The sequence below is a fragment of the Hyperoodon ampullatus genome (genome assembly GCF_949752795.1).
Source record: "Hyperoodon ampullatus genome assembly, chromosome: 4".
Taxonomy (NCBI): Eukaryota; Metazoa; Chordata; class Mammalia; order Artiodactyla; family Ziphiidae; genus Hyperoodon; species Hyperoodon ampullatus.
In genome coordinates, this window is record NC_136917.1 from 39,331,290 (window position 1) to 39,403,378 (window position 72,089).

General features: G+C 40.8%; 1 long non-coding RNA gene across 2 annotated transcripts; it reads right to left on the reverse strand.

The window, feature by feature from the left end:
- Positions 1-3,778: 3,778 nt before the first annotated feature.
- LOC307052350 lies at positions 3,779-55,862 on the reverse strand. 2 transcript variants are annotated; one of them, XR_013810858.1, is made up of 4 exons: positions 55,789-55,862; positions 45,621-45,748; positions 34,046-34,125; positions 3,779-4,099 (listed from the first exon to the last, which is right to left on the reverse strand). It is a non-coding gene; the product is annotated as an uncharacterized lncRNA (long non-coding RNA). The 2 variants fall into 2 exon arrangements; XR_013810859.1 differs by lacking the exon at positions 55,789-55,862 and adding an exon at positions 47,443-47,517.
- Positions 55,863-72,089: the final 16,227 nt, after the last annotated feature.

Consider the following 72,089-nt stretch of genomic DNA (forward strand, 5'->3'; position numbering starts at 1 on the left):
GAGGCAACTTTGGGTGGGCTCCTGGATAGCTTCTGGATGGGGGCTGATCATTGGAAAGACCAAGCTGTGATTAGAAGGTTGGAATTTTTAAGCAACCCCTCCCCAGGCACTCCCCCACCCCCGCCATTTTCTTGAGATGAGAGAAGGGTTGAAAATGGAGCTAATGATAGATTAGGCTTAGGTGATGAAGCATCCATTAAAATCCCAATAGTATGGGGTTCAGAGAGCTTCTAGGTCGGTGAACACATCCACAAACCGGGAGGGTGCCACACCCCCAACTCCAGAAGGACAGACGCTCCTGTGCTCAGGACCCTCCCAGGCCTTGACCGCTGTATCTCATCTGGCATTCATCTGTATCCTTTAATAAACTAATACACATAAGTGTTTCCCTGAGTTCTGTGAGCTGCTCTAGCAAATGATCGAATCCAGGGGGTAGGAGGTCACGGGAACCTCCAGGTAGAACAGAAGTTGTGACTTGCAATTGCTATCTGAAGCGGAGTCAGTCTGGTGGTACTGAGCCCCTAACCTGTGGGATCTGATGTTATTCCAGATTGTGTCAGAATTGAGTTAAATTGTAGGACAAGCAGCCGGTGTCACAGAGAACTGCTTGGTGGGAGAAAACCTCCACACATTTGGTGTCAGAAGTTAAGTGCTCTGTATGAGTAGTAAAAAAGACACACAGGATAAAAGACTGGGTTTTTCTAGTACATACGTTGATCTGACTTGCTCTTAAGGCTGAATCCAAGAGGAGCTACTACTAATTTTAGGAGTTCATCCATTTAATGACATGTTCTAGAATCTTGCCAGGACTATGGACAGATTTACAGCGTCTGTCTTTTCCCCCCTTTTTGAAAACTGGAACCTAGGTTCCAGTCTTCTGGAATATCTTCTATCCATGCGATTTCTCCAGATTACTAGCAGTGACCAACTTGCATATTTTCAATACTGGGAATGTAATAGTTGCTAGGTCAGGAGTCATGAAATGATTTTTTTTTTTTTTTTTTTTGCGCTACGCCGGCCTCTCACTGTCGTGGCCTCTCCCGTTGCGGAGCACAGGCTCCGGACGTGCAGGCTCACCGGCCATGGCTCACGGACCTAGCCGCTCCGCGGCATGTGGGATCTTCCCGGACCGGGGCACGAACCCGTGTCCCCTGCATCGGCAGGCGGACTCTCAACCACTGCGCCACCAGGGAAGCCCTGATTTTTTTTTATTTGGAAGGATGTCATAATATTAGAAACATTCTTAAAACAAAATTTATATTGCTGCTACACTCAAACAATACAGGTCCACAAATAAGTTCCTGATCTTTTCGCAAAAAGCTGTCTTTCTCATCTGAATTAATGTTAACTCCACTTCATTTTCTCAGGCCAGAATGCCAAGAGCCATCCTCATCTTCCTCTCTTACATCCTCTATCCAGTCTGTCAGGAAACCCTGTTGGCTCTATCTTCAAGCTCTGTCTAGGATTCAACACCTCAGCATTCTCACGGCCCCCTTCATCACGCACCTGGACAACCAGGTCCCTCTGTCCTTACTCCCCTTCTCCAGTAGCCTAGTCTTCACACAGCAGCTAGAGGGATCCTGGCATTTCTCTGCTTAAAACCCCACAGTGGCTCCCCAGTTCACTTGGAATAAAAAGCCAAAGTCCTTACAGCAGCCTACAGAGCCCAACACCAACTGGCCTGCTTACCCCTAACTTGCTCTCCCTTTGCTTACTCTGTCTCAGCCACACTACCCTCATTGCTATTCCTTGAACCCACCTCAGGGCCTTTGCACTAGCTGTTCTCTCTGCGTATAAAGCTCTTCTTCTGGATACTTTCATTACCCTTTCAAATATTTTCTCAAATGTCACCTTTCTCAGTGAGGCCTTCCCTGGCCAACCTATTTAAACCCTGCCCCTCACCCACAGCACTGCCAGTTTCCCTTTACTCTGCTCAATTTTTTCAGTAGCACTCACTTACCAACTCCCAACATATTTATTATGCTTACTGTTTCCCTTCTGTCTCTCCCCGCTAGAATGTCAGTTCCATGAGGGGAGGCATATTTGGCTGTTTGATTCCTTGCTGTATCCTAAGTCCCTGGAGCAGGGCCACGTGCCTGGCCCTTAGTAGGTGCTCAACAAACATTTGTGGAATGAATGAATGAACTTGAACAACTATTTTCATGGAATATTCTTATCCTGCAGATACCTGAACATAGTGATAAGCATATAGTATGCATATTTTGCATTATGATATTTTATCATCATAAAATAGTATCATGTTTCTAAATACTTTCAAAATTATAACCACTTTTTAAAACGTACTTAGACTTTTTGCATGCTTGTTATAATAAAGCAAACAACAGAGGTGTGTAAAGAAAAAGTTAATATCGTCCCACCTCCACTAATCCCTTCCTGCTGAAAGGAACTACTTTTAAATTTAGTGGATATCTTTCCAAATATTTTCTCCATACCCACATATATATGTAACAGATACAGATGTCACAGTTCAAAGTCAAGTATGACTGAACTGTAACTTTATTTTGTATAACACAAGGCAGTTTCTATTTTTAGGCCTCATTGCCTCTGACAGCAGAAAAACTGAATCTGGTTAACTCAGGATAAATGTTAGCACTTTATGATTTGCTTATTTATTAATGATCAGTTATAGTTTAATTCTAGTGAACTCTTTTCTCCCTTCACCTTTACAAAATTACCAGGCTTTTTAAAATTATTGTAAAAGAAGTATATATTCATTACAGAAAAATAGTAAATCACAAATAAGCAAAATTTAAAAATAACCATATGTAAAGCCAGCAGCCAGAAATAATGTTTGTTCTGTTCATATATATGCATATTTGAGATCCTATTATAATTAGCTTTTATTGCTTTATATATTGTAAACATTTTTCCATGTCAGAAAATATACCTCTATGGCATTTTTAATGACTGTGTGATCTCCCATGATACAAATGTACCATAATTATTGTCCCTGTTTTTGTACATTTGGTTTCCAACTTTTTACTTTTACGAAATTACTTGTAGCTAAATGTCTGAGCATATCCCTAATTATTCCCTCAGGATAAAATCCTGAAACGGCTGTCAAAAGGTGCAGTCACTGCTGAAGGCTTTTGACGCATGTGAGACCTACAGAAAGGTGTCACTGCTTTGACTCCAGCGAGCAGGAGGGTCCTTTTCTTCGCACCCTGCCAGCACCATCTTAAGTCTTCCCTATTATCTTGTTTTTCGATGTTTTCTTGGATATTTTCACAAATATATTTTTTCCAACATATATTTTTCAGATGATACTTATTTTGGATTCATTTTAGAAGCTAGATACTCTTTTATAATTTAATGGGCTCCTCCTAACCTTTTCAAGTATTTTTTGTACTGATTTTAGTCCAAAGTCAGATAGATACAAAAGTCAGTTTGTATATTTGCTATTTGTCACATGTTCTTTTATCCTGGAATGTATTTTAGAATTCTGACCCATAAGGAAACAGCCATATTCATTTTCTCCTTTTATCTTATTGTACCTCTTAGCAACTTCTGACCCACTCATCTGTGCACCTCTGACTGTGCACCTCTCCTTCCAACACTCTTCCCCCTTGACTCCCATGCCACCACACTCTCCTGGGTGCCCTCCTCCCTCTCTGACCACTCCTTCTCAGCCTTCCTGACTAGCTTCTTCCTCCTCCCTCTTATTCTGTACCCAACACTTTCTCTTTAGATGATCCTGTTACCAAACTCAGGTCTGGCTGCTTACTGCTCAAAAATCAGTACTCAACAGAGACAAATGTTGGTAGAAAGGAAAGTTACTTTTAATCCGCGTGCCGGCAATCTGGGGAGATGGTGGACTCAGTTTCCCCCCAAAGCCATCTCTGAAGATTCTGCTCAGCCATGAAAGTTTTTAAAGGGAAAAAAGGAAGTAATCTCAGTTAACCACTGAAACAGGGGGTCAGAATCGGCGACTCCCCACTGTGTGCATGTTTGTCGACTTCTTGTGATTTTTCTTTAGATGCTATCTTGTTCACACAGTTTGTTGGCGAGGTTACTGAAGGGGAAGCTAGGGAAGAGATCTGGTCATCGGTTACTTATTCTTCACTTCTACTTCTTTGATCTACAGAAAGAACCCACATGTTAGGCAAGGTATTATGTGATCAAAAGATTTGAAAGGTGTGCTAGGGCCAGAGATGAGTAGAGCATGGGGATGCCAGGTTTAACATTAGTGTCAAGACAAAAGGGGCCTCCCGCAGAGAGCTCTTTCCTGCAAAGAGCTCTTTCCTGCCAAAAGTTGCTTACAATCCCACAGAAGTCACGTGGCTTCCATTATCAACTCTGTGTCAGAGACACCCAAATAAGCCCCCCAGGTCCCTTCTCCTCCGTCTTCCAGGCCCATATATCCAGCTCTGTGCTTGATATCTTAACTTGGTCCCCTCACAGATAGCTCTAATTCAAGTGTCCAAAACTGAACTCACAGTATTCCTCCCAGCTCCTCTCCCAGTATTTCCCTTCTCAGTGAGTAGCTCCATCATCCAGCCAAATGCTTGTGCCAGAAATCCAAGTCCTCCACAAAGTTCCCACATCCAATCAATCAGCACACCCCTCAAAGTTCATCTCCCAATTATTTCATGACTATGCGCTTCTCTCTGTCTCTTCCCAACCTGGGCCAGTCAGTGCAGCTCATACTGTGACCATAGGAATTGGGTCACACAGGACTCAAGCCTGGCCAGCCAGCTCCTTCCTGAGATTTGCTGAATTCAGAGTAAGTTTCTCTCAGGTAGCAAAGCTCAAGCATGAATGGCGATAGTTTCAGATTTTCTACTTAAAGGACAAAAGTCTTGGAGGACACTTGCTCAAGATTTGTTGGCCCTGCTCAACCTTCTGACCTTCTGACATGAGTTGATGCTAGGAGCAATCTGAAGCCACTTGATGTTTCCCTTTGGGAGAAACAGATTTTTCAGTCTGTTGCCCATGTAGGTTTTCCATTATCCATGAAGTGCAGTACACTTAACCAGAATGACTTAGTTATACCAGTTTTTCCTGGACACATTACACCCTTTAAATCTGCAGGTACGCATTTTATTTTATTTCAGTTATGCCACTTACTGCAGAATTTCCTTTAGCAAGTTACTAACCCTCTCTGTGCCTTAGTTTTCTCATGAATACAGTGGGGATGATAACACTACCTAACATTATTCAATTATCATGAGCATTCAGTGAGATCGTGCATGTCAAGTTCTTCAAACTATGCCCAACGTATATAGTAAGTGCTCAGTAAATGTCGGTTACTATTCTTACGATTAATTCAGAAAAGTTTCAGGCTAGTACTTCTTTACTTTTTTTTTCTGTTTCATTTGTTCTATTCTCATCTTAGGAATACCAATTTTGTATATGTTGGGACTCATTTGACTATCTTCCACCTCCCTCATTTTTATGTCTTTGTTTCCTTGCCATTTTTCATGTTTTATGAATAGTTTTTTAGTTATGCTTATTCTATTTTTGATGTTTCTAATGTTTGCAGGCAAATATCAGGTTAATACAATTTAGTTAATACTAAATTGTATTAACCTGATAACTAAAACTCTAACATTGTACACCTGTTTTTTTTTTTTTTTTTTTTTTTTGCATCCTTCCAAAGTGTATGGTTTAGTGGTTTTTGGTATACTGACAGAGTTATACAACCATCACCACTAATCCAGAACACTTTCATCACCTTTGAAAGAAACCCCATGTCCATTAGCAGTCGCTCCCCATTTCTGCCTCCCTCACCCCTGGCAACCACTGATCTACTTTACATCTCTACCAGTTGGCCTGTTCTGGACATTTCATATGAATGGCATCAGACATTATGTGTCTGGCTTCTTTCACTTAGCATAGTTTTTAAGGTTCATCCATGTTATAGTATGTATTAGCACTTCGTTCCTTTTTGTGGCTGAATAACGTTCCACTGTATGTGGTTTATTCAGTCATTGGTTCATGGATATTTAACTTGTTTCCACTGTGTAGTATCTGTTTTTCCCAGTGTGATATAAGGAATGAATAAAGAGACTGGACCACAGCCTACAGAATCCCCAGATGAAGAAAGGTATTTGGGAGGAATTTCTGTTTTCTGGAAAGCAGTGGATATGGGCCAGTGCCCTCCTAGATGTGGGGAAATCCCAATTTTAAATGATCTGTTATGCCTACTCTTAGTATGCACATAATCATCACACCATGTTTATTCTGTGTCAGGTGGAGACACAGTCCTGACTATAGGCATGTTCTGACTTCCCCCTTGTCTTCTCACTCACTCTGTCCTTGGCCTGGTTGGTTTTCCTTCCTGAAATGCCCTGTGCCTATAGGTCTCTCTTCATGTGTGATTTATTAGTCATTATACCATTTTCTAAAATCTGCTCCCTTCAGCACTTCCAGGAGGTGAGGGTGGACTTTCTGGAACACTTGAAGACAGATAACCCCCACTCCCTTTTTTATGTTCCTTGTGGCTAAAAGTAAATAAATAAATTAATAATTGGGTGTGGGGGCCCAGAGTTGCACTGCAAATATGGAACTGAAGAGGATGTGACAAGCCCAGACATCTCCAGAGCTAAGGTGTAAAGCTGAAAACTGTGTAGATGCTGTAAGGAATCTGAATGAAACTCAGAATATTAAGCAGAGACTTAGGATGAAGGCAGGGTGGTGGATGGAGGACACTTGGGAATTTCAGTTCAATCATGGGATGAAAGCTATTTAAGTACACTTAAAATCATAGCACTTTCTTGCTTCATTTCACAATGAAGGATGAACTTACTATCTTGTGTCTGGTCTTCCCTTATTTAATCCTAGTATTATTTTAATTATGTTAATTTGGGGCATTCCTTCCCAACTAGATTATGAGCTTCTGAAAGGAAGAGACCCTGTTTACCTTATCATACTCATATATTTCTGAATTTGTTCGATTCAATAAACATTTACCTGCCAGCTCAGATTCTGGCTCCTCTAATTTCAGTGGACTCAGGAGATTCGATTTCCTTTCCCAAGGCTCAGATTGTAAAATCTGTCCTTCATTCCTGGCAAGGCATTCATGAGGATCAAATGAAACCAAGACTGTGAGAACCCTTTTAAAACTGAAAAGAGCTATGTAAATATTTATTGTGTTTAGAAGTTTCCAGATAGCAATCAGAAAGTGTCAGGGTGCTAGTAGCTTTGAGCTTTCAGGGGAGAACCCCTCAATGCCCTCTCCATCTGAGAACAGAGAGCGCCCTCAGCATCCCCTCCCTTAGGAAGCTGCTTCTGTTTCTCACCTGGCCTCTCCCTTTTTCAGGGCTCTCAAAGTGTTATCATGTTATAGAGAAAACCAGTCTGCTTTTAAACACCTTTCTTTAACAATATTATAAGCTCTAATTGTCACTGGGTTGGTGGGTTGGTGGGTTGGTTGGTTGGTTTTAAATCTGAATTTGCATTTAAATCAGAAGCATTTTTCTCAGGTCAGTATTCCCTTAGACCAGCTCCATCAGCAGGGGTTGTCCAGTTACCTAGTGAATATTTGAAACCTCAGATACTGATGCCAGGAAGCTGAGGTTTTCCTGTACGGGCCTCCACTGGTGGGGAGTGATGGGGAGAGGGGTGGAGAGGGAGAAAGGGTAGTCAAGTGAGAACACTCCGAAATAAAAGTGTCTTTTGCCTTCAGGATGTATCAGTTCACAGGGAGAGAGGAGACTGGTTCTCAAGAAAGAACAAAGAAGCTTACAAGTAAAACACTGAAGACATGCAGAAGTGCTGGTTTAAAGAATAAAGAAGTGTTTAGAGGGATGTAAACTTAAATTAGGAATACTTCCTGAGGGTAGATGGCGCACCAGCAAGGTCTTGAAGGGAACCAGGAGAGAGGAACCCCTGGTTTAGGCGTCATAAATCCTCCCTTACTTCAAGTAGAACCAAGCTCAAATAGGAATATTTCTAATCCTTATCATCTAAGCTGGGCCTCGTGCCAGGAGCTTGGATGCTTGTCCTGATTGCAGAGACCAGGTTTCACACACCCCCATCAAATCCTTTAAAGCATTTCCTTGTGCAAGAGCAGTTGAAAAGTACTTTGGGGAAAACAATTACAACTGTTACCCCCCAACCAAAATTACAACCTTTTCATAATTCCTTTATCTTTTTTGAAATGGGTTTTAAACCAGAACAACTATTTTTAATTGTTAGAAACATTTTAAATAATTGTCAGTAATAGTCTTTATTAATCATAAAAAGAGAAACACATATATTAGCCTTTGAAAGTACCATCTCTGATATTAGGCCCTTTTAGTATTTAAAAAAAAAAACAGCAGAAAAGAGCAAGCAAAAGCATGTGAGGGACAATAACATAACTGGACCGAACAAAACAAAGAGGCTGAGAAGGGAGACAGAATGAAAGAGAAATATTTAAGTTGGGGATGGAAGTCAGTGAAGGAGGTCTAAGTAATTAATAGGACGAGAAATATAGATATCTACATGCTAAAACAGGCAAGAGAGAGCGATCAAAATTCTGAGTCATGAGAAGCAAGAAGAACTACAATCCTGCAGCCTGTGGAACAAAAACCACATTGACAGAAAGACAAGATGAAAAGCCAGAGGGCTATGTACCAGATGAAGGAACAAGATAAAACCCCAGAAAAACAACTAAATGAAGTGGAGATAGTCAACATTCCAGAAAAAGAATTCAGAATAATGATAGTGAAGATGATCCAGGACCTTGGAAAAAGATTGGAGGCAAAGAACGAGAAGATGCAAGAAATGTTTAACAAAGATGTAGAAGAATTAAAGAACAAACAAACAGAGATGAACAATACAATAACTGAAATGAAAAATACACTAGAAGGGATCAATAGCAGAATAACTGAGGCAGAAGATAAGTGACCTGGAAGACATAATGGTGGAATTCACTGCTGCAGAACAGAATAAAGAAAACAGAATGAAAAGAAATGAAGACAGCCTAAGAGACCTCTGGGACAACATTAAATGCAACAACATTTGCATTATAGAGGTCCCAGAAGGAGAAAGAGGAAGGACCCGAGAAAATATGTGAAGAGATTATAGTTGAAAACTTCTCTAACATGGGAAAGGAAATAGCCACCCAAGTCCAGGAAGCGCAGCAGGTCCCATACAGGATAAACCCAAGGAGAAACATGCCAAGACACATAGTAATCAAATTGGCAAAAATTAAAGACAAAGAAAAATTATTGAAAACAGCAAGGGAAAAACGAAAAATAACATACAATGGAACTCCCATAAGGTTAACAGCTGATTTCTCAGCAGAAACTCTACCAGTCAGAAGGGAGTGGCATGATATACTTAAAGTGATGAAAGGGAAGACCCTACAACCAAGATTACTCTACCCAGCAATGATCTCGTTCAGATTCGATGGAGAAATCAAAAGCTTTCCAGACAAGCAAAAGCTAAGAGAATTCAGCACTAGCTCTACAACAAACCAGTTCTACAACAAATGCTAAAGAAACTTCTCTAAGTGGGAAAAACAAGAGAAGAAAAGGACCTACAAAAACAAACCCAAAACAATTAAGAAAATGGTAATAGGAACATACATATCGATAATTACCTTAAACGTGAATGGATTAAAAGCTCCAACCAAAAGACACAGGCTTGCTTAATGGATACAAAAACAAGACCCATATATATGCTGTCTACAAGAGACCCACTTCAGACCTAGGGACACATACAGACTGAAACTGAGGGGATGGAAAAAGATATTCCATGCAAATGGAAATCAAAAGAAAGCTGGAGTAGCAATACTCATATCAGATAAAATAGACTTTAAAATAAAGAATGTTACAAGAGACAAGGAAGGACATTACATAATGATCAGGGGATCAATCCAAGAAGAAGATATAACAATTATAAATATATATGCACCCAACATAGAAGCACCTCAATACATAAGGCAACTGCTAACAGCTCTAAAAGAGGAAATCGACAGTAACACAATAACTGGGGGACTTTAACACCTCACTTACACCAATGCACAGATCGTCTAAAATGAAAATAAATAAGGAAACACAAGCTTTAAATGACACAATAGACCAGATAGATTTAACTGATATTTATAGGACATTCCATCCAAAAACAGCAGATTACACTTTCTTCTCAAGTGCGCACAGAACATTCTCCAGGATAGCTCACATATTGGGTCACAAATCAAGCCTCAGTAAATTTAAGAAAATTGAAGTCCTATCCAGTGTCTTTTCTGACCACAACACTATGAGATTAGAAATGAATTACAGGGAAAAAAACGTAAAAAACACAAACACATGGAGGCTAAACAATACATTACTAAATAACCAAGAGATTGCTGAAGAAATCAAAGAGGAAATCAAAAAATACCTAGAGAAAAATGAGAATGAAAATACGACAATCCAAAACCTATGGGATGCAGCAAAAGCAGTTCTAAGAGGGAAGTTTATAGCTATACAAGCCTACCTCAAGAAATAGGAAAAATCTCAAACAATATAACCTTACACCTAAAGGAACTAGAGAAAGAAGAACAAACAAAACCCAAAGTTAGCAGAAGGAAAGAAGAAGTCATAAAGATCAGAGCAGAAATAAATGAAATAGAAACAAAGAAAACAATAGCAAAGATCAATAAAACTAAACCTGGTTCTTTGAGAAGATACACAAAATTGATAAACCATTAGCCAGACTCATCAAGAAAAAGAGGGAGAGGACTCAAATCAATAAAATTAGAAATGAAAAAGGAGAAGTTACAACAGACACTGCAGAAATACAAAGCATCCTAAGACACTACTACAAGCAACTTTATGCCAATAAAATGGACAACATTTAAGAAATGGACAAATTCTTAGAAAGGTATAACCTTCCAAGACTGAACCAGGAAGAAATAGAAAATATTAACAGACCAATTGCAAGTAATGAAATTGAAACTGTGATTAAAAATCTTCCAACAAGGGCTCCCCTGGTGGCGCAGTGGTTGAGAGTCCGCCTGCCGATGCAGGGGACACGGGTTCATGCCCCGGTCCGGGAGGATCCCGCATGCTGCGGAGTGGCTGGGCCCGTGAGCCATGGCTGCTGAGCCTGTGCATCCGGGGCCTGTGCTCCGCAACGGGAGAGGCCACAGCAGTGGGAGGCCCGCATACCACAAAAAAAAAAAAAAAAAAATCTTCCAGCAAAGAAAAGTCCAGGATCAGATGGCTTCACAGGTGAGTTCTATCAAACATTAAGAGAAGAGCTAACACCCATCCTTCTCAAACTCTTCCAATTGCAGAGGAAGGAACACTCCCAAACTCATTCTATGAGGCCACCATCACCCTGATACCAAAACCAGACAAAGATACTACAAAAAAAGAAAATTACAGACCAATATGACTGATGAATATAGATGCAAAAATCCTCAACAGAATACTAGCAAACAGAATCCAACAACATATTAAAAGGATCATACACCATGATCAAGTGGGATTTATCCCAGGGATGCAAGGATTCTTCAATATACACAAATCAATCAATGTGATACACCATATTAACAAATTGAAGAAGAAAAACCATATGATCATCTCAATAGATGCAGAAAAAGCTTTTGACAAAATTCAACACCCATTTATGATAAAAACTCGCCAGAAAGTGGTCATAGAGGGAACCTACCTCAACATAATAAAGGCCATATACGACAAACCCACAGAAAAAATCATTCTCAATGGTGAAAAACTGAAAGCATTTCCTCTAAGATCAGGAACAAGATAAGGGTGTCCACTCTCACCACTATTATTCAACATAGTTTTGGAAGTCCTAGCCACAGCAATCAGAGAAAAAAAGAAATAAAAGGAATACAAATTGGAAAAGAAGAAGTAAAACTGTCACTGTTTGCAGATGACATGATACTATACATAGAGAATCCTAAGGATGCCACCAGAAAACTACTAGAGCTAATCAATGAATTTGGTAAAGTAGCAGGATACAAAATTAATGCACAGAAATCTCTTGCATTCCTATATACTAATGATGAAAAATCTGAAAGAGAAATTAAGGAAAGACTCCCATTTACCATTGCAACAAAAAGAATAAGATACCTAAGAATAAACCTACCCAGGGAGACAAAAGACCTCTATGCAGAAAACTCTAAGACACTGATGAAAGAAATTAAAGATGATACCAACAGATGGAGAGATATACCATGTTCTTGGATTGGAAGAATCAATATTGTGAAAATGACTATACTACCCAAAGCAATCTACAGATTCAATGCAATCCCTATCAAATTACCAATGGCATTTTTTACAGAACTAGGACAAAAAATCTTATAATTTGTATGGAGACACAAAAGACTCTGAATAGGCAAAGCGGTCTTGAGGGAAAAAAGCAGAGCTAGAGGAATCAGACTCCCTGACTTCATACTATACTACAAAGCTACAGTAATGAAGACAATATGGTACTGGCATGAAGACAGAAATATAGATCAACGGAACAAGATAGAAAGCCCAGAGATAAACCCACGCACCTATGGTCAACTAGTCTGACAAAGGAGGCAAGGATATACAATGGAGAAAAGACAGTCTCTTCAATAAGTGGTGTTGGGAAAACTGGACAGCTACATGTAAAAGAATGAAATTAAAACACTCCCTAACACCATACACAAAAATAAACTCAAAATGGATTTGAGACCTAAATGTAAGACTGGACACTATAAAACTCTTAGAGGAAAACATAGGAAGAAGAACACTCTTTGACATACGTCACAGCAACATCTTTTTTGATCCACCTCCTAGAGTAATGGAAATAAAAACAAAAATAAACAAATGGGACCTAATGAAACTTAAAAGCTTTTGCACAGCAAAGGAAACCATAAACAAAATGAAAAGACAACCCTCAGAATGGGGGAAAATATTTGCAAACGAATCAACGGACAAAGTATTGATCTCCAAAATATATAAACAGCTCATACAGCTCAATATTAAAAAAACAAACAACTCAATCCAAAAATGGGCAGAAGACCTAAGTAGACATTTCTCCAAAGAAGACATACAGATGGCCAAGAAGCACATGAAAAGCTGCTCAACATCACTAATTATTAGAGAAATGCAAATCAAAACTACAATGAGGTATCACCTCACACCAGTTACAATGGGCATCATCAGAAAATCTACAAACAACAAATGCTGGAGAGGGTGTGGAGGAAAGGGAACCCCCTTGCACTGTTGGTGGGAATGTAAATTGATACAGCCACTATGGAGAACAGTATGGAGGTTCCTTAAAAAACTAAAAATAGAACTATCATATGACCCAGCAATCCCACTACTGGGCATATACCCTGAGAAAACCATAATTCAAAAAGATACATGCACTCCAATATTCATTGCAGCACTATTTACAATAGCCAGCTCATGGAAGCAACCTAAATGCCCATCGACAGATGACTGGATAAAGAAGATGTGGTAGATATATACAATGGAATATTACTCAGCCATAAAAAGGAATGAAATTGGGTCATTTGTAGAGACGTGGATGGATCTAGAGACTGTCATACAGAGTGAAGTAAGTCAGAAAGAGAAAAAGAAATACTGTATATTAACGCATATATGTGGAACCCAGAAAAATGGTACAGATGAAATGGTTTGCAGGGAAGCAATTGAGACACAGATATAGAGAACGAACGTACGGACACCAAGGGGGGAAAGCAGCAGGGGGTGGGGGTTGTGATGTGATGAATTGGGAAATTGGGATTGACATGTATACACTGATGTGTAAAAAATGGATGACTAATAAGAACCTGCTGTATAAAAAAAAAATTCTGAGTCATGAGGAAATATACACTAGCACTCAGGAAATCATAGCATTTCCACCTTGACACTATTACAACCATATTTGAACCATTCTAATACATTTTTTAATACTAAAAAAAATACCATCTCTGATCTTTTGCTAGGTGTGTGATTCACTGTTTTCCACCTTGTTTTGGGACAAAGGTGTGGTTCTTACATGCCCTACCCCCCACCCCCAAACCAATATCAGACTCCTCCAGAATAATGGAAGAACAGAAATTAAAGGTAATCCAACACCCCTAGCAAACACTCATTAGGTATCATCTGGAAACTGTTCATGGCAAAAAGTTAAACAATTTTTTAAGGAGCCACCAGTTTCTTGGAGTTAATCCACTCCTTCCTCTGCCTGCCACCTCCCAGTTATCTCACTGCTGTGTGGCAATCACCTCTGCATTGTGTCATGCACTGATTCACTCCTGGTAACTGTTAAAAGACTGAGCTTTTCAGATGATTGCTGCTTTTAAATAAATCAGACCCATTTGAGGTCACGTCTTGGGGAATATTAAACTTGCATTCTGACATGCCTTCTTGAGTGGGCGAAAAATAATTGGAATTTCAGTAGAGAATTGGGTGTGATGTATGAAATGGAACGCATTACTCAGCTGCAACCCAGAGCGAGGAGATTTCAAGTAAAACATTTGATTTACTTTTTTTTTCTGGGCTTTGTCAGTACCTGAAAAACCAGAGGTAGTTTGCTCCAGGGAAGAGATCGGGGATGGCTGGTCTGAGGAGGACAGAGACTCCAGATTCATCTCCCCTCCCTCAGCTTGGGGTGCCACTTCTTCCTCCTCCACCCACCAAAGTCCTCAGAAGTCCTCTATTACCAGCTCAGATGTCACTCCCTCCTTGAAACCTCAGTAGCTGTCAGTGCTGATTCTTCTTTGCCGTGCATTGGAATTCATTGTGGTACAGCTGTCCCTAGTCTCACTCCTTTCCTCATCCCTCAGTTCCACCTCACCCCCAGCAGTATCTCGAGAGACTCTGGTGGAGTGTGAGCAGCCACAGAAGAAATCAAAGTTTCAGTGAAGCCCTTTAGCATGGAAATCCTCCCAGGGAGGCTGTGGAATCGAAACTAAGAAAGGTAGAAAAGAAAAATACAAAAGGTTGAAGATTTAACCTGATAAATTTTGAGAAAAAGAAGAAATGTGGTGTAGTGGATGAGGCAGGACTTTGGGCTCAAATCTGAATGAAATTTATAGATTCCACTCAACCAAATCCCTAGAGAAGAGATAGCCAAGAAAATGTTAGAAACTTGGTTGCAGGTTGTACAGGTTTGAACAAAGAGGGCCAAGTTTGTGGGGTAATGGAAAATAGAATAGGCATTCCAAGAATAATACATGGTGTTCCCATTTAAAAAGTAAGGAAGTGCCATCTGAAAAGTATGGGAAAATGCAAGTTTAGGTCTGTGTAGAGAGACGCCATGCATGGCATAGCCATTATGTTCACACTCAAGGTCCTCATGCCTTGGATTCAACTGCCAGCTCCACCACAAAACTCTGTGCCGTGGGCAATTATTTAACCTCTCAATGCCTAAGTTCCCCCCACCTGCCAAATGGGAAATGAATAATGGCCACCTCATGGTACTCTTGTAAGGATTGAAGGAGTTGCCAGCAATGGTGCCTGGCACATAGTGAGTACCAATATCATGTTACTTTATTATTATAAAATTTGAAAGATCTACTTGGTGATTTATTTGGAACAAATAAAGAAACCTCAGGAATAACCTTATCAAGTCCTCCACAGATGATGAAACACAGTGTCATTATATGACCTTTATAAGCCACTTGAAATGCATTTTATTACCTACTAGTCTCTTTGGGTCGTTTTAAAATGGGATTTTATGTATTTAAATCTTGTCTTCCAGTATGACTCTTGAATGCAGGAACTTCTGCCTTAACCTTACGTGACACTAACAATGTGAGGCACATATAGCAGAGCTTAATAATACCTGTTAGTTTCTTTAAAATACAAAATTTCAAATGCATCCCAATGACAATCATTTACACGTTAGCAATGACTCATTTATTTATTTATTTATTTATTTATTTAAATGCCACTTTGGAAGACCCAGATGGCCCTGGCAGAAAGGTCTGGATGAGTAAATGTTAACAAAGGGAGAGAAGGCCCCAGAAGGAATTGTGACCTGGGCAGCAGGTCTCGCTGGGTCTTGGTAGTCAGAGGGAAGAAGGCGTGTTTACTGAAAAAGTTTGATGAAAGCAAACAGAAGGTATACCAAGGACTATGGCCCATAATTTTCAACTGCCCCTCTCTGTCCAGCTACAGCAGACTCCACTTCATGTGTGATTCCACAAATGTGGAGCCCCTGTCCTCGGGCTGCTCACAGCCCATTGAAGAAACAGACAGGTCAACAGCCTCACAACACAACCCAGGCCATGGAGGGAGGCCCTGCAAAGCCCCAGAGCTCAGAACTCAACCTGAAGCTTTGACCAGGAGGTGACATTTGTCCTTCTTGTTAATCAAACATTAAGGGAACCGCTGGGAACAGCAGGGAGGCAGGGAAGACCGAGTCACTTCACTAAACCATCCATTTGTGAGACATTTCTAAGTAACCAATTTTCTGCCGGGGGGTGGGGAAGGGGAAATGAGAAGAAAAACAAAGTCCAGTGGTCCTAATTCTGAGGGGATGAATAGACTTGGCCTACGTGGGACAGAAAGTGTGCTTCGATGGAAAAGGCAAGACTGTCCTTTGGGATGTAAAGAATTGGGGGCAAGGGGAGGCAGAGGGGCCTTGGGGATGTAGGCTCTGGAGGAGTGAAGTAGGAAGTGAGTTCCTGTCCTCCCAGTGGGCTCTCCCTCACTGAGCGGATCACTTGCAGAGACTGGAGTGACTACACGAAGGAGAGACGAGTTCTGTTCAACAGCTGGATAGGGCTGGTGACTGTCCCTTTGCCACTGAGCTAGAGGTGGCAGTGGGACAGCATATATCCCAGAGGTTTGGCATGCCAAGGTCCAGGAGGACTGAGGAGTCAAGTGGACACAGCAGGAGCAGGGTTTGTGCCACCTTGCCAATCCACTGAAATACACTGCCCTCCAGATGAGAGAACCCTTCAGGGGCTGCGGGGTGTGAAGCCAGCGATGAAAATTGAGGGGAGCAGGAGACTGAACTAGGTGTCCCCCCTTCCTCCCAGCAGCAGTGCCCACATCCTGTCCAGCCTAGATCCATCCATCAGATTGAGGACCTTCAAAGTAAAGGGACAGGGCGTGCAACCAGTTGAGTTGCCAGATGAAATACTGGACACCCAGTTAAATCTGAACTTCACACAAGGAATAATTGTTATTGCATAAGACATACTTACACTAAAAAAAGACAAACAAGGAATAATTGCTATTGTATGAGACATACTTACACTAAAAAATGACAAACGGAATAATTACTGCATGAGACATACTTACACTAAAAGACTATTCCTTGTTTATCTGAAATTCAAATTTAACTGGGTGTCCTTTTTTTAAAAAAATTTGTTTTGCTAAATCTGGCATTTCTAGTAACAGGACAACATGCTAAGTGAACCTCAACATTTTGAGGATGGTATTAAAGTAGTAGGGTCTTGTCATGTCTTGGCAAAGGTGGGAGTTTCCACAAATGGTGCTGACTTCTCCAGGCTCTGGGATTTGGTTACTAACTCCCAGGTGACAGTTCCCTCTCTAAGCACTGGGTCCCTCTTCCCTCTGGGAGCTGTGAGACAAAAAGAGAAAAGAACTATTCTACACAGCCTAGTTTGATTGGCCAGCCAAAGCAATAGGCAATAGCTCAGGGGTTTCAAACTGCGGGTCACAACTCCTACAGGTTGTGAACCCAGGTCATGCCAGCATTTTGAGTAGGGGGTAGGGTGGGTTAGGGGAGGCAATCAGAGTGTACTGCCTGCATTTTATCTCAAAAAAATCTTCTGTGTCTGTGAGTCACTGTGCGTGTACATAGTTAATGATGTTTCTTACTGTGGTCATGGTCCAAAATGTTTGAAAGGTACTGATATGATGTTGAGACTTGCAGGGCATTATTGTGAAAACTGTATTGGATCAACAGCCAGGATGATTTGGTTTCACACTCACAGGATAGGGTAAGCTTTGCCTTGTTCTGGAAAAATCACCCTCTGGGACCACCTTATCTTTTCATGGAATCTGCAGTCTCTGCATATAGATGGCCAATCCTTCATTTAAATCACTTAGAGTTCCCAGTGTTGTTCATTTTGCTGTAATCACTTACTAAAAGCGTACATTGGAATCATATATTGTTGTACCCAATCTTAGGCATTAAATATGAGTGTTAATGTGGAACTAAAGGCACTGTCCAAATGGCCATAGTGGTTTTTCACATTTGTTTTATTTCCTCCTCTAAAGGGAAGGCTTTTCGACTTTGAAATCCATGGAGATTACTTAGGATAATTCCCCAAAGCTACCCTAAATTGTTTTGAAAGAGTCATAATTTCTCTCATGCAAAGAATATATGATGCTTTTACTTAGAAAGAGGAAGAAAAAATGTTTGCAGTTTCACTTTGAAATTTTTAAAAATTCCTATAACAATTAGCTCTTGATTCAGAAATTATAAATAAAGCTATTTTATCATCCACTGTTACTAAAACATTGTGTCCTGTGATGTTTTAGTCTTTATTTTCCAGGGATTTAATTTTTATCTTGAGCTCTTTTGTAGGAAAATAGCTTATAAATCTTAAGTATCAATACTTATTGTCCTGTACCAATTGCTCCAACCTCTGTTTCTCCAAATTTTACATTTATGTGTGGATGAAATGGATTTGCCATGCTTTTTTCAGTGGACAATACTGGTTGGCCATGGAATGTACAGGCTTTGGAAGCAGATACACCGGGATTTGAAACTAATTCTAACACACAGGAACACTGTGATTTTGACAGGCACATAAGGCCTTGGAGCCTCAACATCCTTAAATGTAAGATGGGAAAAACCAAAGTACCTAACCTGTAGAGCTGTTGTGGGTTTATATGAGAGAATAAATATAAAGCCTGGCATGGGAGAGACAATGCTATACATTCACCAAATTCCATTTCTGTTTCCTCTTTATGAACTTGACACCACATTTTCAACCTCCCTTGTAGTTAGTTTGGGGCCGTGTGACTGGGCTGTGGTGTGGGCTATTTCTAGGCCTGGCTACCTAACCTGGCTACCATGGGGGCACATGTTTTAGCTCATGTGGCTACAAGACAAAGGAAGATTGCCCAACCCACATAAGACTTTATATAAGCAAGAAATCAACCTTTCTTTGTAAAGCCATTAAGATTTTGGGGTTTATTTGTTACTGCAGCATTGACTAGCCTACTCTGACTAATACACTTGAGATATATAGAGAGATATAGACTAGATAAATAAATAGTAAACAGCTAGTAAACTTTAGCATTTAAGTTATCTATGAACCTTAAAGTATGGAATGAGTCTTTTGATATATATTAAGAGAAAAAAAGCAAGACAATATATACTGTGCCACATTTTGTATAAGAAAGAAGCGGAAATTAAGATGTACATATGTATTTGCTTATCTTTGCAAAAAAAAAAGTATAGGAAAGGAGAAACCAGAAACTAATAAAAATGGTTATCTATAAGGGGTAGCTTGGAACAGGGTGGACATGATATTCATGGGAGTGAGACTTCTCTGACTAAACGTGTTTATACAATATTGGTTTTTGAACCATGTAGTTTACATATTCAGAAATAAGAGTAAATCATAAAGGAAAAATGCCCTAAAGTTGGACCTTAAAAGAAACAAATGGCCGCCCTAAAGTTGGACCTTAAAAGAAACAAATGGCTGCCCTAAAGTTGGACCTTAAAAGAAACAAATGGCCCAACTCTATATGAAACTGGTTATTCAAACAACAATGAAAAAGAAACTTATTTGGGGTAACCTAAACAATCTACTCTGACTGTACATACAGTAATATTATTGGGAACAAGGAATTTCCAGTATAAGATGGAAAAAATAAAATAAAAGGGAATTTAAGAAAAAAAATTATGTTGAATGCCAATGACAATATGAACTCATACAATTCATATTCCCCCCCCATATATATATGTATATATGGTCTCCTAGTTGTGTTCCTAAAAGAGCCTAGAAAAAACACTCTAGTGGCAATGAGTCCAACTAGCCCCCCTGTCTTGCCTCTCCCAATATAATAACTGGCACAGGCAAGAATAATCAAATGGGTACTACAATCACTACATGAAAGGTGGTTGGGCAATAGGTTATTCCCACAGGGGCGAAGTACCACTCCACAGATCATTATTAATTTCAAAGGGAAAGATGTTCCTTTGGTACCCGATGCAATGTACACCCACCCCCACAGATGCATTTGGCCTTGCCTGTCCCTCAGGACCCACTTTCCCTGATTGCTGGATAAGCTGGCCTCAGTGATGGTTGTAAAGTTTCAGCCTCCACCTTGTCACCTCATCTCCTACAATGACAGACGTCTCTGCTTTGGCAAGGCTGCCATTACACCTTCCAGGGCCGAAGCTGCAGCTGCTCCCATGGCCAGGTCCAATGCAGCAGGACCCATGGAGGCCCTGGTTTTTCCAGTGGCTGCCCAGAGGCACCTAGTAACACAGTCCAGAAGTACAGATACATCAACACCCCACAGGCTTTATCCTGGAGGAGTCCTCCAGGATGTAACAGTGTCACACGGCAACTCTGAAGATGTCGCACATGACCAAGTGACCAGCCAGGCTGTTTATGAAGCCATTGCCAGCTCAGCAATGAACCACCTTTTATTCGTTTTCCTCCTTTTCTGCCTTAATTCTTTTTCCCCTTTTTGGCTCCCATGGGATCGTACCCATCATAAAACACTAGCATGTAAACTTTGCCTCAGTCTCTGTTCCCAGGCAAGTGCTTCTCCATGGAAGTATGGCAGTCACTTTCTCAACCCAGTCATCACCTTTAGCATCACTAGTAGTGGAAAAACCCAACATGTTAACCTCTTCATGAGATGCCTCTAAAGCATTCTTGCAAATGACGTTTAACCCAAAACTAATCAAGCCTCCAGACTGAATTTCCATTTTAAGGGCAATACAGGCATAAAAGAAAAAGTTAAAGAACACGGTCAGGAAACAATCAGACAAACGAAGAATGTGCAACTCTCTATAAACCCCTGGCCTGGACTCTTCAAAAGTCGATGTCATAAGTCAAAACCAAACAGAAGTTAAGGTGGGGGAGATTTTCTAGGTTAACCTCCAGATAGACTCCACAAACCTTGATTAGATCACAGGTGAAACTGCATAGAAGTCTTTAAGGGACAATTAAAAATATTTAAATATGTGTCCACTGACAGACGAATGGATAAAGAAGATGTGGTACATATATACAATGGAATATTAGCCATAAAAAGGAACGAACTTGGGTCATTTGTAGAGATGTGGTGCATCTAGAGACTGTCATACAGAGTGAAGTAAGTCAGAAAGAGAAAAACAAATATCGTATATTAACGCATATATGTAGAACCTAGAAAATGGTACAGATGAACTGGTTTGCAGAGCAGAAATTGAGACACAGAAGTAAAGAAAAAATGTATGGACACCAAAGGGGGAAAGCGGTGGGGGGTTGTTGTTGGTGGTGGTGTGATGAATTGGGAGATTGGGATTGACATGTATACACTGATGTGTATAAAATGGATGACTAATAAGAACCTGCTGTATAAATAAATAAATAAATATATATATATATTTAAATATGGCTTGGATATTAGTTGTGATTGTAGAATGATTGTTAATTTTCTTAGGTGTGATAGTGGCATTGTGGATATACAGGTGATTGTCCTAATTCTTAGGAGATTCATGCTGAAGTATTTAAGAATCATGATGTCATACTGACAACTTAGTTTCAAAACTGATGTGTCTTGGTGTATGTGTGGTTGGGGGGTGGGGAAGAAGGAGAGAGAGCAAATATGGAAAAACATTAACAACCACTGTATCTAGATGGAAGGCATAACGTACTTGTTAAGTGTTCTTAAATTTTCACAATAAAATGTCGGGAGATAAACACCGAAAAAATCTAGGTAAAATGTAGGATATATTCACATTTGAAGAAATGTTTTAAACCACGTTTTATTTTCCTCAGTTTCCAGTAAGCAGCCAATACTTTATCAGGGATTAATTCATCCACCTCAAAATGGATAGTCACACCCAAATTGCTATGCTTTCAAAAGCTTTTTACCTCTTGCAGGTCTCTAGCAATTTCCCAAGGAGAAAATATTTGATGCCATTACACACACCTCAATTCTTAGTTGGCAGAATAACCAGCGAGCAGTACAGAGCTGCTTCCTTTGAAAAACCTTTCCAGGGCGCAAACTGTGAGTACTGAGGCACTGAGGCACCATGGAGAAAATGTATTTTAGACGTAAATTTTGATTGATCTGATAGAGGCATCAGTCATCTTTTCCATGCATTACAAATCTCGTATAGGATTCAGATGGGAATAGCATCATTCTCTACAGCTGTATTGGCAACAGATAGACACGAATTAACAAATATAGTAATATACACAGTTATTTCAGGCTTCTATTATTTTTTTTTTTTTTTTTTTTTTTTTTTTTGTGGTACGCGGGCCTCTCACTGTTGTGGCCTCTCCCGTTGCGGAGCACAGGCTCCGGATGCGCAGGCTCAGCAGCCATGGCTCACGGGCCCAGCCGCTCCGCGGCATATGGGATCCTCCCAGACCGGGGCACGAACCCGTATCCCCTGCATCGGCAGGCGGACTCTCAACCACTGCGCCACCAGGGAGGCCCCAGGCTTCTATTATTAGCACCACCTCTTGACTCATGGGGAAAACTCCTCCCAAACTTTTTTTGTTAATGTGACTATTGCATTTGTTTTGACAGAGTTTTCTATTATCACCATTCCTCCTACCCACAACTTGCACTTTATTCCCAAGATGCCTCCAGACAGAATTGCTACCCCCACGCCCTCTTCTGCTCTCACCAAGGTGACTGGCCCCAGGTTAGCCAACCTTCAGTGCCTCCACCCATGACAGAGTCCCAGGAAAGCGTGCCACCTCACATTATATTCATGCTAACTAGGCTGGCTAGGCAATGCTCTGGACTCATAAAGGAGTCGCCCACAGGTCAGGTTGTTTCTGCTCCATCCAGGGAGGTGTCCTTCTTATACCCACAGAATGGTCATAGTACACTAATAATGCGCATTTTCCCCTATTTAATAGTAGAACTCTTCAGTTAAGGCTGAGTTCATGACCACAGCATTAGGTTTCTGCTGCATTAATGCTGCATAATAAGCAACCCCAAAATCTCAGTAGTTTCCCAAAAACAGCCATTTATTTTTCTTTCAGATCAGCAGAGGCAGCTCTGCTTCAGGCTAACTGATTTAGGGCTGCTCCACTTGTCTCTCATCCTCTGGACCAATGGCTACCTAGGGCAAGCTCTTCTGAATGTAGGGTGGCAGCTGTGCTGGTAGGGCGAACAGAAACACAAGGGGCCATTTAAGGCCTTGGCTCAGAACTGATATGCTGTCACTTCTGCCACATATGCCTCTGGCCGAAGCCCAAAATCAATGGAGTAGGGAAGTACTCTCCATCTCGGTGAACATCGCCAAGAGCGGGGAGGAGAGGAAGAATTGCAGGCAGATCATTCAATTGACCTCAGCTTTCCTTGCAGCTTGGTGTGTCCTTGCAACTAAATTTTGGCCAAAGGGATGTGAGGGGAAGCAATGTGTGCAGCCTTGCCCTTGTAAGGATCGGAAATGCCCTGTCTTTCCCCTGCCCATCACCTGGGGGCATGGTGGGACTGCAGCAGTCATCTGGCCCAGAGGCAGATGGCACAGCCAGTCCTACCTCTGGACTGTTACACATATGTCATTTACACTGCTGGATTTTTGCATCTCTGTTACGGCATCTTAGAACCATTGTTAGCTAGTACACCATTCATTCATTCATTCAACAAGTATTTACTGAGTGTCTTCTCTGTGTCAAGCATTGTGCTAGGCCTTGGAGGAAGTGACAATGGGCAAAAGCAAGACAGAGACTAATGGATGTTGCCTTCCTTAGGACAGAGTAGCCTAGAGAAGGGAACAAATAAACACCAAATCTCAGTGAGTTAATGTGCTTAAAGGTCTATTTCTTACTCATGCAAAGTCTAATATGGTGCTGGTGGCCCTCCTACATCTTCTAGTCAACTAATTTTGAAATATAAACTTCCCAGGTTTCTGGAACAGTGGAAGAGAGAGCTGGAAGATTACAGAATTTTTTATGCGCCAAGCCAGGAAGTAGCTTATATCACACCATCCACATTTCCTTGGCCAGAACTCAGTCACATGATAACCCTTAACTGCAAAGGAAAGTGGGAATAGTAGTCCTCCTACAAAGCCAGGAAGAGGAACTCTGCCACAGATGCATAGTTATAAACTAGGAGAGGACTCTGCACTGGCCTCAGCCTTTTTAGATTAGCTCACTTACCTCCTGAGTATGTGTGTGGCTGTGCCATCCTCAGAGTAATCCCTGAAATTTGCAGGAAAGCAGTTCAGAGCAGCATACAGCGGTAAATCAACTTCCTTCACTTTCTCTGATTCTTGTCGGTTGCAATCTACCACCATTCATTTCTGAGAACACTGTTTTCTTCCCTCCATTTTATAATTCTCTCTCCTCCTCATAAGTTGGGCTTCTCCATAGAAGCAGAATAAAGAGCATGTGTCTGTCTGTCTATCTATCTACTTATCGTGCGTGTGTGTGTGTGTGAGAGAGAGAGAGAGAGAGAGAGGAAGAAGAAGAAGAAGGAGGAGGAGGGGGAGGAGGAGAAGAAGAAGAAGAAGAAGAGGAAGAGGAAGAAGAAGGGGAAGAGGAAGGGGAAGAAGAAGAAGAAGGGGAAGAGAGGGAGGAGGAGGAGGGGGAGGAGGGAGGAGGAGGAGGGGGGGAGGAGGAGGAGGAGGGAGGAGGAAGAAAAGGAGAAGAGAGTGATTGATTTTAAGGAAATGGCTCATGCAATTATGGAGGCTGGCAAGTCCAAAACCTGCAGGGTGGGCCAGCAGGCTGGAGAGCTGCAGGGAAGAGTGGATGTTGCAGTTCAAGTCCAAAGGCTCACAGCTGGCACAATTCCTTCTAGCCCAAGGGAGGTCAGTCTTTCTGTACCATACAGGCCTTCAGCTGATTGGACAAGGCCCACCCATATTAAAGTCAATCAATTTGTAAATCTCATCCAAAAAGACTCTGACAGAAACATCTAAAATAATGTTTAACCAAATATCTAGGCACCATGGCCCAGCCAAGCTGACACATGAAATTAAACATCACATCTTCCAAGGCTAGTTTTTAACACTTTATATTTCTTGTCTAAAGTGGGAGGCAGAGTGATATGGGGGGAAGTCAAAGGGTGGGTTCAAATCCCAAATCTTACTCATCTGAACTCAAGTTTTCTAATTTGTAAAATGGGAATAAGAATGGTTACCTTGAGTGGATCTGTAAAAATTAAGAGATCATATATGTGAGACACCTAGACTTACGCCTGACAAATGGTGACAATTATTAAGTTTTCAATTTGAAAAGAAGGTTCATTGAACACTCTATGTATCAGTATTTTTACTGATGCTTTTTATTTGCAGGTGACTCTCTGCCCTTTTTGTTTTCCTTCTGAAACTGAGCAGTGTATCAACAAGAAGAAAATTCCCTGCTACAGTGTATAGTTCTCATGTGTTTTCACCATCTCCTGGTGCTTGAGTTGCCAGCAGTCAGCTGTGTCCTGGATGCTTTGCCTTCCTAATTTTCCATGAGCCATCATTGATGACCCATGGAATGGCACATGTTTGAACAACTTATTTAGGTACTCCATAGAAAAACCAAGGGGAAAGAGAAGTGAGGAAGAGTGATAAGAATAAAGAAAAGGTGGGAGTTGGGAGGAAATGATGCAAGGAGAAAAAGGAACAGAAATCATATTTTCTACTAATTTTCTTTGTGTTCTTGTGTCAGTTTATAAATTAGCATCTGACTGACTGGACAAACCAACATTTCTGATACTCTCATCCAGCCAGGCTACAGATTTCTCCATTGGGATGGAACTCGGGAAGCTTTAAAAGTGGGCCAAAGCCACATGGGGACATGTGCCATAATAAGCAACATGGTCATTCATAGGTTGAGTGTTGCTGAAGGCTTGGAGTAAGTAATGTAGAGGGTATCAAACAGTGCTCCTTTTAGACTTGGTTTCCTAGTTAGGCAACTGGCTAAGCCACTTGTACAAAAAGACCCCAAACACATTGGCTTTAACAAGACAGGCCTCCGTTTCTCTTTTTGTTAACAGTACAGAGATGGGCAGGTAGACGGTACAGAGTACTAGCTGAACTGCTCCACAAGGTCACTGGGTACTGAGGCAGGAATGTCGGCATTGCCATCATCAATACATGGCGTCTACCTGTGGATCCAAGATGTCACTCCAGTGCCACTTCAGTTGTCCCCTTTCCCAGCCAGGTGGAAGGGGCAGAACAAGCAGAGGGCTAAAAAGCTTTTTTTTTAAGGACATTACCTGGAAGTTGTCCTTCAATTCTGCTCACATCCCTTTGTCCAAAAGCTTGAAGGGAAGCTGGGCACATGCCCTGCCAAAAACTGCAGGGAGGGATCTGATTACTACATGGAAGAAGGCAAGACTGGGTGCCTCTGAGTAGCTAGGAGTCTCTGCCATACCTAATTCTTTGGAGGTTATTCAAATCCTTCATAAGAATCTGACCCAGTGGGCAACACCCCAGTTTTCTCTTCTCTATCTGAGAAGCTCCCCTATCACCTATTTGAGGTTTCTATCTAAATTTCTATCTGAGAAATTCGTTTTTCTGCTTAAAAAGAAGAGAGACGCTCAAATCAGTGAGGTGACTCAGCCAAAAGCACTTGTTACAACTTGGAACTATGCCTGAACCCCTGGCCATGGCCATTCTGACTCAGTCAGGGGAATCTGAGGTGAGTGGTGGTGGTACTGTCCACAGCCAGGCTCCACCTCCTCACATAGGAAGTTCATCTGCTTTCCCACCCTCCCCCCACCCAATCTCTCTCCCACACTCATACCTAACAGTTCTCAACCTCAGGAGAAGATACCAAGAATACCAAGATTGAAAAATTCCATTTTGCTTCAAGGGCAGTTACTGGGTTTCCTCATGAAATGTCTTCACAATGGATGTGCTACATCTTCACTCTCCACCAGTAATTACCACCAAAGTCCCCCTTCACCCAGTGTCTTCAGAGGTACTAGGTGAGGTGGGATGGGAGGGGGGGCTAGTTATCCCCATATTTGGCTCTTCTTCTGACATGAGAATAGTATTTGTCGGGTGTCATGGCTGCCCCCACCCCATTTCCAGGACTCCCCTCAAGGCAAATGCTGATCTCCCCTTGAGCCAAGTGTGCCTGTCACATCCTGCTCCTCCAGGAAGGTCCTGCTGACTGGAATGCAGGCTGGATCTGGGGTAGCCTCCTTGGCCCACAGGAAGGAAGCAGCACAAGAGAAGGCTGAGTAACAAGATAATGGGAGCCTGAGTCCCTGAAGATTGCAGAGCCACCATAGCAGCCCTGAGCTGCTGTTTCAGACCTTCATCTTGTCTAAACTACCTTCATTTAAGATCTCACTTAAAGCATCCATCACCATCCTAATTGGTGGTGATGGGGGAGGTGGGTGAAATACTACTTTCCAGCTGTCAAAGATAAAGCTAGATACTAATCAAAGCAGTAAGAGATTTTATTCGATAACTATTGCAATAGGGAAGAGGGTCCAGTGTAAACTAAACTCTATTTCAATTTGTGTAAAACTGGGCATTTTAAAGGGAGAATGAGGGAGTACGGAGGAGGAAAGGAGGAAGGGTGGGAGCAGAGTCAGGGAAATGGAAACAAACAAAAAGCGTGATTAAGCCATTGGGATTTGCTAACTGACGTTTACGGAAGCTAGGCTCCTACCCTCCTACAGAGACTGGGAGACAGGGACCCTATCTTCAAGTGTTGGCTGGAACAAACAGAACATTCTTTTGAGTTTTCCCAGGCAGGAACTTCAGGGGGCTGGAGTAGTCATCCTCAGGGACATGGCCTTGAGCTGTTAAAAACTATGCTAGTGTTTGTCTGTCTCTAAATGCAGGATATGGGTGGAGTCGTTATGCACCAAGAGCTCCTTCTGCAGTGCTCACAGTCCACCTCACTCCCATATCTGGGATCTTTGTGGGGCGGCCCCAGGATAGCTTGGCGCTTAGGACCTCAGGAGAGCGAATCAGATCCAGGGCTTCCTGGCTAGCAGCCCTGCACAAGCTAGGAGAAAAGGAGCTGCAGTTCTCATCCTTCTTCTTGGTTTCTCTCATGGTTTGATAAGCTAGAATGGGCCTTTAGTCAAAATCTGAGTCCCCTGCTTCCTCGAGCTGTGGAGCAGGGAGCAGGGTGGTCTGGATCGCACTTCTGGAGGCTCCGAAAGCGCAGCGGCAGAGATCGGGGTCTGAGCTATGACTTCAGGAGCGCCCCCCCAGACCCCCCATGCCTCATCTTGCTCCCTAACAACTCCTCTCCTTACCCCACCACCAACTCCTAGCCCCCATCCCCTACCCCATCCCCAGAGTACTCTCCTCTCTTTCACACCCGTCCTTGACCCCCATTACCATGTGTGCTTGCTGGTGCCTTCCAAAGTCAGTCTTTCTCCAGCTGTGCGTCCATCTACCTGTAAATTTCTCCCTCCTCCTTTGCTTGGCTAACACCTACTCAACCTCAGCCATCAACCCTCAGCTATCAGCTTGAACACTGCCTCTTCATTTTGTCTTTCCCTGAGCCTCCAAACCAGGTCAGTCTCCACTCCCTCCTAACTCTGGATTTCTATCATTTCTGCCACCATTGCTTACCTGTCTCCCTGTCACTGTCATGACCATCTAATGGTTTTACATACTGGAATGAAGCAGCATAAAGGTAGCAACCCTCTCATTCTTGCCTCATCTCTAGCACCAAGGAGGGACTCAGGAAATTTCAGTTAGATAAGCAGATGTGGAAACCTGATTGAATGGTGGAAAAGAGGTGTAGAGGGGGAGAAAAGTGAGGCCCCAGCTGTCATCCACTCTTCCCTGAAGTCTGACAGTGCAAGGAAGCACATGAAAAGAGAAGTATTTCAGGGTACAACAGAGTAAAGGAAGGCTGACTTAACACTGGGGTCAAATCCAGCATGTTTGAAAGTGGAAGCTAGGGAGCCAGTGGAGAGGAGAAAGTTGAGAAGGTGGGGAGGGGAGTAGACTTGAAGGAAGGGGACCTGGTTTAGAAAAGGCAACAAGAAAGAAAGTAAAGTATGCTCAAAGAGACATAAAAAAGCAGGCATCACAGGTCTTAGTAGTGTACCTGCCCTGTAGTATTGTACCTGTTGCACAATAAATGTTTGAATGGGAGAGGTGAAAAATTGTGGTTGCCTATTTCAGATGACCTCAGTCTTCTTAGGGAAATAGGAGGTTAGGTCTTATGAAAAATGGGCATTGAGAATCAAGAAATATTCTCTGGTGGTGGGATGAACTGGGAGATTGGGATTGACATATATACACTGATATGTATAATAGAGATAACTAATAAGAACCAGCTGTATAAAAAATAATAAAATAAAATTCAAAAAAAGAGAAATATGCTCATTTGTTAGTGTATTAGTTAGGACTGACTAAGTTCTATAACAAGTAGACTCAAAATACAATGGCTCTACAGTGTAGTCTCTATGCTATAGAAATTTAATTCTTTACCGTTAGCAGTCCAGGATGGGTATTCAGGTCAGTGGGTAGTTCCCCTCTTGTTGATCATTATGGCACACAGGCTCCACCATCCTCTAAGGTCTAGAGAAAGTGGGAAGAACATGCAGAGCATGCAAAGGAGGTTCTCATGGACCTGGCATGGAAGGAACACACATTTCTGTTCACATTCCTTTGGAGGGATCTTAGTCATGTGTCCTCAACCAACTATAAAAAGGGCTGGAAGATATTAGTCTAGCTGTGTGCCCACAGGAGAGAACAGAGTTTGATACACAGCTAGTGGTTTTCACCACTGTGGTAGGCAGAAAAATGGACCCCAAAGATGTCTACATCCTAATCCTTAGAACCCGTGAATATGTTACCTTACATGGCAAAGGGACTTTGCAGATGTTTAGGACCTTGATATGAGGTAGTTATTCTGCATTATGCCCCTGGGTCCAGTGTAATCACAAGGGTCCTTGTAAGTGAAAGAGGGAGGTAGGAGTCAGTATCAGAGTGATGCAGCATGAGAAAGACTTGTCTGGCCATTGTTTGCTTTGAAGATGGAAGGGGGCCATGAGCTAAGGAACTCAGGTAGCCTGTAGAAGCTAAAAAAGACAAGGAATGGATTCTCCTCTAAAGCCTCCAAAAAGAATACAACTCCTGCTGATACCTTGATTTTAGCACAACTTCAGATTTCAGACCCATTTCAGATTTCTGATTTCCAGAACTCTAAGATAATACATTTATATTGTTTTAAGCCACCAAATTTTGGAGATTTGTTACAGCAGCAAGTGGAAACTAATACAACCAAATTCGGTAATTCCTTTTTTAAAGAAGTACCTATTAATGGTATGAAGCGTTATTTTAAATTTTAAGAAGACAAGACTATGTGTTGACTTTCCACCTTATGCACAAGCCTATTGACTGCCTCATGAACTCTCGGGAACCAGTCAGGGCTGGAGGACTTTAATGTGGAGAGGTTCTAGAACAGCAGTTCCCAAAATGTGGTCCCCAGACCAACAGAATCTGCCTCTCCTAAGAACTTATAGAAATGCAAATTCTCAGCCAACCCAGACCTACTGAATCAGAAACTCTGGGGCCCAGCAGTCCGTGTTTAACAAGCCCTCCATGTGATTCTGACATTTGCTCAAGTTTGAGAATAGGACTAAGGCTCTATTCTAGATTGAAAGAAACTAAAAAGAAGCAAAAATGAATTAGCAACACATAATTCTAAACTGGGTCTTTTTATTCCAAAGGACATTATTGGAACAATTAAAGAAATCTGGATGGAGTCAGAGCATTCATAGTAATGAATCCATGTTAATTTCCTGATTTTGATGGTTGTGTGGTGGTGATGTAGGAGGTCCTTGCTTGTAGGAAATATACACTAAAAGTATTCAGATGTAATGAGGCGCCTTGTTAGGAACTTAATTCTCAAATGATTCAGGGAAAAAACAGTTTTAAACTATAATTTCCATTTTTCTTTGAGACTATTTCAAGATTTTTTTTTAATTTTGAAAAAAAAAAAAAAACCCAGCAAGATACCATTTGTCAAATATCAGCTTGGCAAAGGTGAAAAACATGTGTAACACCTAGTGTTGGTGAAGGTATGGGAAACAGAAAGTTTCACACACCACGGTTGGAATTATAAGTTGTAATATTTTTGGAAGGCAATTTTACAATATCTATCAAAAATTTTAAAGCAAATTTTTCTTAGCAATTCTGCTGAGGGTAAGGAAATATATTTTATTGCAGTACTCTTTATACTAGAAAAAAACTGGAAACAACTGAAGTGTTTATCATTAGGTGACTGGTTAAATAAATTATAGTATAAAATATGCAGTGAGTTACTTGGCTTTAGACCACAACTTTTAAAGGTCTTGAACCAAGTTCCCTTTTGCTAAAAGATTTTAAAAGTCTAAGGAAAGGCTGTGAAAGAATTCTGTAGAAAGTTATAAGGCGCAGGGTTGAGAGCTTGGCAGATAGCAGTGTGACAGTCAGGTTCCAACCAGGAACATATAAACCACTCTAAGTATTTGGATGGAGGGAATCTAATGCAAGGGATTGGTGACATACTCAGGGATCAGAGAAAGCTGATACAGATACAGCTTTTAAAATAACAATGCTCGAGGAAATAAAAGACAAATTTGAGAATTTGGCAAATTATAAGAAAGGAGGGAGATGGAAAGTCCATAACTGAAAAATAGAGTATATATTTAATAGCAGATTACACAGTGAACTGGAAGATAAATTATATCCAGAATGAAGCCTGGGTAGGGAGTGAGGGGACAAAGGGATGGAAATGAGAGATTAAGAGGCATAAGAGATACAGTGAGAAGGTCTAACATACCTTTATTTGGAGCCCCAGAAGGAAAGAGAAAGATAATGGTATAGAACAAATATTCAAGCACACAGTGGCTGAAAATTTACCAAAACTGAAGAAAGATACATATCTACAAATTTAACAGCCCTAAGAATCCCAAGCAGGATTACTTACTAAAAAGGTAATCCATACCTAAACATATCATAGTAAAACTGGAATAAACTAAAGACAGAGAAAAAATCTTAAAGAAGCCGTTAACAAAAGAACATATTAAACAGGCAGATGAACAGCTGACTGCTCACCAGCTAGAGAAGAAGTCAGAAATTGGTGGCTTGATGCCTCCAATGTGACAAAAGAATGTGATGCTCAACCTAGAATTCTATTCCCAGAAAAAATAACTGTTAAGAACGAAGGTGGGGGACTTCCCTGGTGGTCCAGTGGTTAAGAATCCGCCTTCCAATGCAGGGGACGTGGGTTCGATCCCTGGTTGGGGAACTAAGATCCCACATGATGCAGGGCAACTAAGCCCGTGCGCCACAACTGCTGAGCTCGCATGCTCTGGAGCCCATGTGCCACAACTAGAGAGAAGCCTGTGTGCCACAACGAAAGATCCTGCATGCCACAACTAAGACCCAACACAGCCAAATTAATTAAGTAATAAAAAATAAATAAATGGCATTATTCAATTCCAAAAAAAAAGAACAAAAGTGGAATAAGCTGTTTTTAGGCAAACAAAAGTTGGAAAGTTCTACCTCTAACAGGACAGAATGTTTTAAAGAAAGTTTTTCAGACACAAGGAAAATGACTGCACAAGGAAAGTTAGGGAGGGAGAGAAGAATGAAGAGCAATGGAAAGTAATTATAACAGTAAATATATGGATAAATCTAAATAAATATTTGGTGTAGAAAATAATAATGTATTTTAATACATATCTATACATTTATACATACATAATTAAAATTCACAAAAACAATAGCATATAAGATGAGATAAATAGTTAAAGTATTCTAAGATCCTTGCATTGTCTAGGATGAAGATAAAAGTATCAATTATCACTAGGCTTTGATAAGTCAAGAATGGATCTTTTAATTCCTTGCCCATTAAAAGAATGGAAAAAGTGTACAACTTCCAAATCAACAGAGGGAAAAACAGAATAATAGAATAATTGTGATAGAATTCTAATAGAATAATTCTAATCCAATCTGAAAGCAAGAAAAGAGATAACAGGGCTTAAGATTATGTGGGATAAATAAAATCAGTGAATAAGATTGAAAGCAAAACATAACAGAAGTTGTATATTAAAGACCTAATGCTCTTGTGAAAAAAAGTTATCAAACTTAAAACAACAATAACTATATGCTATTTCCAAGAGGCACATTTAAAATAAGGACACAGAAAGGCTGAAAGTGAAAGTATGGAAAGAGCTATGCCAGGTAACAATAATCAAAAAGAAGCTGATGTTATTAATACCAGAAAAAAATAGCCTAAATAAGCCAAAGGCATTACTACAGATAGAGTTTTACTTCTTAAAGTTTCAATACACCAGGAAGATATAACAATTCTGTATTTTCATGCACCTAATAACGACTTCAAATATATAAAGCAAAATTCACACAACTATAAATAGAAATGGATAACTCAACAATGATCTCATTAATCAATAGAACAAGCAGATAAAAATTCATGAGCAGAGAAGATCTGAACAATACATTACAAAATTGATCTAATGTCTTTATCTAGGTGACTGCACCCAGCATTTGCAGAACACATGTTCTTTTCCAGTGCCTGTGAAACCTTCACTAAGGTCAAATACACACTGGGCCATAAACAAATCTCAACAAACTTCAATGGATAGCAATCATATAGAGTATGATTTCTGACCACAATGTTATAACAAAAAATATAACTAAGAAGTCCCTATATGTTTAGAAATTAAAAATATACTTCTAAATAACCTGTGGGGGCTTCCCTGGTGGCACAGTGGTTGAGAGTCTGCCTGCCGATGCAGGGGACACGGGTTTGTGCCCTGGTCCGGGAAGATCCCACATGCCGCGGAGTGGCTGGGCCCACGAGCCATGGCCACTGAGCCTGCGTGTCCGGAGCCTGTGCTCCACGACAGGAGAGGCCACAGCAGTGAGAGGCCCACGTACAGAAAAAAAAAAAAAAAAAACCTATGGGATCTGTTGTAATTATCTGTGCTTTCTGTTATTTCTTATCACACCAGAGGTCTATCAATTTTAATTCTCTTTTTAAAGTACCAACCTTGACCTTTGATCCTCTCTGTTGTGTTGCTTTCTGTTTCATTGATTTTTGCTCTCATCTTCGTTATTACCTTCCTTTAACTTTAAAAAAAATGGGATAGATCATTAGTTAACTTGACAATAATGTTCGTATGAAGTTTTACAAAAATACAAAGTGCTTTTTAATTAATCCTCAGAGCAACATTGTGAGTTGGGTCTTTTCCCTCATTTTACAGATGGGGAAATTATAGACATAATTATTGCATTCAATGAAATACTGGCCCTAAGGTTTGCATCCAAGACCAGAGGAACTTCTCCTGCCCATCCCAGGGCCTCCTTTTATTCTTTGAGAACTTAAGGAACACTTACCCCATGGTTAAGATGGTGGAAGCTTGGCTCTCACCAACCCTTACTTCAGTAATCACCAGCACATCTATTGCCAAGAAAACATAGAGGTGGGGAGGAAGTGGAGAGCAAAATGTGTACAACATGAGTGGGCAGGCTGCCTAGCCAGCAAGGAAAGTGTGAAGCTGCCCTTGACCCACCCATACTCTTGATCACTGGACTAGAGCTGGAGGCTCCTCCTGTTGACCCCTTTTCCAGAATAAAAAAGACAAAGCATGTTTGCTTAGAAACAGTGGATTGCTTGCTTAGAAGCAAGATACCACTGAGTAAACTTATCCAAGAAAATTTTTTTTCTCAAATATTGTGTAGGGTGGCCCTTGGAGGATTTTCTTGGCTTGAGGAAGGGCCTAGATTCCATTGCCTGAGTGTCCAGATGTTTGAGTCCTTGGACAGGGGTCACCACACTGCCAGACTTACTTCCCACACCCTTCTACAAATGCTTCTCAGTACAGGCGCATTTCTAAGGGCTCTAATAACACTAACTTCTCCAACCTTCATTACAACCTCTGAGGTTGTTACTATTATTATCCCAAGAAGAGGTAGATGAGGACACACAAGCAAAAAACAGAAGCTTTAGTTACTTGTCTAAATCATCCGGGAATAAGTGAAAGAGTCCTTATTTGAACCCAGGCTTCATGGAGGAGAGACTGTGCTCTTGGCTACTACACTATGTCGCCTCTCTGCAAGGGATTCACACAAACTCCTTCCTGAGCATAACTGATACTATTCATAGCCTGAGAAGAACTGCCAGGTCTAAATGGGAACACTCAAAGGAAAGAAGAATCGAGTTAAGTGTTCTGACTTCCTTCTGCATTGTCTCCAGCCAAGGCCCTCAGCTGAGGCTGGGGAAGAGGCATGGAGAGACCTCCCAGGGAACTCCATGGGAAACCTTAAGTTCCTGATGCAGACTTCACGTCCCCACTGTCTGTCCTCAGCTAACTGATCCTCAGGTGACCATTTCTCAGTTTGCATCTCATAAGGGAAAAGTTTCTTGCATTGCATGACTGGTATTCAGTACCATTTCACCCTTAGTGTCTCTGTACATAAACCAAGATGAAATTATTTTTCAGGCTTTCACTTTCCGACAAATTTGCTAGAAATAGAGAGCACACTCCTATGGAGGCCTTTTCTAAACTCACTGTTTATTAAGGTTTTCTCTTCCTGTTTTATTGCTCCTCCCTCCGCTTGCCCTTCCTGTGAATTCCATATGAACTGAACTCATTTCAGTCTTTCCCATACTCCCCACATCCATAAGCTGTGAGACCTTTAGTAAGTTTTGGTTAAGTTTTTCCCCTCCCTAGGAATTTTCTCAGTTCACATAAAATTTCTAATTTATTGGCAAAAAAAAATGTGACATAATATCTTATTGTTTTAATGTCTGTAGCATTTGTAACATAAAACTTTAGAAATTTGCTGAGACTTCAACTAAAAGGGAATTTTTTCAAACTGTTGCAACAGGGAGTTTTAAAGGGAATGTCTCATCAAACTTGAGGAATGCAAGCGGTTTTATAGGGGAAAGAAACAAAAGCAGCACTGAACACTGCGATTTGGGTGGGTTTTGGTCAGGTCAGTATTGCAATCTTACAGAAATTAGTTTTACTTCCTGATTTGGCTCATTGTGCCTGTTACATCCTGTTCCCGGAATTGTTGACTCAGGAATTTAGGAGTGAGCTATTCTCTCCGAATAGCAGAGAGCAAGGAGGTCACTGTATATTCAGAGAAGAAAAATTTACAGTTCTCTGCATTCCCCCTTTTTATTCCTGACTTTGGTTATTCATGCTTTCTCTTTTTTTCATGATCAGTCTCACCAGATTTGAAACAGACATTTGGCTCTGTTCTCTATATTTTTCTATTTTGTTTTTTTCTGCTCTTTATTACTTCCTTATTTTAACTTTCATTAGGATTTATTTTGATTGTTCTACTTTTTGAGATGTTGCTTTGGTGATTACCAGGTTTTCTGATTTTCTGAAATATCTTTCTAGGCTGTAAATTTCTAAGCACTGCCTAAGCAATATCCCTCTGCTTTTGATATGTAGTATTTTCATTGTCATTCAGTTGAAAATACTTTCTTCTTTGAACCATGATTTTAAAGTGTATTTGTAAATTTCTGAATATAATAGACATGTTCTAGGTATTTTTTATTATTACTTTCTAATTTAATTTCAATTATTTAAATTTTGTTGAGATTTACTTTATGGTCCAGCATATATGTCAACCCCACCCCCCCAGCTTTATTGGAATATAATTGACACATGCCATTGTGTAGATCAATTTTTGAAAATGTTTCATGTGTTCTTGACAAAAAATATGCATCCTTGATACACTGGTGCATAGTTCCATGCATATGTGTTAGAATGCTTGTTAATCTTATTGTTTAAATCTGTGTCTTTACCAATTTGTAGTCTGCTTGTCCTATTAACTAAAGAGAGGTGAAAAAAAATCTCTCATCATGAGTGTGGATTTTATATTTCTCCTTTGAGTTCTGCATATTTATTAGGTAGATACTAACTTATAACTGTTCTATCTTCTCAGTGTTTTTTCTTCCCTGAAAATTTGTCTTAATGTAACACCTCCCTTTATCTCTAGGAATGGTTTGTGCCTTGAAGTCCCTGTTCCATCTAATATTAGTAGAGCTACACCAGTTTTCTACTGGCTTCATATAACTTCTTTCCATTCTTTTACTTTCAGACTTTGTGTCCTTATATTTGAGTCTTTTGTAAGCAGCAACATAGTGGGGTTTTGTACTTTCGCCCTATGTGCTACGGTCTATATGTTTGTGTTTCCCGAAAATTCACAGGTTGGAACCCTAATACACAGTGTAATGGTGTTAGGAGGTGGGGGCCTTTGGGGGGTGATTAGGTCATCAGGGTGGGGCCCTCATGAATGGGACTAGTGTTCTTATAAAAGAGACCCCGCCTGACTCCCCAGCCCCTTCTGCCATGTGAGGATGCAACAAGAAGTCTGCAATCCTGAAGAAAGCCTTGACCCAACAATGCTGATCTCCAATCACTCCGGACTTCCAGCCTCCTAAACTTGAGAATTAACGTTTTTGTGGTTTAAAAGCCACGCAGTCTGTGGTACTTTGTTATAGCAGCCCGAACAGACACTGTCTGACCATCTTTGTCATTTAGTGAAATTAAATTAAATGTAAATATTGGTATTTTTGGGAAGAGTTACCATCTTCTTTTGGTCTTTTTTTTTTTAATATCTTTATTGGAATATAATTGCTTTACAATGGTGTGTTGGTTTCTGCTTTATAACAAAGTGAATCAGTTATACATATACATATGCTCCCACATCTCTTCCCTCTTGCGTCTCCCTCCCTCCCACCCTCCCTATCCCACCCCTCTAGGTGGTCACAAACCACTCAGCTGATCTCCCTGTGCTATGTGGCTGCTTCCCACCAGCTATCTATTTTACGTTTGGTAGTGTATATATGTCCATGCCACTCTCACTTTGTCACAGCTTACCCTTCCCCCTCCCCCATATCCTCAAGTCCATTCTCTAGTAGGTCTGTGTCTTTATTCCTGTCTTACCCCTAGGTTCTTCATGACTTTTTCTTCTTAGATTCCATATATATGTGTTAGTATATGGTATTTTTCTCTTTCTGACTTACTTCACTCTGTATGACAGACTCTAGGTCCATCCACCTCACTACAAATAACTCAATTTCAATTATTTTTATGGCTGAGTAATATTCCATTGTATATATGTGCCACATCTTCTTTATCCATTCATCTGATGATGGACACTTAGCTTGCTTCCATGTCCTGGCTATTGTAAATAGAGCTGCAATGAACATTTTGGTACATGACTCTTTGAATTATGGTTTTCTCAGGGTATATGCCCAGTAGTGTCACCCCTCTTTTTAAATTTACCTTTTTGCTTAAAATATTCTACTAGTATTGAAATCTGTTGTATTTTTATGATTCCTCTAGATTTTACAATATTCACGAAAGTAACCAAAACCTTCACCCTAATACCGCAATCCTTTTTACTCTCTCTTATTTATCAGTCTTGTCTGGTATTTTAAGCCTATCTTAACAACTCTACATTTTTATTGTTTGGTATAAAATGTTGTTACATTTGCTCACATATTTTGTTCTTTCTTTTTGCATCTCAAAACCCCACCTGGGATCACTTTCCTTCTATATTAAAGTGCATTCTTTAAAATTTCCTTTAGTGAGGGTCAGCAGGGAATGAATGAAACAAATTGTCTTAAAATGTGCTTATTTTGTCCTCATTCACAAGAGATATCTTCATCAGGTATAAAATTCTAGGTTGACAGTTATTTTCTACCTTTATACTGACATTTTCATTCCACTCATTTGGCTTCCATTGTTGCTGTTGAGAAGTCTGTTCCTTTGAAGGTAATTTTTAAATCTTTGGCTGTTAATTTTTTTTCTTTGATTTCCTGCAGTTGCACTATGATGCACATAGATATGACTTTGTAAATTTATCCTATTTGTGTTCTTTGAGCTTTTAAATCTATAGACCTGTTATTTTTCATCAGTTCTGGAATATCCTCAGCCCAATTACCTTTGTCCCTTTTCTTCCGTCTTTGCCTTCTAAGACTGTGGTTAAATATACGTTAAAACTTCCTAGTGAGACCATCCCATCTTTCTGTGTTTTCCCATATTTCTCTATATCCATGCTGCATTCTGGATAACTTCAAACCTATCTTTCAGCTCACCAATTCTCATTCCTCCTGTTTCACCATCTGTTGCCAAATACATCTTTAAATATTTTAAGCAGTCGTTTTCACAAACGCACCCAATAATTCTAATGTGACATCTGCGTGGGTCTGTTTTTCTGCTGGTTTCCAGTCATGCTGCCTTTTTCCTTATATGCCTGATTATCTTTGACTGCTTGCTGACTATTTCCCCTGAAAAATTGTTACCTGAGGTCTAAACTGAAGGAGTCCTCTTCTGAGGAAGTTTTATTTGCTTCTGCCAGGCCTCAGGTTGTGTTTACCTGGGTTGTATGGGTTGGTCAGGGACCACAAATTGTCAGGATGTTCTCTTTTTCTTCAACCCTATTGCTATGCTCAGTAACGAGGTCAGTCTCTAACGTACCCTGGGGGTGGGGAGGGGGATGGGTCTAGATTTGGATTTTTTGTCCTGAGGGTGTAGTACTCTGGGAACCCAGTTTAACTTTAGAAAAGTCACCTATAAGATTCATCATCTTGGGTGAACCTGGCCCTATCATCCTTCTCTCTCTCTCACTCTCTGTGGCTGGTGAAATGGTGCCTAACGCTGCATCATCAACACAGTCTGCGGCCTAAGCTGCTTTGGTGTTCACCTCTGATGACGAGATCCCATCTTAAAACAGCCCTACCTGTTTAAACTGCAGTCTTTTCAGCCTCCATGCTCTTTTAAGGGGAAGGGAGGGCACACCACCTGCATTTTAAAAAACAGGTGGGAAACTGATCCAAAGAACCTAGACTACCTTCACCAGAAACAAAGTACTGTCTCATCTTTTCAACATCATTTTTTCTTTTCTAGACTTTGAGATTTTCCAGTCCAGATTTTTAGATTTATATACTTTATTTCTATCCTTCTAGTGCTTGCCCATGACATTTTACCATATTTAACTCAATAAAATCTAGAGTTAAACAGCATCTTTACCCTCCTCCTAAATAATACAAGCACTTTACCCTGCTTTCACACAGATGTCCCAGCTTCCAATTTACCTACTATTGTCCAATATTCCAATTCTACTTATCTTTTAGCCTTGAGAATTAGACATGGCATTTTAAAAAACACAGTGTTTCAATTTACCTACATCTTGGCAATTTTATTTTTCTTCTTGCATGTCAGACATCCTCTGGGAGGTGGTGGTGGCTGATGGTCCCTAAACTAGCTCAAGTCCTGAGGTGGGCTTGAACAGATGCAGCTGCACCAGCTCACTGGATCTGTTCTTCACAGTCTGCCTGGAGTGGCTGGACACCTGAAGACCCCTCCTCATCTGGGATCAGTCCAAGCACCACATATCTGGCCCTAGGTAGACTGTGGGCCCATTTTCCATGTGTCCAAGTCAATGGAGGCTGTAGTAGGAACATGAGCACCAGGAGGTGCTCAGTGGGCTGGGGCACTCAGAATCCCCATTCCTGTGGTAGCTGTCTTCTCCCTTGTTATTTAACCTGTGTCTCTTTCAAAAGTAGGTGATGCATTAGGTCCACATGGAGCTCATGTAGATGAGTGTGTGTCTGAGGGGATTGGGGACTTCAAGCCACAGGCACACCAACAGCCCAGGCCACATGGAAACCTTAAGTAACCTGATCATCTAAAACAGTTAGAGCTGGCCCTATATTCAGCCAATGAAAAGATTGGTCGATGCTCAGTGACTATTGGGAATCAATACTCCATGGCCTCTTTCCTTTCTGCCCACTGTACACCAGAACTGCCAGGGACTGGCCACTCTGGACAATGCATGAGCATTTCCAACGCTCCCTTTGATCAGGCCATCCTATTTTTCCCATTCTTCTCTTAAAAGGACCCAACTCAACATCCTGCTCAGATGTCATCAGTGCCTCCCTTCCCAGTAGGTGGAAGTCACTTTCCTTGGAAAGCCCACAGTTTAGTTCAGCATCCATTAGGGTGGCTTTGCTGTGGTCTCTCTCCTCTATCTACTCCTGCTTCCTAGTACCTAGGACAATGGATGCGCCTAGCAGATCCTCAACAAGGATTTGCTGAATAAACTAATCCAAGTCTGTGGATAGGGTCAGGTTTGCCAGTGCTGCATGTAGAGAAGGACAAAGAGCAAGTGTGGTCATGACATTTCAAAGTGGAATTGAGTGGCGGAAATGCTCTTTCCCTCTCCCTTTTCTACAACCATCCCTCCCCCACCTCCACCCTCCTCCATCAAAACTTACCTTGTTTGGAGGCAAAGTGAAAGAAATACTTCTAAAAAGAGGCATGGAAACTGTATGTATGGAAACAGGAATCCTAGAGAGAATCAGAAAACTATCTGACCAGAGACTATTCTCTTGTAAAGAGTGGATTTTGGAGCCAGAGAGACCTGACTTACAACTCGGTCTCTACTGATAAGCCCCACGTGGAGTATTCTCAGACAGGTTACTTAATTCTCAGAAGACTCGCTTTTCACTCTTCGAGTTACCTAGTTAATAGTCTTATACATAGTTAACAATATTTTGTTAAATTCTATCTGTTCCCAAGAGAACTGTTTCTATGTTGTGACTCCTCACTCACACAGCCTGTCCACTCCCAGGGGTTATGATCCAGCCCTAGTATGAGGATTAATCCAATTTGCACTTCTCCTGGTGGAGGCACAACCTAATTTCTCATGAAATGTGAGCTACTAGCCCTGTGGGATGAGTCCTCTGGGCACTCCTTGGTTTGGATCTGGTATAACTTACCCCCCAAAGATAAGAAACACAAATGGCTCTCTCTGTATGATACTCCACCTAAAGTATGTCACAGCCTGTTTACTTTTGAAGAATTCCTTTATTGGAGTTTCACCTTACCTTGCCACAACTATCTGGCTCTTCACGGCCGAGAGTGAGCCCTGAATAAAGTATTCACAACATTTTACAACAGACAATACACACACGCAGTGCATGAAATCTTTACAGTAACACAATCAAACATTTAACAGGATTAAGAAGCATGAATTTCCTCCTACTCCTCCATTACTGGTAGCTACTTAGCTTTTTAGCTCTTGCAATAAAATGCTCTCCTTCTCATCATTCCTATTCATAGGAATCCCTGAATCAATTCTTTTTGTGTAAGGTACAAATTCATGTTGAAGATGCGTTCCATTAGTTATTGAATGTGCTGAAGTTCTGTCCATGGTAGAACTCTTCATTTGTAGCATAATGTGTGAGGTTTTCACTTATCACACATTCATCATTCATTGAGAGGGTTCATTTGAAAATTTTTAAAGTTTCACCCATTCAATAATGTATAGCACAACATTACAACAGTCCAATCAACTTGAATTTATTTATGAGTGACTCTCTCCTAGCTCCTGTTAGATTTATAAGTCTACACTTTTTACATTTCCTGCAATGAAATCCAAATTTTGTTTCAGAAGTTGTCATCACTCCCCGCAAATCAGTTAAATCAAAGTTATTCTTCATGATCACTACGATATTAATTTATATTCCCTGAAGCCTGCCTCTCCCTGAATTTGCCTACTGGAGGTCCTTCTTGGATCTTTTCCACTGACCAATGGATAATTGGAATTCAAAGCTATACCTGAATTTCCTACATTTCTATTCACATAATTTACCCAAATAAGAACTTTCTGATGGTGACTATGGGACTTCTAATTGAAGTCTTTTTCTTATCTGTGTCTTTTATGTCCAGAAACTCCTACTTATTTTGAAGGTTTTCTCATACTCCATAACTTTGATAGGTTTTATCCCCAGTACGAACTATTTTATATTCCATAAGGGCTCAACTACTTTGACACTGGAACCTTCCTTGCTGCCTATGATTGAAAATCACAGAGAAAAAAATTACTCATGGTTTCACTTATACTATGTAAATTATAAGCCATGAACAAGGACCTCAGACACTCTTATACTCATAAGATTTTTCTTCCATTTGGGTTCCCTAATGCTAGATAAGCTCTGCCTCCTACAGAGACATGCTCATCCTGGTCCCATCCAGAGCATTCCCTCCCTCGTGAGTTCTCTTCTGTGATGCGCTACTATGACTTCCCATATTTGTCACATTTAAAGATTCCTCCCCAATATGGGTTCTTTTATGCTTGGTGAGATTCGATCTGATATTGAAAGCCTTTCCACACTCGTTACATTGGTATGGCTTCTTTCCAGTGTGGATCCTTTTGTGTTGGTCAAGGACTGATCTGTAATTGAAGGATTTCCCACACTCACAATTATACGGCTGCTGCCCACTGTGGACACCTTTATGGTTGATAAGACTTGAGTGTGAGATGTATGCCTTCCCACACTCATCACATCTATAGGGTTTCTCACCTGTGTGGATCCTTCTATGCACTGTGAGGCCTGAGCTGTTCCTGAATGCCTTCCCACACCTATCGCACACATAGGGTTTTTCCCCTGTATGGATCCTTTTGTGTTGAGAAAGGAGAGAGCTGTAACTAAAAGATTTCCCACACTCAACACATTTGAAGGGTTTCTCCCCAAGATGGACTCTTTTATGGCTTATAAGAGTTCTGCTTGAGAAAAAAGCTTTTCCACATTCATCACATGTGTAGGGTGTCTTGCCAGGGTGGGTACTTTTATGGTTAATAAGGCTTGAGTGTGAGATGTACGCTTTTCCACACACGTCACATTCATAGGGCTTCTCACCAGTATGGATTCTTTTATGCACTTTAAGGCTTGAGTTGTTTCTGAAGACCTTCTCACACCTGTCACACTCATAAGGTTTCTCTCTAGTGTGGACCCTTCTGTGTTGAGAAAGGAGTGAGGTGTAATTAAAAGATTTCTCACACACATCGCATTTGTAGGGCTTCTCCCCAAGATGAATTTTTTTGTGATTTATAAGGGTTCGGTATGTGATGAAGGCTTTTTCACACTCATCACACTTATAGGGCTTTTCCCCAGGGTGTACACTTTTATGATTTATAAGGCTTGAGAGTGAGATGTAGGCTTTCCCACATTCTTCACATTTGTAAGGTCTCTCCCCAGTGTGGATTCGTTTATGTACTTTAAGACCTGAATTATTTCTGAAGGCTTTTCCACACTCATCACACCCAAAGGGTTTCTCCCTTGTATGAATCCTTTTATGCTGTTCAAGGGCAGAGCTGTAATTGAAGGATTTCTCACAATAACTACATTTATAGGGCTTCTCCCCAAGATGGATTCCTTTGTGGTTTTTAAGGCTAGAGCGTGAGATATAGGCTTTTCCACACACATCACACTTATATGGTTTTTCCCCAGTATGAAGCCGCCTGTGGACTTTGAGTCCTGAATTGTTTCTGAAAGTTTTTCCACACACATCACATATATAAGGTCTCTCTCCAGTGTGAATCGTTTTATGCTGAAGAAGAAGTGAGTTATAACTGAATGATTTTCCACACTCCTTACATTCATGGGCTTTCTTCCCAGGGTGAATGCTTTTATGAACTGCAAGGCCTGAGCTATAGCTGAATGCTTTGCCACAGACATCACATTTGTAAGGTTTCTCTCCTGTGTGGATCCTTTTATGCACTATAAGGCCTGAGCTGTTCCTGAAGGCCTTTCCACATTCATCACATTCATAAGGTTTCTCTCCAGTGTGGATGACTTTATGCTGAATGAGGAGAGAGCTATAATTAAATGATTTCTCACACTCATCACATTTATAAGGTTTATCTCCAAAGTGGATGCTTTTATGATTTAGAAGTGTTCTGCAAGTAATGAAGGCCTTCCCACACTCATCACATTCATAGGGCTTCTCCCCTGTGTGAATCCTTTTGTGGACTCTAAGGCCAGAGCTATTACTGAAGGTTTTCCCACAGATGTCACATTCATAGGGCTTCTCACCTGTGTGGATCCTTTTGTGGACTCTGAGACCAGAGCTGTTCCTGAAGGCCTTCCCACACTCACCACATTCATAGGGCTTCTCCCCAGTGTGGATCCTTTTATGCTGGTCCAAAACAGAGCTATAATTGAAGGATTTTCCACACTCATCACACTTACAGTTCTTTTCCCCAGAATGGGTGCTTTTGTGGTTTATAAGGCTGGAGTAGGACATGTAGGCTTTCCCACATTCCTCACACTTGTACGGCTTCTCCCCAGTATGGATCCGCTTGTGGACTCGAAGGCTCGAGCTGCTCCGGAAAGTACCCCCACAGTCATCACACTCATAGCGTTTTTCACCAGTGTGCATAATTTTATGTTGAACAAGTCGGGAATTATATTTGAAGGATTTCCCACAGTCATCACATTTATGTGATTTCTTAACAGCACTGGTTTTCTGCTGTAGAATGGGATGAGAGTTTCCATTAATGCTCTCCACACATTTGCCTTGTTCACTGCTTTTCTGTTCTATACAGACAGGCTGGTGTGTAACATGTTTTGAGCTCAGATGTAAGCTTTTCTCAGATGCCTCATCTTCCTGTTCTGTCTTTATATTTGCTGCATTCTTGGTTTTGCCAATCTTTTCCCTGATGCCACTTTTGTCTTCCTTCATTCTTTTTCCCTCAGGCTTTTCCATCTGATTCTCTACCTTGCTATCCCAATCACAAGTTTCACCAACCTTAGATTCCTGCATATGATCCTTGTGAAGACCTTCCACTTTTGGCCACACAGATTCTGCATTTCCAATATTTTCACACTTTTCAGTTGATTCCTCATCCTCAGTGCCCCTCGTCTTCAAATGTGACACTAAACCAAGAAAATGAAAATGATACCTTCACTTTAGAAGAAACTGAAGGAATTACATCCAAATTCACTTATTCACTCAACAAATGTTTATTGACTACATGCTGTGTGATAGGTACCATTTTTAACTGCTGGGGATACAGTGGTGGACATGCCAAAATTTCTGTCCCTGTGGAGCTAATGCTAAAATGCTAGAGCCCTGGATTGTCAATGGAACAGAGAGCTTTTCTATTCTTGCATAACAGCTTAGCATGAGGGCAAGTTGAAACGGGTTGGAATGACGCACAGAACCAAAGGCAACATTGATCAATTTCTGAAAAATGCCACCTAGTCTTGGAAAAAGAAACAGTGGGTAGAAGTAATTTCTGAAAAACAGGAGACTGAAAGAGTAGTAAAACAAAAGCCAAGAAGACATAATCAGCAGAGGGCAGGCAAGCAAAACTAAAGGAGAAATCAATACATGAGTAGAGGTATTGGGGAATTGGTTACGAAATCATGAGGACAGTCGTGTCAGACATGAGAAGGAAAACAAGCTGCTGCTGCCTGTCGTTGGTGTGGCCCTCCTAGATTTCCCTTCCAAGGAAAACACTGACCCTGGAGAGCAGTTAGTCAGGGAGGAACTCTATATGGAAGAACACACTCTGGCTTGCCAGGCAGAGGCTTTCACTCCTACTTTATGAACAGGCTAACTGCAGTCAGAGCATATCAAAGATCAGAAGCTAAAACACAAACCATCAAGCAAAGGATAGTAATACTGCCTAGGTTCAAATACCTAGCTGTATGACCTGTATGAAAGGTATTTAACCTCTTTATGCCACAGTTTCCTCATCTGTAAAATGAGGGCAACAGAACTGTTTTGAGTGTTACATTAAATAAATAACATATATAAGGTATGGAGAACAATGCCAGTCACTTGGGTAGTTCTATATGCTATACCATCTACTTTATTATTTAATCAAGGTCAGGTTACTGGATCAGGGCTAGAACCTGAGGATAAACCACAGGACTCAGGAAAGGTAAACCCCTTCTCAAAGCAGATTTTAGGGCCCAGGCAGTGACTCTCTGTTCCCCTGAAGGCACTCTACACACAGCTGGCACTCCATCAGCATCCACCTGCTAAAAGACTGACTCTTGAGAACAAAAGAAACACTTCTAAACTAGTTGTTCCCCAACCTTAGACATTTAGACATTTGTGATTAGACTTAGTTAAAATTCAGACTTTCCCTCTTACCCTGGGTATCAGACCCTCTTGGCTGGTACTCTGTAGTTCTACTTAGAAACTATATGTGAACATGTGACGAGAAAGCAAGGGCACTAAAAGTAAGATATATACTCTGGAGTAGACACATATAAAGAATCACACTCATGATCGAACTTATGCTTATGGGATTGGAATGATGGACTCTGAATGAAAAGTTACAGAACAGGAGGAGCTAGAAACCCAGAATATCACCAGGAAGATAAAACAAAGAATCACTCAGTAGACATTTTAAAAAGGTGGTTCATCTGAGAAAGCGTCACAAAATGACTATTAAGTAATATTAGGTAAGAGATCATTAGAAGTCACTAAGGAATGCTGGCATGACCTAGTTCCTTGCTCCCTTTCTTTACTTCCTTGGGCAGAGCAGTCCATGCCATTTAAAATGTGAGTGCTACTGGGTGGGCAGTGGAATTCCAGACCATCAACAGCAACACACCTTTCATCTGAATCCTGCTCCCATCACATCAGGGACCCTGCTCCATCCATTCCCTTTGGCCTTGGCCCCTCCACCTCTACTCACCCTCAGCCCTGAGAAGAGAAAGATGTTCAAGTTTCTACAGCCATAAAACTAATCCCCTAAAACTGCCAGGGAAACACACAAAATTTGTCAGGCGGAAAAAAAGAAAAGGAAGAGCTACAAGGGAGGAGAACTAACCATACTAGATATCTAAATATGCCAAAAGGCTGCTATAACTAAAACAGTGTGGTATTGGTATATAAATAAACAGAATAGAATAAAAATTCAGAATAATCCCAATTACACATAGAAATCAAGTATATGATAAAGATGGTATATCAAATTATTGAGGCAAAAACGGTATTTTTAATAGTGTTGGAACAAGTATAAAGCCATTTGGAAAAAAATAAAATTAGATCTATTCTTTACACCATTCACAGGAATAAACTCCAAACGTAGCAGATCTCTAAATATTAAAAACACTATACAAATGCTAGAAGAAAACATGGGCGAATGCCTTCATAACCTAAGTATAGAGAAAGTTTTCTATGACCCAGATGCAATAAATGAAAAGATTAATAAATTGGACTATATAGAAATAAAAGTAAAATTGCATGGCAAAAATACCATAAGTAAAATCAACACATAAATGACAAGGTGGAAGAAAATATTTGCAACATACATCATATATAAGTGCTTATATAAGTGATATCTCTAATATACAAAGAATTTTTAAAAGTTGAAGAAAAAGAGACTAAAAATCCTACAGAAAAATGGGCAAAAGACATGAAGACAATTCACAAAAAGAAAAACTAAAATGGCCCTTAAGCATGTTTTCAATTTCACTCGTAATAAGAGAAATGCAAATAAGAACTATACAAAGATCCCCTTTCTCATCTATCAGATTGGCAAATATTCAAAAACTTAACAACATGCTCTGGGGGTGAGGCTGTGGGGAAACAGGCATTCTCATCCATTACTGGGAATGCAAACTGGCATAACCCCTGTTGAAGGAAATTTGCCAATGTCTACACAACTATGTATGCATTATTCTCTAATCGAGAAATCCCATCCAGGAATTCAAACCAAAGATACACTTCCAACAATACAAAAGTATATATGCACAAAGTTACTCATCGTAGCCTTATTTTTAATTACAAAATTTGGAAAACTACCTACACGTCCATGCACAGAAGACTGGTTAAATAAACTACAGCACATATACACACTGGAGAACTAAAAAAGAATGAGGAACATTTCTATAAATTGATAGGAAGCAATTCCCATGATAGGTTGTAAAGTGAAAAAAAGCATATATGCTACATTCTACGTAAGAAAATAAAAAAAACAAGCATACAACTGCTTATCTTTTCAGTAATGAGAGAATCCACAGAACAGTGAAGCCTGTTACCTATAAGGGGTAGGGCGGGGGAACAGAACAGAAGGGAGAGGGGAGAGAGATGCTCAGAGTACAGCTTTTTGTATAGTCTTTACTCATGGAAGCATGATCATGTTCTGCAGATTCAAAGAATAAAATTAAATCAGTGAGAAAATGGGAAAGTGAAACCAGAAAGTGAACAGAAACAAATTAACTCATTTGTGTTTCACATGAATACCATAACAAGAAGGAAACAAAAAGAAACAAAGAACTAACCCATGTCACTTGGGTACATAGTATGTGACTATACTATATACTCTCAGTCTTGGGAAGGCTGGAGGGGGAAGTGGGGAAGGGCTGCAAACAATCCTTTTTAGCAGGTTTGCTTTCTGTAGTGGAATGGGCAAAGCAATTCACAAACAATTTTAGATCTATTATGAGACTGAGTAAATGTGCTGATTTAGTTGAGAGCCAGGGCCCTCCTGGAGGAAGAAGGAATATAAAAATATGGAACAGGGGAAGATAAGAAAGAACCCTTTGTGGACAAATTGGAGGTACTGGTGTAAACTCATGATTTCTAAATTATATATAAATGTGCACATCATATAAATGTATATTCATATGTATTTAAATTTGTATGTATACATGTGTAAATGTACATATATTCTCTAGCTCTGTCTGCTGACAGCTAAGAAGCAAAAATACCTGAGTTAACGAGCACACATCTAGCACCTTATTCTGTGTCTCTACTACCATAAACTAGTAAAAGGAAGCAGGAAGATTCCAGGCTGGGGGCAGGATAGGTACAAAAGGAGCTGAGACATCCTGTTATGCCAGCAAATAAGGAGATGCTTAAAACAAAACAAAAATGTGGGCACAAGATCTAGCTTCAACGTCGAATTTAGGCTCCATAATTATGTAAAGAATTGTAAGCCATTGAAAATAGGATTTCATGAGTCCATACAGGCACACACAGGGGAGAAAGGGAGGCCTCTTGCTGACAGCAGAATGCCAGGGCTGGTTGATAAATGTGGAGGGAGTAGTAGAGTTGCAAGAAAAAACTCAGCATTCTGCAACTATCAAGGTAAAGACTGGATCAGGGGAGAATTATCAATGGATTCTAAATCTAGGGGGAAATTCTGACAAGGAGCAGGATATATGCATGGTCTTAAAATATTCCCCCATAGACCACAAGGGGTAAAATAGTAATTACACAGTGGAGAGTCTTGGCTAGGGGTCTTAAGTTAATATTGCCAGTGGGGGCAGATAAACATCATGTGCTTCCAGAAGTGATGCTCTGAGAAGGACACATCACCTATAAGAATGCATTACCTGAAATGAAACAAGGAAACATCAGGTAGATCAGATAAATCCAAAATAAAGAACATTCTACTAAAAGCTATTTGTATTCTTCAAAAATGTCATTTTCATAAAAGACAAAGAAAGGCTACAAAAATGTTCCATATGAAAGAAGGCTGCAGAGATTTGACCACAAATTCAATACCTGACCTCACCTGGATATGTAGTGAAGGGACAAGCTTTATAAAAAATAATCGTGCCAACTGATGGAACTGGAGTATGTATGATAAGTTAGGCAAAAGTATTATCAAATTTAAATTTATTCAAGTTGACAATTATACTGTAGTTATGCAAGAGAATATCCCTATAAATATACACTTAAGTGTTTAGGGATAAAGGGCCATGCATGATGTATGTAAGTTACCCTCAAATGGTTTAGGAAAAAAACAGATAGATAGATAGATAGACAGATGGATAGATATGCATGAAAGAGCAAGAGAGAGAAGACAAAATGAAGTAGAATGTTAACCGCAGGTAAATGAGTAAAGGGTATTTTTTTTCACTATTCTTCCTCTTGAAATTTTTCTATATATTTGAAATTATTTCCAAATAAAAAGTTTTAAAATGTCAAAATGTAAATTTAAAATTCTCTCAATTATATCTTCCCCTCCAGGTACTGCTTTCGCCATCCTGTCTCCTGTTCACAGTTGTGTCTTGGAAAAGTGGTCTTCACGTCCCGTCTCCCCTCATGCCTCATCTATTTAATTTGAATTCTTCCACTCAGACCATGCTGCATTAGCTTCTTCAGGGCCAGGTGCTGACTCCCCCTCCTGCTAGCCCTTGGATGTTCCTGGCTCCCTGTTCCATCTTGAACCTCTCCTCTTGTGACTCTACATGCTCTCCCTGGGCAGTCCCATATATATGCGTGGCTCCTACAAGCTGTCTTGTAGAACCTCATCTCTGGCCCACACTCCTCTCTTCAATTATAGAGCCTCATGTCCACCCGTCTCGGGCACTTCTCTTTCCCCCGCCACTCCACATCCAAAAGACAGCTTAAGACCAGCTGATTCCACTGCCTACACAGTTCTCATGTCACCACCCCCCACTCCATTCCCACTGCTAGGCTAGGGCCTTAGTTTAAGCCCTCCTAAATTCCCTTCTGAACTCCTGCCATATTCTCCCTACCTTCGTTCTTATCCCTTTCCAATTCTCTTCCAATAACTGTCAAGAATTTTGTAAAATGCACACGTGAACACTCCCCAGTGGGTGTTCCCAGGCTACCTAGTGTGCCTGAAGCCTTCTGCATCTGGCCAGCTGCAATGACTTGCTAAACACCAAAGGGGCCATGCTAATTCACCCCTTGCTGACACCACACTTACTAATGCTTGACCCAGATGGACCCTTTCCCCTCTCTCTGACAGGCTAATTCTCAGTTCCCTTCATGTCCTCTCGGATTCCTTGTTTGGTTGGCTGCTGACTGGCCGGGTCTACATGAAATCACAAATACTTCACTGTTTACCTCTCTAACCTAGGCAGACTCCAGGAGTCTCCCTGTTCTAGCCCTGCTTAACCTCCTCTGTTTGGGTGGAAGCAGAGTTTCCCATCATCTGACTGTAATTCATCCAATCCCCTTAATGACAAATCAAAACAGAGCAATATAAATGTGTAGCTTCATTGAAAACAGATGGTTTGCAATGAAATTCATATTAATCAATACTAAGACTAAGAAAAGTTCAGTCAAAAACACAGGCAGAAAAGCACTAAAACATAATGATGGTATTAGAAGTGGGAAGTCTGTGGGAGATACTTAGGTTACGGGAGTGGAGCCTTCATGAATGGGATTAGTGTTCTTAGAAAAGAGATACCACAGAGACCCCTTGGGGCCTTGGTCTTGGACTTCACAGCATCCAGAACTATGTAAAATAAATTTGTTGTTTATAAGCCACTTAGTCTGTGGTATTTTGTTATAGCAGCCCACAAGGACTAAGACAGCTGCTAAATTGTAAAGACAGTCAAGAGAATAACAAAATATTAAGTTAACCTTACAAACAATACTGAAGATACATTCTAGTATCTCAGTTATCTCTGTGACTGAGTGTTTCCCAGCAAACTTATATAATGATCCATATCCTACTTTTCTCTCCAGCCACTGGGCTAGTCCTAGGGACACAGTGATGGATCTTTTCTCTCCAGCCACTGGGCTAGTCCTCGGGACACAGAGATGGATAAAACAAGTCCTGGCCAATAAGGACTTGCAAACTAGTATGAGAGTCTGGCAGGAAAACAACCAACACACGATAAAAATGGCAGACACTAGTCATGGATGAGGGAAGAAGGGGTAGGGATAGACTCTGCTTCAAAGAACTAGGAAGAGCTTCAAGAAGAGAGGAATAGTTCTAACAGAGGGAAGAGCAGGTGCAAAGGGGCTGGTGTCCACCACCCTCTGGACATCTGGAACAGAAGATGGCAGGCACAGCTGGGTAAGTGGGCAAAAATAAGGGCTGCACCAGGCTCTGTCCATCATACTAAGGAGTCCAGACTTGATCCCGAGGGGTTTTAGGCAAAGAGGGACAAACTCGGATATGCATTTTGAAAGATCACTTATTCGATCAAATCAGGAGTTAGTAAAGGGCCAGACAGAAAACATTTTAGGTTTTGTTGGACACATACAACTCTATTACTTGTTTTTCTTTTCCTTTTTTTCTCTTCGCTTTGCATTTTAACATCCCTTTAAAAATGTAAAAACCATTCTCAGCTTGCAGGCCATACAAAAACAGACCACAGACCCAGAAGTCTACCAATTCCTGTTAGATAAAATCAAGGAATCCAAATTAATTTAGGATGGTGTGAGATAATGGCATTGTGGCCATTACCTTTTTTTTTTTTAAGACTAAAGTATGCTAGGATAAAATGGCATGATGTCTGGAATTTCCTTTAAAATACTTCAACAAAGAAAAATGAAAAAGGGAAAAGGGAAACAAATGTAGCCAAATCCTAATAATTGTTGAATCTGAGTGATGGATGTATGGAGTTCACTGTACTATTCTACTTTCCTGTAATGTTTACATTTTTTCATAATATAAAATTAAAAGAAATACAGATCACTCATACTAGTTGCAATGGGAGAATGGATTGGGGGCTGGGGGAGAACTGAGTCCTGCAGTCTAGAAGGAGGTTATTATAATCCAATCAAGTCTGATGTGGTGGCTAGCTCATGTGTCCCCTATGACACAAGAAAGGAATCACTCCAAAAGCACAACTCCTGCATAGAGAGAGGGACAGACAGGTTTAATTTCTTAAAAGTTCTCAAAGCTGATGACGGGGAACTCCTCTCTAATCAGTTTTCAACAGAGAGAGAACTGGTTACATCCTAATAACCTAGTTACATCAGTTAAAAGTTTCACCCATAGAAAGCCATCCACTCCTTCCAAATTACACATGACCCACACCTCTGGGCAAATGTGTGCTTCATGCTGTTCATATTCTACCACCAATGCCTAGAAAAGAACATGCAGATAGTAAGAATCTGTTTTTAATTCTTACTATCCTTGCCCAGGAGAGTCAGGAGCCACTTCTCAAGAGAGTAGACAACTCACAAGAGAGGAACTGTGGCTCACTCTGGTTGAAAATTCCTGCCTTAACAACAGACTTCAATAAGCAACAGGTGCAACACCTGCAGCTACTGTGGATTTTCAGAGTACCAACCATATTCCACAAATCAATCTACCATCTGAATTATGTCTTAAGTTCTTGGATATTATACTGGACTTGGAGGTGACCAGAGAAAGAAAAAGAGAAAATAAGAGGGAATGTGAGGGCAAAATGCTTACCAACTCAGAAGACAGAAGTGGGAGTATGGGACAAATGAAAGACGAGACTAAGGAGTGAGAAAAGTGATATGCAGATGGAAAGAGAGAGAGTACGATTTGTGACTTAGTTATTGCATTAAGTTTACGAGTATCAGAATTGTAATTGGTTAACGTAAGTTGGTTCTACTGCTTAATCCTTATGATTAAAGGTGATTTTTCCTTAAAGTAAAAAATGAAATAGAGCACCCTCAAACTTGGTAGGGGAGAAGAGATTTCTAGTCATCCTAAGGAATAAGGTAAGCAAAGTTGATTTTCTGAAGCTAAAGGGGCAAAGACTGGCTTGAAGACAGTCATTAATAGATGGTTGATTAGGCTACTGTAAGGCTAAGTATCATAAACACAAGTCTCAGGAGAGAAAAGCTACTTGGTTTAATTTGTTCTTTAAACACTCTACATGACTTATTATAATAATGTATTGACATATTTAACAATCTACCAGTAACTGGCAGAGTTAATGTAAAACAAAATTTTTTTATCATTGTTAATCCCTTCTTTAAAAACCCTTGCTCAGATAAGCCCTGGTACAATGTCCCTGGGTGTGCCATTGTTTGATGTAACAAAGAAACTGGAAACAACGCAAATGGCCTGAATAGATCTAAAAAATTACAGGACATCCAAAACATCCAAACAATGTCCAGTCCAATACCACAGCAATGTATTAAAAAAAAAAAAAAAAAAAAGGCTCTTTGTGTTCTGATGACCTCTAACATAGATTTACCAAAAGAAGCAAGGGGCAGAACTCTGAACAGTACCTTACCACCTGTGTAAAAAAAGGAGGAACTAACTACCAGTGTTTGCATAAAGAAACTCTGGGAAGATACACTCAAATGACCTAACAAATGTGGTTGGTTATCTACTGGGGTTGGGCCTAGGCAGACGGCTGGGCAGAAGAAAACCTTTTCACTGACATCTTTTCATATTTTTAATATCTGAACCATATGAATACATTACATAGTCAAAAACTTATTTAAGAAAAAATCCTCGTGCTTTCAAAAAGAAAACACTCCTGGTGGCCTCCTAGTCCAAAAGTCTTAGAGCAGCACACCCAGCCCCGGCATTCCCCATTCCTAATTCACATCCCCACGCCTGGGCTCCCACAGGCTGTACCCAGGTCTAGGAGCCTCCTCGACCTTCTTCTCCCTGGGACCTAGTCAATTCCTTCTCATCTTGAGAGAGGCAGCTACAGGCAGCCTGATCCCCTGCCTGTAAAACAGGTGAGCTCCCCTAGGGCGAAGGCCGAGAAGCGCCTCCCAGCAGCTCGATCCATACCTGCGGTAAGAGTCTCTCAACATCACTGCCCCATCAAAGAAAAATAAAGGTGTGTGTGTGGGGGGGGTCCCTCCAACTCTTGTATTCATTCTCAAATCCCAAGGCCAAACTGAACTGCCACAGGGGCTTATTTTAGAGCACTAATTTTCAGGGTTCCCCTCCCGCCCGAAACAGCAGCGAAGAGTTGAAAAACACGGGTGCGGGGCCCCAGCCCTTCTGCACGCACCGGGCAGCCCCAACCCGGCCCTGACCCGCTCGGACAGCCGGAGGTGGGGCGCGCAAGGAGCCCATTATATTCCAGGGGCGCACCTTAAACCCCTCGGCCGGCCCGAAATCTTCCCTCCCCTCCACTTCCCCGAACGCGCTTCCTGATGTATGTGTGGGGAGGGGGCGCGCTTCCTCCCGGATCCCGCCCGAGACCCGAGGGGTAGCTAAGACCCTGCCAAGAAGGGAAGGGCGTGGCAGGCTAGGGCCGGGGGCGGGAGCCCGGGCGGCCTCGGACTCACGTACTGGCTGTGGGGGCACCGCGGGAGCCCGGCCGCCGGCGGGACAAAAGCGCTGACGGCCCGGCCGGAATAACTCACGCCGGCTCTGGGGCACTTCCGAGTCCTCTCTGGGAGGTTGGAGGACTGACTCAATGATAGTTCCCGTTTCGGGCACGTGACCCGAGGTGCTTCGCGACTGAGTGGGCGCAGAGGGAGTGTTGTTCCTTTACTATCAAGATAAATCCAGTGCTCGTTGTGGCGCGAGCAGGGGGCGAACTGACGAAGTTCCAGTTTTCAAGGACTTTACGTTCTGGGGTGGGGCAGACAATAAAGCAAATAAGTGGCTCGGTAGAATAAACACCCGAAGACCTCTATTTAAACGTAATTTGTTACAAAGTGAGGCTGCGTGGGCGACCCCGGGAGGGAGGAATGAGGGCAGAGGAGAGGGCGGGGACTGGGGCCCCTGAGGGTCTTAACAGGGGTGGCGCGGCGGCTGGAGAGCTCTTGCCCTCAGAGCGAAGCGAAGCGCTCCCGGACGGGCAGCTCAGGGACCAGACCTGACCCCAACTCTGCAGCTGCGGCAGCGGGGCAGTGACCTCCGGTGTCGGCTTCTGAAACCCCAGCTTGAAATGACTGAAAAGCGATCCTTTCTTTAAAGTAGCATCTAAATATCTTTTAAGTTTAAGTAATTGCAGAAGACATTTGAGGGCACATTGTGAATACTGACATTAAAAAACAACAACAACCAAACTGCTTCTCATTCTTTAAGACGCATCCAAAGGACTCTAAATACGTGACGATTTGATACTATTATCAGCTATTATACGTGACGATTTGATACTTTATCCACTTTATACAGTCAGGAATTTTACATCTTTTTGAGTATTTTCCTTGAACCTATATCTTTATGTCCCTCACAGGGTTTTTATCCTAATCTAAAATATTTTAGTTCTATGTGCATCACTGAATTTGATTCTAATGTAAAATAGTTTTATGCTTTAAGTCTTATCGTTCACCCTAGCATGCATTTCCATAGCAAAATTAGAAGTTTACAATTTTTTTCTCGTGTTAAATATTTTCTGAATTATTAATAAAAGTATATCTATTGCACAATATTACTATCAATTCTTAGACAAAAAGTGAAATGCTTTGGAAGCACAACTTTTAATAAGATGGATTTTTTAATAGTTCAATATATGCAAGTTACTTGGATGGATTTTACTTACCGCTGTAGTTGTTACAGGAGAGTAGGTTCTTGTCTCACGGCAGAAAAAATTCAGAGATGAGACATGGAGGTCAAGAAAGAAGGTGAGGATTTTTTTTTTTTTTTTTTGAGTTTAAACAATAAGTTTAATCATAATATTAATGATTTCCTGAAAGACTTTCATACAATGACAGCAAAGAAGAAAAATGAAAGGAAATTTGCCCCACTTGACATTATGATATAACAAAAAGCATAGATTAAAGCTGCATGGAAGTGGAGTATAAATAAGCACAGAGATCAATATGAATGGAAAAGAATAATATATAACTACAAGAGAGAAACCACATTATACAAGCTACCTTGATATCTAGTGAGGCTGGCATTAAAATTAATGGGACTCATACAACCTAATAAATAATATGAATCAATTGTTCATAGGAATAAAAATAGCTAATCAACATATTAAAAGGATCTCAACTTCACTCATCATTCAGTAAGCACAAAATAAATTAGATGCTATTTTCAACTTTCACATGGGCTTATATTTACGTGTTTTTTTTTTTTTTTTTAATTTTTTTTTTATTTTTTGCTTTATCACAAATTTAATCAGTTATATGTATACATATGTTCCCATATCCCCTCCCTTTTGCGTCTCCCTCCCACCCTCCCTATCCCACCCCTCCAGGCGGTCACAAAGCACCGAGCTGATCTCCCTGTGCTATGTGGCTGCTTCCCACTAGCTATCTACCTTACGTTTGGTAGTGTATATATGTCCATGCCGCTCTTTCACTTTGTCACAGCTTACCCTTCCCCCTCCCCATATCCTCAAGTCCATTCTCTAGTAGGTCTGTGTCTTTATTCCTGTCTTACCCCTATGTTCTTCATGACCTTTTTTTTTCTTAAATTCCATATATATGTGTCAGCATACAGTATTTGTCTTTCTCTTTCTGACTTACTTCACTCTGTATGACAGACTCTAGGTCCATCCACCTCATTACAAATAGTTCAATTTCATTTCTTTTTATGGCTGAGTAATATTCCATTGTATGTATGTGCCACATCTTCTTTACCCATTCATCCGATGATGGACACTTAGGTTGTTTCCATCTCCGGGCTATTGTAAATAGGGCTGCTATGAACATTTTGGTACATGTCTCTTTTTGAATTATGGTTTTCTCAGGGTATATGCCCAGTAGTGGGATTGCAGGGTCATATGGTAGTTCTATTTGTAGTTTTTTAAGGAACCTCCATACCGTTCTCCATAGTGGCTGTACCAATTCACATTCCCACCAGCAGTGCAAGAGTGTTCCCTTTTTTCCACACCCTCTCCAGCATTTATTGTTTCTAGATTTTTTGATGATGGCCATTCTGACTGGTGTGAGATGATATCTCATTGTAGTTTTGATTTGCATTTCTCTAATTAGTAAAGATGTTGAGCATCCTTTCATGTGTTTGTTGGCAGTCTGTATATCTTCTGTGGAGAAATGTCTATTTAGGTCTTCTGCCCATTTTTGGATTGGGTTGTTTGTTTTTTTGTTATTGAGCTGCATGAGCTGCTTATAAATTTTGGAGATTAATCCTTTGTCAGTTGCTTCATTTGCAAATATTTTTTCCCATTCTGAGGGTTGTCTTTTGGTCTTGTTTATGGTTTCCTTTGCTGTGCAAAAGCTTTTAAGTTTCATTAGGTCCCATGTGTTTATTTTTGTCTTTATTTCCATTTCTCTAGGAGGTGGGTCAAAAAGGATCTTGCTGTGATTTATGTCATAGAGTGTTCTGCCTATGTTGTCCTCTAAGAGTTTGATAGTGTCTGGCCTTACATTTAGGTCTTTAATCCATTTTGAGCTTATTTTTGTGTATGGTGTTAGGGAGTGATCGAATCTCATACTTTTACATGTCCCTCTCCAGTTTTCCCAGCACCACTTATTGAAGAGACTGTCCTTTCTCCACTGTACATTCCTGCCTCCTTTATCAAAGATAAGGTGACCATATGTCCGTGGGTTTATCTCTGGGCTTTCTATCCTGTTCCATTGATCTATCTTTCTGTTTCTGTGCCAGTACCATACTGTCTTGATTACTGCAGCTTTGTAGTATAGTCTGAAGTCAGGGAGCCTGATTCCTCCAGCTCCATTTTTCGTTCTCAAGATTGCTTTGGCTATTCGGGGTCTTTTGTGTTTCCATACAAATTGTGAAATTTTTTGTTCTAGTTCTGTGAAAAATGCCAGTGGTATTTTGATAGGGATTGCATTGAATCTGTAGATTGCTTTGGGTAGTAGAGTCATTTTCACAATGTTGATTCTTCCAATCCAAGAACATGGTACATCTCTCCATCTATTTGTATCATCTTTAATTTCTTTCATCAGTGTCTTATAATTTTCTGCATACAGGTCTTTTGTCTCCTTAGGTAGGTTTATTCCTAGATATTTTATTCTTTTTGTTGCAATGGTAAATGGGAGTGTTTCCTTGATTTCACTTTCAGATTTTTCATCATTAGTATATAGGAATGCCAGAGATTTCTGTGCATTAATTTTGTATCCTGCAACTTTACCAAATTCATTGATTAGCTCTAGTAGTTTTCTGGTAGCATCTTTAGGATTCTCTATGTATAGTATCATGTCATCTGCAAACAGTGACAGCTTTACTTCTTCTTTTCCAATTTGGATTCCTTTTATTTGCTTTTCTTCTCTGATTGCTGTGGCTAAAACTTCCAAAACTATGTTGAATAAGAGTGGTGAGAGTGGGCAACCTTGTCTTGTTCCTGATCTTAGTGGAAATGGTTTCAGTTTTTCACCATTGAGGACGATGCTGGCTGTGGGTTTGTCATATATGGCCTTTATTATGTTGAGGAAAGTTCCATCTATGCCTACTTTCTGCAGGGTTTTTATCATGAATGGGTGTTGAATTTTGTCAAAAGCTTTCTCTGCATCTATTGAGATGATCATATGGTTTTTCTCCTTCAATTTGTTAATATGGTGTATCACGTTGATTGATTTGCGTATATTGAAGAATCCTTGCATTCCTGGGATAAACCCCACTTGATCATGGTGTATGATCCTTTTAATGTGCTGTTGGATTCTGTTTGCTAGTATTTTGTTGAGGATTTTTGCATCTATGTTCATCAGTGATATTGGCCTGTAGTTTTCTTTCTTTGTGACATCCTTGTCTGGTTTTGGTATCAAGGTGATGGTGGCCTCGTAGAATGAGTTTGGGAGTGTTCCTCCCTCTGCTATATTTTGGAAGAGTTTGAGAAGGATAGGCGTTAGCTCTTCTCTAAATGCTTGATAGAATTCGCCTGTGAAGCCATCTGGTCCTGGGCTTTTGTTTGTTGGAAGATTTTTTATCACAGTTTCAATTTCAGTGCTTGTGATTGGTCTGTTCATATGTTCTATTTCTTCCTGATTCAGTCTTGGCAGGTTGTGCATTTCTAAGAATTTGTCCATTTCTTCCAGGTTGTCCATTTTATTGGCATAGAGTTGCTTATAGTAATCTCTCACGATCTTTTGTATTTCTGCAGTGTCAGTTGTTACTTCTCCTTTTTCATTTCTAATTCTATTGATTTGAGTCTTCTCCCTTTTTTTCTTGATGAGTCTGGCTAATGGTTTATCAATTTTGTTTATCTTCTCAAAGAACCAGCTTTTAGTTTTATTGATCTTTGCTATTGTTTCCTTCATTTCTTTTTCATTTATTTCTGATCTGATTTTTATGATTTCTTTCCTTCTGCTAACTTTGGGATGTTTTTGTTCTTCTTTCTCTAATTGCTTTAGGTGCAAGGTTAGGTTGTTTAGTCGAGATATTTCCTGTTTCTTAAGGTGGGATTGTATTGCTATAAACTTCCCTCTTAGAACTGCTTTTGCTGCATCCCATAGGTTTTGGGTCGTCGTGTCTCCATTGTCATTTGTTTCTAGGTATTTTTTTATTTCCTCTTTGATTTCTTCAGTGATCACTTCGTTATTAAGTAATGTATTGTTTAGCCTCCATGTGTTTGTATTTTTTATAGCTCTTTTCCTGTAATTGATATCTAGTCTCATAGCATTGTGGTCGGAAAAGATACTTGATACAATTTCAATTTTCTTAAATTTACCAAGGCTTGATTTGTGACCCAAGATATGATCTATCCTGGAGAATGTTCCATGAGCACTTGAGAAAAATGTGTATTCTGTTGTTTTTGGATGGAATGTCCTATAAATATCAATTAAGTCCATCTTGTTTAATGTATCATTTAAAGCTTGTGTTTCCTTATTTATTTTCATTTTGGATGATCTGTCCATTGGTGAAAGTGGGGTGTTAAAGTCCCCTACTATGATTGTGTTACTGTCGATTTCTCCTTTTATGGCTGTTAGTGTTTGCCTTATGTATTGAGGTGCTCCTATGTTGGGTGCATAAATATTTACAATTGTTATATCTTCTTCTTGGATCGATCCCTTGATCATTATGTAGTGTCCTTCTTTGTCTCTTCTAGTAGTCTTTATTTTAAAGTCTATTTTGTCTGATATGAGAATTGCTACTCCAGCTTTCTTTTCATTTCCATTTGCATGGAATATCTTTTTCCATCCCCTTACTTTCAGTCTGTATGTGTCTCTAGGTCTGAAGTGGGTCTCTTGTAGACAGCATATATATGGGTCTTGTTTTTGTATCCATTCAGCCAATCTGTGTCTTTTGGTGGGAGCGTTTAGTCCATTTACATTTAAGGTAATTATCGATATGTATGTTCCTATTCCCATTTTCTTAATTGTTTTGGGTTCGTTATTGTAGGTCTTTTCCTTCTGTTGTGTTTCTTGCCTAGAGAAGTTCCTTTAGCATTTGTTGTAAAGCTGGTTTGGTGGTGCTGAACTCTCTCAGCTTTTGCTTGTCTGTAAACGTTTTAATTTCTCCATCAAATCTGAATGAGATCCTTGCTGGGTAGAGTAATCTTGGTTGCAGGTTTCTCTCCTTCATCACTTTAATTATGTCCTGCCACTCCCTTCTGGCTTGTAGAGTTTCTGCTGAGAGATCAGCTGTTATCCTGATGGGGATTCCCTTGTGTGTTATTTGTTGTTTTTGCCTTGCTGCTTTTAATATGATTTCTTTGTGTTTAATTTTTGACAGTTTGATTAATATGTGTCTTGGCGTATTTCTCCTTGGATTTATTCTGTATGGGACTCTCTGTGCTTCTTGGACTTGATTAACTATTTCCTTTCCCATATTAGGGAAGTTTTCAACTATAATCTCTTCAAATATTTTCTCAGTCCCTTTCTTTTTCTCTTCTTCTTCTGGAACCCCTATAATTCGAATGTTGGTGCGTTTAATGTTGTCCCAGAGGTCTCTGATATTGTCCTCTGTTCTTTTCATTCTTTTCTCTTTATTTTGCTCTGCATTAGTTATTTCCACTATTTTATCTTCCACCTCACTTATCCGTTCTTCTGCCTCAGTTATTCTGCTATTGATCCCATCTAGAGTATTTTTCATTTCATTTATTGTGTTTTTAATCGATGCTTGATTCATCTTTAGTTCTACTAGGTCCTTGTTAACTGTTTCTTGCATTTTGTCTATTCTATTTCCAAGATTTTGGATCATCTTTACTATCATTATTCTGAATTCTTTTTCAGATAGACTGCCTATTACCTCTTCATTTGTTAGGTCTGGTGGGTTTTTATCTTGCTCCTTCTCCTGCTGTGTGTTTTTCTGTCTTCTCATTTTGCTTATGTTACTGTGTTTGGGGTCTCCTTTTTGCCGGCTGCAGGTTCGTAGTTCCTGTTGTTTTTGGTGTCTGTCCCCAGTGGCTAAGGTTGGTTTAGTGGGTTGTGTAGGTTTCCTGGTCGAGGGGACTAGTGCCTGTGTTCTGGTGGATGAGGCTGGATCTTGTCTTTCTGGTGGGCAGGTCCACGTCTGGTGGTGTGTTTTGGGGTGTCTGCAGAGTTTTTATGATTTTAGGCCACCTCTCTGCTAATGGGTGGCGTTGTGTTTCTGTCTTGCTAGTTGTTTGGCATAGGGTGTCCAGCACTGTAGCTTGCTGGTCGTTGAGTGAAGCTGGGTGCTGGTGTTGAGATGGAGATCTCTGGAAGATTTTCGCCGTTTGATATTATGTGGAGCTGGGAGGTCTCTTGTGGACCAGTGTCCTGAAGTTGGCTCTCCCACCTCAGAGGCACAGTACTGACTCCTGGCTCCTCAATTTGGGATGATTTGTTGTCTATTCATGTATTCCACAGATGCAGGGTACATCAAGTTGATTGTGGAGCTTTAATCCGCTGCTTCTGAGGCTGCTGGGAGAGGTTTCCCTTTCTCTTCTTTGTTCTCACAGCTCCCGGGTCTCAGCTTTGGATTTGGCCCCGCCTCTGCGTGTAGGTCGCCGGAGGGCGTCTGTTCTTCGCTCAGACAGGAAAGGGTTAAAGGAGCAGCCTCTTCGGGAACTCTGGCTCACTCAGGCCGGGCGGGAGGGAGGGGCACGGAGTGCGGGGCGAGCCTGCAGCGGCAGAGGTCGGCGTGACGTTGCACCAGCCCGAGGCGCGCCGTGCGTTCTCCCAGGGAAGCCGCCCCTGGATCCCGGGACCCCGGCAGTGGCGGGCTGCTCAGGCTCCCGGAAGGGCGGTGTGGACAGTGACCTGCGCTCGCACACGGGCTTCTTGGCGGCGGCAGCAGCAGCCCCAGCGTCCCACGCCCGTCACTGGGCTCCGCGCTTTCAGTCGCGACTCGCGCCCGTCTGTGGAGCCCCTTTAAGCAGCGCTCTTAATCCCCTCTCCTCGCGCAGCAGGAAACCAAGAGGGAAGAACAAGTCTCTTGCCTCTTCGGCAGCTCCAGAGTTTTCCCGGACTCCCTCCCGGCTAGCTGTGGCACATTAGCCCCCTTCAGGCTGAGTTCTCGCCGCCAGCCCCAGTCCTCTCCCTGCGCTCTGACCGAAGCCCGAGCCTCAGCTTCCAGCGCCGCCCGCCCCGGCGGGCGAGCAGACAAGCCTCTCGGGCTGGTGAGTGCCGCTCGGCACCGATCCTCTGTGCGGGAATCTCTCCGCTTTGCCCTACCCAGGTATGTGGGGAGTTTCTTGCCTTTTGGGAGGTCTGGGGTCTTCTGCCAGCGTTCAGTAGGTGTTCTGTAGGAGTTGTTCCACGTGTAGCTGTATTTCTGGTGTATCCGTGAGGAGGAAGGTGATCTCCGCGTCTTACTCTTCCGCCATCTTACCCGGAAGTCCTACGTGTTTTGTAGTAACAGTGAGGGTATCGAAGGTGAGGATTTAAGCGCTAGCTGGTAGGCTCTGAACGGAAGAGCGGGCAGACGCAGGTGAGTAGCTACCCTGAGTTTCTTTGGCAAGCCGGTGATGTGGGGTGCAGAAATGAATGGAAGGAATATTCATTGGGGAGGGAGAAGTTTGGGGTCGTATTTCCTGATTTTCATCCCAGCTCCACCTTCCCGAGGAGAGGAGTGATTTTTGTCCTTATTTAGCCTTGATGGTAGTGTCATGGCTTTGGTGCATGATGGGAACTTTTTATCTGCAAGGCTAATTTTATTGTAATGAGGGCATATTGAGCAAAAAGTTACATTTGGACACTGGAGATTCCCACCTTTTCTCACCTTTCTTTGCCTCCAGGACACATCACCCCAAAATATGTGGTTTCCTGTCAGTCTGGAGGTTCCTCCTTTTCTTTGTTTGCCCAAGGAGCCCCGGTGTTCAGAAGATATATGGTTTCCTGCCATTTGGCCTGTGCCCCTCCTTTCTGTGATCATATCTAGCTATCTGCCTGCTCTGAGTGAGCAAATGTTCAGCATCATTTCCACACTTCTTTTACATTTTTTATAGATGCAGGTAAATAGTGGGAATAGAAGGGGATTCCTTGTAGCAATGGGTCTTTGATCCATTTGGCTCCATATCAGTACGAGGTGTGCTCTGTCATAGAAAAGACCCAGGCAGCTTCAAACCCTGGGAGCAGAGTCCCAGGACTTTTTCAGCTGCGTGGTTTTAGGCAAAAGCACATGCACATGTTGAGGACTGGGATTTTTAGCTACCCCCAAAAGTAGCCTAGAACACATGTAGGTATTGAGCAGTTGAAAAGTGGCTAGTTCTCTGAGCATCTGAATTTTTAATTACAGTTAATTTAAATAGTCACATGTGGCTAATAGCCCCTTACTGGACAGCAAGGCTCTAGATGTTGCTTTGGGCAGTCCTCACATGCCTCCAGAAAGATTCACACTCTAGATTGAAGGTTGCTATGTTGGGCTTGCCTACCATACATGGCAGAGGAAGACTGTTTTTATCCTTTATGTAGCAAAGTAGAAAAATATTTATGTCCAGGCTGGGTGGCTTTGCTCAGTGAAAGGTATTTGGTGGGCTGGGGAGTGGGAGACAGGGATCATTGAGAAGCCCGCATAATCTTGATTTTTATTTTAGGTAATTTTTTTCCTCCGTGAGTTTTGCTATACTCCAGGCACCTTTTGTTTGGCCTTGTGTGTACACACACACGCAGGCGTGCACCTTTTCCAACACCTGTCTCTTCTGTAAATCTACAAATCAGAGCAGTTAGACCTCCCCTGTCCACTATGTTAGCCACTATCCACATATGGTAAGCATATTAAACAGCTAGTCTGAATTGTGATGTGCTGTAAATGTAAATCCATACTGGATATCGGACTTGGTAGGAAAAGAGAATGTAAAATAATATTATGTTGATTACATAATGAAATGATAATATTTTGGTTCTATTGGGTTAAATAAAAGATACTGTTAAAATGAATTTTCACCTGTTTCTTTTTACTTATGTGTCTACCAGAAAATCAGAAATCACATACATGGCTGGCATTACATTTCTAGATTACGTTTCTAGATGCTGCTCTAGAAGGCCAAAAGGTACGGCAATGACTGCCCAGAGTTTGCCCTTCCTTTGGGGTTCATCTGCCCCCTTTGGAGTGGTTCAAGTAGAGATTAATGTTGAGCTATGCCCAAAGGAGCTTGCTTACAACTCCACTTTTAGTCCTTGAATTTGGTCAAAAGTCCTTCTCCCACTATGGCATAATATCAACTCGTTATGTAAAATTTGGAAAAAAAAGAAAAATTAGGAAAACTAATCACTTTTAATCCTGTTACCCAGTGGCAACCACTGTTAACATCTTGGAAAACTTCTTTCCCTTTTTATCGCCAATTTTCAGTTTTAGATAGTTATAATTGTACTATATCTCCAATTTTTAGATAGTGTTTTTACAAATAAAATTATACATTATCATTTTCCGTGTTGTTACTCTTTGTGATATTCTACTGACCTATAATCTCTTCAACTTCTCTGCTTTTAATAATTTAAGTTCTTACTAAGTCTTTTTTTAAAAAAAACATAAATCGGTGCTGTAATACATAGTAGTGTGCAAAAGCCTTTTCTATGTTTTCCTTGGAATAGTTAGTAAGAAGAGTCAATAAGCATTGGAAGCAATCAGAGCAGAGAACCAGACAAAGATGTTACCCCCTCCTACCATTATTTCCCACTGCAGCTGGATAAGGGAAAAGAAAGCAGAATATAAACACTGGAAAGCAGGAGTATCATTATCCTATTTGTAGATTAAAAGATTTCATTTTGAAAAGCCCTAGAGATTCAGCCAAAAAAAAAAAAATCTAGAATAAACAGGAAGAGAATTCTGTAAGGGGTGTGGTTCCAAATTAACATACAGGAACCAATCATTTCCTTATGTACAAACTAGAATTAGAATAATGGAAGGAAAGATTATGTTTACAGTAGAAACAAATATACAAAAGGCCAAATACCCAGAAATTAACAAGATATGTGAAGACCTATGTGAAGAAAAGTTACATTGCTCCCGGGGTCACAAAAGATTAGCTAAACTTATGGAAAGATTCTCAGATGCACCATTCACAGGCATGGATTCAGCATCAGAACAATGTCATTTGTAAATTAATCTGTAACTAATGATCCCAATAAAAAATAGCAATAGAGGGTGGGAGGGAGGGAGACTCAAGAGGGAAGAGATATGGGAACATATGTATATGTATAACTGATTCACTTTGTTATAAAGCAGAAACTAACACACCATTGTAAAGCAATTATACTCCAATAAAGATGTTAAAAAAAATAGCAGTAGAATCTTCTTTAGCAACATACCATTTATTCTAAAGTTCATGTGGGAAAATGAACAAGCTCTTGCTTGTTTGTTTCTAGCTAGAAAATGCCTGAGAAAAAGAAAATGTGATGGGGGAGCACTGTTACAGAATATCAACAATTAAGTTGGTGTAATTATGAGACATAAAGTCTGAAAATGGAGCTAAAGAGTCATGGGTATTTAGAGTCTGATAAATGTTGCACTTCATATCAGTGGGGAAAAGATGGTGTGGGGACAACTGTCAAGCATTAGAAAAGCATGTTGGGGGCTTCCCTGGTGGCGCAGTGGTGGAGAGTCCGCCTGCCGATGCCGGGGATGCGGGTTCGTGCCCCGGTCCGGGAAGATCCCACATGCCGCGGAGCGGCTGGGCCCATGAGCCACGGCTGCTGAGCCTGCGCGTCCGGAGCCTGTGCTCCGCAACGGGAGAGACCACAACAGTGAGAGGCCCGTGTACCGCAAAAAAAAAAAAAAGCATGTTGGGATTCAAACCTCTGTTCTTATACCAGGATAAACTCCAGATGTGTCAAAGAATTAAATGTAAAACTTGCCCATACTAACCATCACTGCTGCTGCTAGCACCTCCATAAAAATATTAGAAAAAAGAAACACAGGACATTTTTTAGATCATACTGGAATGAGGAAGGTTTTTTTTTCTTTGTTGCTCTAAAACAAAATCCAGAAACCGTAAAAGTGAAGAGTAATCAATTCAAATACACACAAATAAATTTTATTTTAAAACCACCATAAGAAAAGTGAAGAATCAAATGGCTAACTGGGAAAAAGTATTTGCATTTTGTATCACAAAGGGTAAATTTCCTTGCTACACAAAGAGCTCTTCCAAAACTGAAAGACCAACAATCTGATAGAAAAGTGGGTTCACAGAAACATATGTACAAATGATTCATAATAACAATGCAAACCCAAACTTCACGGAGATGCCATTTTTCTCTTATCAGAATGGCAAAGATCCAAAAGTTTGAGAACACACTGTGGTGGTGGGAAAAGGGAGGAAGCAGCCCTCTCCTGCTGTGCTGGAGGAAGTGCAGACTCTCCTAACGCCCAGGAGGGCACTGGGCAGTACGGATCACCATGCATGCATCCTTTAAAAAGAAAAATTTTTTTTTAAATTGAGGTATAGTGAGCTACCAGAAAACTACTAGAGCTCATCAACAAATTTGGTAAAGTTGCAGGATACAAAATAATACACAGAAATTTCTTGCATTCCTGTACATTAACAACAAAAAAATCAGAAAGAGAAATTCAGAAAACAATCCCATTTACCATCGCATCAAAAAGAATAAAATACCTAGGAATAAACCTACCTCAGGAGGCAAGAGACCTGTACTCAGAAAACTATAAGATACTGATGAAGGAAATCAAAGATGACACAAACAGATATAGGGATATACCATGTTCTTGGAGTGAAAGAATCAATATTGTCAAAATGACTATACTACCCAAAGCAATCTACAGATTCAATGCAATCCCTATCAAACTACCAAGGGCGTTTTTCACAGAATTAGAACAAAAAATTTTAAAATTTGTATGGAAACACAAAGAACCCCCCCCCCCGAATAGTCAAAGCAATCTTGAAAAAGAAAAACAGCTGGAGGAATCAGGCTCCCTGACTTCAGACTATACTACAAAGCTACAGTCACCAAAACAGTATGGTGCTGGCACAAAAACAGAAATATAGATCAAGGGAACAGGATAGAAAGTCCAGAGATAAACCAACACACATATGGTCAACTAATCTATGACAAGGTGGCAAGAATATACAATGGAGAAAAGACAGCCTCTTCAATAAATTGTGCTGAGAAAACTGGACAGCTACATGTAAAAGAATGAAATTAGAACACTCCCTAACACCATACACAAAAATAAACTCAAAATGGATTAAAGACCTAAATGGAAGGACAGACACTATCAAACTCTTAGACTAAAACATAGGCAGAACACTCTCTGACATAAATCACAAGATCTTTTTTGATTTACCTCCTATATTAATGACAATAAAAACAAAAATAAATAAATGTGACCTAATTAAACTTAAAGCTTTTGCACAGCAAAGGAAACCATAAACAAAATGAAAAGACAACCCACAGAATGGGAGAAAACATTTGCAAATGAAGTGACCAACAGGGATTAATCTCTAAAATATACAAACAGCTCATGCAGCTCAATATTAAAAAAACAAACAACCCAATCCAAAAATGGGCAGAAGACCTAAATAGACATTTCTCCAAAGATGACATACAGATGGCCAAGAGGCACATGAAAAGATGCTCAAAGTCACTAAGTATTAGAGAAATGCAAATCAAAACTACAGTGAGGTAGCACGTCACACTGGTCAGAATGGCCATCATCAAAACATCTACAAACAATAAACGCTGGAGAGTGTGTGGAGAAAAGGGAACCCTCCTACACTGTTGGTGGAAATGTAAGTTGGTACAACCATTATGGAGAACAGTATGGAGGTTCCTTAAAAAACTAATATAGAACTACCATATGATCCAGCAATCCCACTCTTGGGCATATACTGGAGAAAACTGTAATTCGAGAAGATACATGCACCCCAATGTTCATGGCAGCACTATTTACAATAGCCAAGACACGGAAGCAACCTAAATGTCCATTGACAGAGGAATGGATAGAGAAGATGTGGTACATATATACAATCGAATATTACTCCGCCATAAAAAAGAACAAAATAATGCCATTTGCAGCAACATGGATAGACGTAGGGATTATCATACTAAGTAAGTCAGACAGAGAAAGACAAATATCATGTGATATCACTTACATGTGGAAGCTAATAAAAAATGATACAGATGAACTTGTTTACAAAACAGAAACCGACTCACAGATCTTGAAATCAGACTTACGGTTACCAAGGGGGAAAGGCAGGGAGGGATAAATTGGGAGATTGGGATTAACATATACACACTACTATATGTAAAATGGATAACTAATAAGGACCTACTGTGTAGCACAGAAAACTACTCAATATTCTATAATAACCTACATAGGAAAAGAATCTGAAAAAGAATGGATATATGTATGTGTATGACTGATTCACTTTGCTGTACACCTGAAACTAACACAACATTGTAAGTCAACTACACTCTAATAAAAATTAAAGAAAAAAAAAAAGAGAGAGAAACTAGTTCTTCAAGTCAGCTATGGCTTGACCATAACATTGGATGTCAATGTCAATACCTGCAAGAAAATTGAAGTATAGTTGATGTACAATATTATATAAGTTACAGATATATAATTAGTGATTTACAATTTTTAAAGGTTATACTCCATTTATAGTTTCATAAAATATTGGCTATATTCCCTGTGCTGTACAATATATCCTTGTAGCTTATTTTATTTTTTTTAATAAAATTTTTTTTAATTTTTGGCTGTGTTAGGTCTTCATTGCTGTGCACAGGCTTTCTCTAGTTGTGGTGAGCAGGGGCTACTCTTCATTGCAGTACACAGGCTTCTCATTGCAGTGGCTTCTCTTGTGGCAGAGAACGGGCTCTAGGCACGTGGGCTTCAGTAGTTGCAACACACAGGCTCGGTAGCTGTGGCACACGGGCCCTAGAGCAAGCGGGCTTCAGTAGTTGTGGCGCATGGGCTCAGTAGGTGTGGCTCGTGAGCTCTAGAGCACAGGCTAAGTAGTTGCAGCATGCGGGATCTAGGGCACACGGGCTTCAGTAGTTGTGGTGCATGGGCTCAGTAGTTGTGGCTCACAGCCTCTAGAGTGCAGGCTCAGTAGTTGTGGAGCACGGGCTTAGTTGCTCCACATCATGTGGGATCTTCCTGGGCCAGGGATCGAACCTGTGTCCCCTGCATTGGCAGGTAGATTCTTAACCACTGAACCACCAGGGAAGTCCTGTAGCTTATTTTATACATACTAGTTTGTACTTCTTAATCCCCTACTCCTATCTTGCCCCTCCCCCTTCACTCTTCCCACTGGTAACCACTAGTTTGTTCTCTATATCTGTAAGTCTGTTTCTTTTTTGTTATATTCACTGGTTTGTTGTGCTTTTTAGATTTCACATATAAGCAATATCATACAGTAATATTCATACATCCTTTGCCTTGGTGACTCTGCTCTAGAAATTCACCATACTGGTATAGTCATGCACTCATAAAATGGTGTGTGAAGAAGTCATTCACTGCAGCACTTTTAAAAGTAAACGATTGAAGAAAACCTAAAAAGTCCAAAGTAGGAAAGTAATTAAATAAATTCTTGTACATCCACATGTACTAGTTTGCTTGGGCTGCTATAACAAAGTACCATAAACTGGGGTGTCTCAACAGCAGAAATCTATTGTCTCACAATTCTGGAGGATAGAAGTCCAAGATCAGTGTCAGCAGGGTTGGCTCCTTCTGAGAGCTGTGAAAGAGAATCTATTCCATGCTTCTCACCTAGCTGCTGGTGGTTTGCTGGAAATCTTTGGTGTTCCTTGGCTTGTAGACACATCACTCCATCTCTGCCTTCATCTTCACATAGCATACTCCCTGTGCGCATGTCTGTATCCATATTTCCCCTTTATGTAAGGAAACCAGTTACACTGGATTAGGGCCCAACTTATGTAACAGAGAACAAATCTGACTCCACATTGGATCTATTCCTTTAGCTCTAAACTTTGTGCTCTGTTGCCTGTGCTTAGTCATGCACATTTTTTACCTTCTGTAAAAGTCATGCACATTTTTTACCTTCTGTAAAAAATGTTGCCTATAGCCTGAAATATACAAGATAGCCCATTCTTAAGGCTCTGACCTTTAAAGGTATAACATTTTTCCATTAAAATGTTGCAGAACAGAGAACAAGTTTTGTCTTGTTGGAGGTTTATAGGAACATTGTGACCAAACCTACTTGGACAGTTGCATGAACAAAGGATTCCAGTGCCAAGAAGTTTGCAACCATCAGCCACACACCCTCCTTTTAGTATAAAAGAAGCCTGAAAACTAAGATGGTTATTTGGGACACTAGTCCACACCCTCCTGGTCAGATAGCTTTTCAGATAAAGTCGCTATTCCTTGCCCCAACAACTTATCTC